The sequence below is a fragment of the Mesocricetus auratus genome, unplaced genomic scaffold, assembly GCF_017639785.1.
Source record: "Mesocricetus auratus isolate SY011 unplaced genomic scaffold, BCM_Maur_2.0 Super-Scaffold_15014, whole genome shotgun sequence".
Classification (NCBI taxonomy): Eukaryota; Metazoa; Chordata; class Mammalia; order Rodentia; family Cricetidae; genus Mesocricetus; species Mesocricetus auratus.
This window is the reverse complement of record NW_024429186.1, coordinates 63,287,622-63,357,455: the sequence shown is the minus strand read 5'-3', so window position 1 is coordinate 63,357,455 and position 69,834 is coordinate 63,287,622. Positions and strand designations below refer to the sequence as shown.

Genomic DNA, 69,834 nt, shown 5'->3' with positions numbered 1-69,834 from the left:
GCGTGTATAGTTTGCAAAAATCCATTCCCAGCCATACCAGTGGGTATATGGGCTCTCAGCCTTATAGGCCGTTGAGGATGCTGGGGGGATTGTAAGAGCCAGAGGCAGTGGATAATTTCAAGAAAACCATGTTTTCTAGTGGAACAGGCCAGTAACACACATGAACTCAGTGATTGTGACAACAAGCACAAACCCTGAACAAGCTCAAGCCAGAAGAATGCTTGAGTTGGGCATGGAATCCCACTACTTGCTGAAGGAGGAGTCCGTTTTTCTTTAATGATGTGTTCCCTGGTAGGTTGTCCACACTCCAAGGTAGACTTCCTCCTAAGCAATAAAAACTGGACTTCATGGGGGTTGGGAAAGAAGAAGAAAACTCAAAGTTGGGTGTGGAAAAGGTGAGTTTGGGAGGGGAGGTACATGATAAAACTATATTGTATGAAGTTCTTAATAACTAATTAAAAACTTTTTAAATGATAAGGGAGAGTGGTCCCAAGAGAGCTCTTGATTAACTGTGTGGAGATGGAGGTGACTTCCACATACTTAGGTGCAGTAGTAAATAGCCTGGCTAGCCAGTCAGGGACCTCAAGAGAATAGACTAGAAAATCAGGAGGTCTAGTTGGAAGCATGGAGATGAACATATGGGAATGAGTATGAAGTATCATTTTTTATTATTGGTTAGTGATGTCCATAGAAAGCATCAACACGAGGCAAATAGATATGGTGCATCGTTTAGTTGTCATTGTGCAGCCTATCAATCATCCAAGTGGCATGATGGATCTGTGAGCAGAGTGGTTTACTGACCCAGAAATGGAAGCTATATACGGTTTGGTAATGTGATGTTCACTTAAAAAAGCTAATCTATGGAATCAGGCTTATGCGCATACTCTGAATTTCCAGTTTTCTATTAAGACCAGATTTTGTATATCTGTGCCTGAAGGTTTTTTTTTTCAGGAAATAGACTTCCTATACACATATTAATATTATCTATTACTTCTTACATCTGCATGAGGCACAAGAAAAGGTTCTGGAATGATAGTACAAATTCATATAGAAACTTAGAAGGAAACAGATTTTCTTGATTTGTTCAAGGCTTTTGAATTTAGCATTGAAAGTTTTGCAACCCAAGAAGCCCCTGAGTCTGTGGAAAATCATGGCATTGGGGTATTATCGTGGGCGGATGTTTAACCTTGAGCAGAGAAGGCTAGGCCTCGGGTGTGGAACTTGACCCAAGTTGGGCAAGAACTTACTAATGGCCACATTAAACATAGGAAAACCCCTGGTTGTGATACATACTTGGAAAGTGTTGTGGATTGTGTGCTGGCCCAGCAGAGTATAAACCTCAACAAAGGACACAGCCATGGGGCCTGGGATTCATGAGGACGGTTCAGGCACCCCATAGTGTTGCTGAGGCTAGGGTAGGACCCAAGAATGAATAATAAGGACAAGAAATGAATGCAATGAAACCCCACAGTTGTTGAGATTCTCAAACTAATCACAATAGCTATACATGCATCTTTCAGAAACTAGAACATTTGAGTCAGAACGAACTTTAAAACTGGCCTAATTCAAACAGCTGCATATTTGTTATGTGATTCTTTAATTCACCCATCCCTCAGCTGCAGGCAACACTGCACCTGCTGGCAAAGCTGAGTGGCCTGGGTTAGGTTTAGATAACATTAGCAACTGCTAGCGTGGTTCCTTCTCATTACGCCCAGTGTACCCATTCTATGAGTGGAAGCCGAGACCCTATCTTAACTAATAAATTCTGGATTCTAAGATTTCTCAAATTCATAAGTAAAGCAGTTCAAAAAGCCCATTCTATCAATCATGCGGAGGCTGTTCCAAATCAGAAAGAATTCTCCATCTTGTAAGAAACCATAAGGCATGCTATCTCTTTAAACCATATGCTTTCTAGCAACCCTAAGCCAGGTTGAAGGCTTGGCAGATATTCATCTTTGTGTTTTATCACTTTTAACCTTCATATTTCCTTGCAAAAAAGACACTTCAAATCTTTATACCTGACGCTTTTATTTTCATTCTGTCAGTCTAGAATATTTCTAGTTAAACAAGTATACTTAGAAGTATCCTGCAATGGTATTTTATGCTATTATGTATAAATTGATAATCTATATTAGGCAGTAGTCTTTTGCCTCAGACATTTTATCCTTGTTGAAAGAAAACTATGGATTTCTCCAGAATAGCAAGCAGTGATGAGAACTAATGATAGTAGATTTGGGAAATGGTTCGTAATTAATGCAATACCTGTGCTCTTCCCCTCACTCAACCCCATTGTTCCACTCTGAGGAGGAAGACTTCACAGAACAGAGATGTGGGGTTCATATTATAGAGAGAGAAGAACCCTTATAAATCCTCTTCAGTTCACCAATGAGGCATTTAGTTCCAGAGGTTTGGCCACTTCAACCAAAGACATCACCAGATCAGCTAGTCTCTCAACTCATAAGTTGAAAATGATTGCACTGCCCCTACGGAGCATTGTTACACATGGTTCATAGAGTGTTATAAAGCACATCGGAGGACAAGGAGGCCTCCATGGGTTGATTTGGTAAGTAGCTTTTTTACGTAGCATGGACTGAGCCCCTCAAAATAAATTACAAACTCAAATGCCAGGAATTTACTTTATGGGGCAGTGTATATGGGGAATGTGTGTAGTACAGGCATCCAAGTTGTAGAACAAACTAAAAAGGACTCTCCCACATGTCAAATGAAGCAGCAACTTTCATTCTTCTATGATCAAGACCCAGATCTAGAAATACTCTAGCATTACAACCCAGTCTTTGCATACATGCACACAGTAACATAGGTAGTTGCTTAAACTAAAGCTACATTTACCACTCAGTGGGCATAAAGCCAGTCACTCATAAAAGTATCTGTCCATGTATGTGTATACATGAATAGAACACTGCCAGTAGGTTAGCAACTTGGGAGTCATTCCTTCTGCTGATGCCCACGATGTCTTCTGTAATCATCTTCTGTAGCTAGTTAGACAGCAGGAAATTCTTTTATACCAACAGTAACTTCAGGATTACCAAGTCTCCTCAGACAAGCTAGCCACCACCAAATGTCTTAAACAATTTTGGTTTTAAAAATAAGATTATTAAGCACACGATGCTTTGGGTTTCCTAAATCAGATCCTAGGAGAATCAATTTCATCATGTATGAGTTGGATTCATTTGACCACATGTCTCCACTAACAGGGAAAAGGAGCAGAGGCGGACGTTAGTATCGTTATATAGAACGCCACTGTCTGAACACAGATTATATAGAACAGCCACTCTCTGAACACAGATTATATAGAACAGCCACTGTCTGAACACAGATTATATAGAACAGCCACTGTCTGAACACAGATTATATAGAACAGCCACTGTCTGAACACAGATTATATAGAACAGCCACTCTCTGAACACAGATTATATAGAACAGCCACTCTCCGAACACAGATTATATAGAACAGCCAGTCTCTGAACACAGATTAGTACGTCCGTGAATCATCGCATCTTCCACAGATGCATGACACAGTCCCTGTGTCTCTGACTCCAAGTCCCACACTCTTGCACAATCTCTTCCTCCTCTGTTATCTGACTTGTTGATTGTGGAGAGGTGGCAGGAACTGAATTATGTGAAATGTCTGTAATGTGACGAATTCCCACCCCAGCAGGCAAGTGGCAGGTAACCCCGGAAGCTGGTGTCCTTCTGGTGTTCAAGCTGGGGCATGTTCAATCCAGAGTCAAGACTGGAATTCTGAGTTTCTGGAGTTACACAGGTGGAGGTGCTCCAATATCCTTCCACGACGTGTACAGCCTTCCACGACAAACAGGGTGTCAACAGTCCTTTTCCTCACTCCTACCCTCAGCTGGTGTTTTTATGTGCCTCCCTTAACCCTTATAGACTCAGTGTGAAACCTGAGATTGATCAAGAACTAATTCACACAACTTTCTGAGACAAAGAAGGAAGGAGATACCATCTTTGGTGTGGGCTGAAAATTCTTAATAAATTTCTAGTTTACCCCGTACTAGTGACCCATTTACCTACCGCACTTGCTAATATTTTCCTATAAAGTTGTTTCTTCCATAGAAGTTCTTATGGTTATTGACAAAGTTGTTCAATGCTTTTATTAACCCTCTGTGCCCCCCCTCTGTGATATCGTGATACCCTCCTTTATCTTCTAAATAGCATTTCCCTTTTGTCTTGATTTGCATTTTGCTGGATTTTGACCAATTTTATGGATATTGTTCCCTATCCCACTTTGAGACAAAGTTTTCCTATGTAACCAAACCCCGAACCCCTTTCTCTGTATCAGCATCCAGAGCGTTGCCCTTATAGACCGTTGTCACCATGCCCACCTGTCGCTCATTTCTCTAAAACGCATTCAAGTGGTGGATTTCCTGTGGGAAAAGGAGGCAGATTTAGTTCCAGCTTCTCTGAAGACTGAGACAGGAGCATTGTTTCTGAGCCCCATTCAAGACTAACCTGGGCAAATGTGAGAAACTGTCTAAAACAAAAACAAAAAGCAAAGAAAAAACAGTCTCCGCGTGTGAAACATTAACTTTGTTCCATAGAATTTGACAGTATTTTAAATCATTTTTCTTTAAATCATGTTTCGTAGTTCTAATGTCTTGTAAGAAATGTTTAGTATATTCTTTTGGTACAGAAAGTAGTTGTGTTTGTATGGTTACTAATTTAGTTAAATTTTTAGAGATCACATTCCTTCTGACATCACTCCTTTAAAATCAGTTGTCTATAGTTCATGGAGAGTTTGTGACCAGCTGTATTGCCAAGGAAATTTGGAAGCAATGTCACATCTGTGGTTCCTGGATGCAATGTTCTGTGATGTTCATTACACTAAGGTTACTATATCATGATGCTTCAGTCTTTAATGCTTTTATTGATCTAAGATTTAAATCAATTTAAGATTTCATCCCATTGTCTTTGACTCCAGTGTGAGAAGTTGGCTATGAATGTAATAGTGATTCTTTTGTAGATAATTTGTCCCTTTATCTGACCTTAATCTCATTTTTGTCTTTGATAGATTATTTCAGTGCCATGATTCTCTTCATTATATAAATGAAGAGAATTGGATTTTAAAGTTAAGTAGAAATCTGTTTTTAAGTTCTCTGTTACCATGTTTAAATATTCTCTCTCTTATTCTATTAGTCTTGCTTATTATCATGGACAGAATTGTGTCCTGCCAAAATTCACACGCTGAAGCTCTCACCCCAGTGTACCTGTATGTGAGGACTTTAGGTAGTTACGGTCAAGTGAAGACTCTTGGCATCATTCAACACAACTGGTGTCCTCAGTGAGAGACCTGCGTTCTGTCTCTCCCACCCTCTACACACACAGAGCAAAGGTTGTGCCCACACAGGAGAAGCCTCACCTGAAACCAGTCTTAGGCAGAACCTCAAGCTTGGCCTTCTAATTTGCAGAAAAAAAGAGAAAAATGTCTGCCAGGAAGAAACAAAGCCTTTGATGTAACAGAAAGGTACATTATGGGTCCCTTCCCTTGTTTCCAACTACCTTAACCTCTCCATGTAGGGTTTAAAATCTTCGTCCTACATTACATGTGTTTTCCATTTAGCAATTCTTTTTTATGACTAATCTGATACTTAGTTTGATCTTTGAATTTTTAATCTTAGTTACACTTTTCATTTCTATGTTAGCTTTGATTCTGTTTTTCTTATCATTGTCTATCTTATTGTCTCCTTTATTCCTTGATAGCTTCTTGTTTTTTTCAAACAGTCATGTTGAGTTCTTACTCGACTCCAGGGACTGGACCTGACTGGAGAAAAGACAGAAGACTTGAGGGCAAGGCATACTGGGCTCTCTGATGGAGAGACTGCAGTGCCCTGGAAGCTCAATGTGTTTATTATATACAGTTGAACAGAAAGTTGGGGTTATTGCATACAGCTGAAAATACAGTTTATGGCATATGACTGGGACAAGGAGGCAGGCTTAGCCAATCTTCATAGATGCAGTCTCTTCTGAAGTCCTCAGACTGTTAATATCCAGGGGAGAACGCTATGGTGACCATTTTCTGCACACACTATCTTGTGAGAAGAATTTCCTAACTCTGTTCTAAATAAGACTGAGATGGGCATGGCACTCTGTGTGGTAGGGATTTCTCCAAAGTTCATACTCCCGTTAGAACCTTTCAGAATCCCAGTTTATGCCAACATATTATATTACTTGGATTTCTCGTCTTATTCCTCCCAGGTTTTCTCTCTTAACTCAAATATTGTCAGTTAAAAAGCAATGAGTCTGTATTTCCAAAGATTCTCTCTCATCCCCAATTCTCATTATCTCTGTGGGGGTAATTGTCTTGGTATCTTCCAGCTGTGTATTTACAAAGATTTTTTTACATTTTTTAATCTATTTTCCCTCTTCTTCCCTCCCCTCTCCCTTTCTCCCTCCCTGCCTCCCTCCCTTTCTCCCCTTTCTCCCTCCCTTCCTTCCTATTTACTTCCTTCTTTCCTTCTTGAACTCCTTCCCTCTCTCCCTCCCTCCCTCCCTCCCTTTTTTCTTCCCTTCTCAAACTTTCTCCCTCCCTCCCTTCCTCCCTCTCTCCCCTCTTATTACTTTGACCTGATGGAACTCCTTGGGGCATCTAATTCTCATATTCCCAGCAAAAGAATTGAGTTTTGTGAGTGCTTTCCTGTTGTACTTCTGAGATGCCCAATTGAATTATGCTGTTAGACTTTAACCACTAATTCAGATTTGTGTATTCATAGTTCATATGTAGGCACAACGCCTTGTTTAATTAGTAATATGAGGGACTGAGTCTATAATTAATTCCTGTATTTAAGCACATAATCTTATGTCTGTATTAACTTTATTCTAGGTAATATGCTATAAAATGGATTTTTTTTAAATGAAGAGGTCCTCAGAATTTAAGAGGCAGTACCATGAAGTACATGGAATTATGAAAGGGTTTTCCTGGGGTCATGAAAGCTCAGAGAAGTGCCTCTAGCCTCCATTCCTGTAGAGGAGGAGTACTCTGAAGCTGGTGTCCACAAAAAAGCTGGCATCATTAAGTAAAATGCTTATCAAAACCTGTAGTAAGTTGGCTTGTGTGGCTAAGTGTTAAGAGCCAGCTCATGTGTTCCTTTCTGCAGAAGCTTATCTTATCCATGGCATGTGGTCACAAAAGCTATTCCTCTTCCTGAGCCGACTCCCATGAATCCAAGTTAGCAGATGCTAGCCACAGGTCTCTGCAAGGGCGACATGGGCCGATGGAATCCACTCCTGCCATTACTGAACGAAGTAGCCGAGAACAGATGCTGCCATGAGTTGTGTGGACAGAAACGCGGACTTGACTGAAAGAGAGGGTTATTTACTCCAGGGAGCAGATGTCCTCGGTATGGCAGCTGGCTGCGAGTTTCATATGTTGACTATTAAAATATTGGCTAGCTGCTGCTTTTATCATCTTTACACAGATGAATTGTACCCATAAACTGTCCAGAGATCAGGAGGGATCTAGAAACAACTTGTAAAATCCAGAGAAACTCGTTTTAAAATAGTTGTTTTCTAGAGCGACAGTGGTGGTGGACTCCTCACAGTTTTCAAATAGTTATCTCATGAATATAAGATAAATATATGGCCGGTGGTGGTGGCACACACCTTTAATTCCAGCACACGGGAGGCAGAGGCAGGCGGATCTCTGTGCGTTCGAGGCCAGGCTGGACCGACAGTCTCCAAAACAATACAGAGAAACCCTGTTTCGTAAAAACCAAAAAAAAAAAAAAAAAAAGATAAATATATGATGAAGAGAATATTGTTGGTAGGAAAAGGTGAGTCAGAAGTAATTGTTTAATAATTTAATACCTTTGCTTAAATTTTCTCATAAAGCTTTTTAATATGCTATATTTTTCATTTCAATGCAGTATTTACTAATTGTCTACTGTATGCGAACATCTTCAGGAAATCAAAGGATAAATAGCACTCAGCTTCTAACCTCAGGCTTCCAACCAGGAAAAGTATGGGGAAGTGTCTGGAAATGGGAATGAAGTAAACTGAAAAGCAGAAATGCTTGTGTGCATGAGAAGGGCTTCCAGATGAGAGGCTGTTCATTACAAAGCAGATAGAGTTACTTTTTTACAATGAATACTCTACTAAAGTACAAGACATAAGAAAGTACACAAGTGAGAAGTATGTAGTATCCTTATTGAAAAGTGAATATTCCAGTGTATACAGCACCCAGGCATAGAGTTGAATAGTTCCATAGTCTCTGTGTCTTGTCATTTTCCCCCATTCTTCTTCAATGACAATGGCCATCCTAAGTTTAAAAAATTCCCTTTTTTGAGAATTCACAAAAGCAGAACAGACTATTTAACAAAATAAATATATTTCTGTTTGGTCCATTTTAATTAGTGCTCTGTTTTCAAGACTCTGACATATTACAGTATTTGGTTGTGAAGATGCAGGTGTGGTGTTGCTAGAGCAGACAGTGTGTGTTTGTTCCATTCTAATAGATTCTGACGGTTTTTTAGCGGTTGTACAAACCTGCATACTTGACCAGAATCAATGAAAGGCAGAACTATATGCACTGTTGTAACAAAACAGGGAATTCTTTTTGTTTGAGAAATACGGTTGTGACTTTGTATTGTGTACTTATGTAGTGCTTATATAAACCTGGATGGTGTAGACTACTACATACACATCTAGGCTATGCTGTATAGTCTACTGCATCTATGCTACAAATTTATACCGCACACTCTTTTTCAGAATGCCATAGGTAAGAAGGTAAGTGAACCATGATGGCTAGTGTGTGTGTGTGTGTGTGTGTGTGTGCACCTACACATGCAAAAGGTACATAGTGTAAAATATACAGCATGCCTTGCTTGTGCAGGGTGCTTTCAGAATTTCTCCAGCTGAGTCATCGAGTACATGAATGGATGTGAAGGCTGAAGTCATTCCTGTACACGGTGTGGACTTTCTCACTTAAGTGACACTATGTTTATTTATGTTTTTCTTTAATAGCAAAGTAACTTTTGCTCCTTTATCAAAAAAGGTAAAAATTTTTTAAATTTATTTGTGTGTGGGGGGGTGATGTGTGTGTGTGTGTGTGTGTGTGTGTGTGTGTGTGTGTGTATGGTGAGTGCACGTGCCTGAGGAAGCCAGAAGAGGGCGCTGGATCCTCTGGAGCTGAAGTTACAGGTGATTATGGGCTTGTCTGATGTGGGTGCTGAGAACCCATCTCAGGTCCTCTGCAACAGTAGTACTCTCTTAACTGCTCTGGCCTACTTTTATACTTTTTATTTTTACTTTATAAACTTAAGCATTTTGAGAAATACTTAGCTCAGAATATATGCATTTTGGGGGCTGGCCTCCATGGGTACCAGTGCACACATGGATGTACAGAAATACATAGAGCTACATATAGATACACAAAAATAAATAATAAATGTTAAAACATATATATATAGTATAAAATGTTTTTCTTTCGATATATCATGACTCTTTAGAATTTTTCTATTATAAATAAAAAATGACTTTATTTATGCATTCATAGCTGCTGCTGAGTCTGGCCTGCGGTCCTACTGCAGCTGGGGTCTGTGTTGAAGTATGAGGCCTATACTGCTACCAAAGGTCACACAGAAAATGGGGTTAGGGCAGCAATCTGTGGCCTTGTTGGTGTCCAGGGGCCATGCCACCAATAGAGCTATCCTGATCTGAGTGGCCAGTGCCTCCCCCTGGAGCTGGTATGTTGTCAGGGTCCAAGCTGCCGAGGGCCATGTCTAGGTCCATGGTTCTGCTGCAGCTGGGGTCTGTGTTGATGTCCAGTGGCCTGTATCACCATATGTGATGAACTCAGAGGTCCACCCTGAGCCAGGCCCACCCTTCAGTGGCTCTGAGAAAGCTGGGGTTGCCTCTTGCTGTACATTGCAGCAAGAGAGACGGCCCCAACCCTCACTGAAGAGCTGACCCCTGCACTCAGAGACATGGCTCCACCTCTCTCACTACAGGTGAGGGAGAGCTGACCTGGAAGGCATGGCATAGGGGAGGTGTCTCGTCCCTTTGCCTGACTCGGACAGCTCCAGTCACCTGGACTGACCAGCTCAGCTACCACTCAGGCCCACAGCCGGACCTTGGGTTGGCCCACTCTAACATCTACCCCATCTAGGACCTGCTGGAGCTCATAAAGGGACTCGTCCTGTGGAACGATACCAGAAAGATCTCCATGACTCAGGGCCGCTGCTATCTAGATATGCCAGAGTAGTAGTTCTGGTGAGGACTCAGTGATTAAGGTGAACTGGAGACTAGAGGCCTTGAACTAGACCAGTGACTCATCGCAATGAACATTTGCTAGTAAAGCTGATCGGACAAGAGGATACACTGTGTGACATGCCACAGCTCCCAAAGCCTCCAGGACAAAGGAAGAGGTGTTGAAGAAATGGGAAAGATGGAGACGTTTATTTGGTTTTTGTTTTGTTCTTCTTTTTGTTTGCTTACCTTGTTTTTTTTTTATTTTCTTTTGGGGGAACGCTGCAAGGATGAGGGGAGGATATGGGGAGACTGGGAGGTGAGTGGAACTAGGGTGTGTGGTATGAAATTCCCAAAGAATTAATAAAGAATTAAAAAACACTTCTTTAAAGAAACAAACACACAAATTTGTCTAGGCTTATTTAAAGTTGGGTAATCTAAATCACTGACTTCCACCTCCCCCACATCTGGTCCTACTTCAGTCAGTAACACAAATGGAGCTTTCATTTCCTGGATGACAAGATCTTCCATAACATTCCCCAAAGAAGTGCCTAAGGCTTTTTGTGAGTAGGTGCCCTTTCAGAAATGTGTCTTTGGTGGTGCTCTTGGGACCATATTTCTTTTCATTCTAGGTTTGCTTCTAAGTAGATAGTGCAGTGTTGAGTGTTCTATTGATAAAAATGTTTCATGGTTGGTTCCATATTTCCTCCATTTTTCCAAAATTATATTTTCATTTATGTGTGTGTGTGTGTGTGTGTGTGTGTGTGTGTGTGTGTGTGTGTGTGGTGTTCAAGTGAATACATGTGGAGGTCAGAAGACAACTTGTGGGAGTTTGTCCTTTCCTTCCCCTTGTGGGAATAATAACCTATTTAGCCATCTTGTGGGCCCCGTTTTCACTTTTTAAAAGGGTCATTGAGGTCTGCAAAGCTTCTTCTAACCCTACCAACTGTGAGTTTTCTTGGGGTTACTTTCGTTTTCCTGCTAACTCCCTTTTCTCTTTGCTTCTCCAGTTATATGTTCCTGATCCAGGTACATTATAATCTTATGAGACTCCTGCTGTGTGTGGGTTCCATCTCGGAAATTAGCCTCAGCTGAATCATGCAAACAGCCCAATAGATCCTCAGAAGATTGCCCATCTGAAGTATAAAGGCTACTGATTAAATGACATCTTAGAAAAATAAAAATAAAAGCTAGTGGGGCAAAAAAGCACTTGGGAGGCAGAGGCAGATGCATGTCTGTGAGTCTGAGGCCAGTCTGGTCTACAGAGTGGATTCCAGGATAGCCAAGGCTACACAGAGAAACCCTGTCTTGAAAATCCTAAATAATAAATAAATAAATAAAATAAAAGCTTCCACCTAATTAAGAGGGAGATTACTATTTCTTTAAAATGCTGAGTGCTTGCTGGGTTACGAAAAGTAACAGTCAATGTAGCTTTTCCAGAGCCTTCTCCGGGTAAGAACAATGTTCAGGGGAACAGAAATGAGTAAGCAGCTCTCTCCATCATTACAGAGGTTAAAGTCTAGTGAGGAGAAAAGATAAGACACACCCAGGTACCTGGTTACACAAAGCACGGCTTGATAAGAACTGTATAGGAAGAGAGGAGAAGAGAAACAAGAGCTATTTGAGTCTCTTTTGTGAGCCAGGCACACTGCGTGCCCATCTTACTTTATTTAATCTTAACAGCAACTGCATGAAGTCGCTTTACTCTCAAGGAACTCTGAACCAGTACAAAGAATGCTACATACTACTGACTCATGGCAGAGCCAAGACTCCAGTTCTGATACGTCTAGCCTCAAAGCCTGTGCTTCTAACAACCCTCCAGATTAAGAGACCTGCAACCTACAGAAAAGATCCTTTGCCTTTGTAGTGCTGAGGATTGAATACAGGCCTCCCACATGCTAGGCAGGCACTCTGTCAAGGAGCTGCAGCCCAGGAGATACTTATTAATCTTGGTATCTTAGAGTATGGAGGAAAATGAGAGTCCTTTTCCTCCTCCTCCTCCTCTTCTGTCTGTATAACCTACCCCTGTCTGCTTTTCTCTTGGCTATTAATATTTATGTGAATAATCTTTTGTCCCCTGTTTCTGTTCTGTTCAAGTGTCAAGAATGTAGCTGTAAGCCTCATGTTAATTCCGTGCCTTCATTTCCATCCCTGCTTCACAGTTTCTCAAGCGTTACCATCACCACTGTCACTATTTCCTAAGGCAAATGAACACTAATGTAGTCTTTCGTCTAGGACGAAACTGCTGACAATGCGTGTTTCTCTCCCATGTGAATTGTTTGGTACAGAGAAAATGTTAGAAGATGAGCCCAGAAAGGACAAGTCAGGGTTCCCGCTTTATTTCCATTCTTATAATGAGTAAGACAGCAGATCACGTATGTCCCCGGCAGGCCTCTGCTTCCCAGCAGACAATGACTAATGATGCCTGTTGTTCTTCCTGAACTGCCCAAGAATTTATAAGGAAAAGCAGAGCTGTGTTCCAGGGTGGTACTGAGTGCACTGTAGAAGCTACAAGTCCAGGAGATGATTGCACCTGTCATAGTTTGTATCCTGATTGGCTTTGAATGAAAACAAAACTGGGTTTGTACAAGATTTGCCGTCTTACCTGAGATAGATTACCACAATTTTTAGCTTTTCACTGGTGTCAAACATAGCTAAAACTCTAAGGTGCCAAATCCTTCAGTCCTTTATTTAAAATAAATAAAGAGATAAAAAGCAACAATGCTGTTGTGGCAGTCTATAATAGGTGATTAAAACTGGTATCTGTGGGTCAAGTGAAGACTGAAACCACTCCAGTGTCGTGAGTGCTAACCAGAGTTTTCCAGCACTCATGTTTACTCCCTGGCCTACGCCCATAAGGATGCACATGTTGGTATGTAGTCTCATTGTCGCCGATACTTCGAGCTTATGTTTTAGATTAGGTAACTCCTTAGATATTTACACCCTGGGGAGAATTGGGAGTTTCAGTAAAATGGAAATGGTGGATCTGCATGTCCTATGCTTTTTCTTTAAATATAAATCCTGTGCTTTTAATTTCTGTATAATGATCTGATGAACTGTCAATTTGTCCTTTTTAAAAGACTGTGTGAGAATATAAATGTGCGCAAGTGAAACATGGCTCCATGTTTTCATGTTTTGAAACAACAGCAGTTTGCATTTGTTTTTGTTTTTCAAGACAGGGTTTCTCTGTGTAGCCCTGGTTGTCTTAGAACTCCCTCTGTAGACCAGGCTGGCCTGGAACTCATAGAGATCCACCTGCCTCTGCCTTTAAGTGCTGGGATTAAAGGTGTGTGTCACCACCACTTGGCTTGAAACAGAATTTTCTCTGTACAATGAGAATAAAAGGGCGTTGGTGGCACACGCCTTTAATCCCAGCACTCGGGAGGCAGAGGCAGGTGGATCTCTGTGAGTTCGAGGCCAGGCTGGACTGACAGCCTCCAAAACAGAGAAACCCTGTCTCGTAAAACCAAAAAAAACAAAACAAAAACAAAAACAAAGAGAATAAAAGGGGTAAGAGTTGATCTTTTGTGATCATGAGGAAGCTAACCATAGGATAATTTGAAATGCAAACAAATGTGGCTCACATTTCCTGTCTCAGCAATGAGTAAAATATAGTTATATATTTCATCCTATAAATATTTTATCTTCACTGTATTCATGGACAACTCGAGCTATCTGCCCACTCTTTCATTTGCGTATCTTTTCACTGTGTGTTTCTACAAACTCTGTGAGGCAAGAGGCATAGGGACTTGATCATTGCTGTACCCTGGTGCCAAGAACATTGTCCATACAGAAGGACTTTTCAATAAAATAATTAATATCAATCAAAAAGTATTCAATTAACAACATCACGGAGTTACAGCGATATTTTTTAACTCAACTTGACTGAAACTTCTACAGTCTACCAGCTGTTTAGAATTGGTATGTACGTATCAAGAGCAGACAGACAAAGTTCCAGAAACCATGGTTTTACTCCTCAGAACAGTGAACCCCTGGGTTATAGATGTCAGCAACAGTTTTGAGTTTGAATCTTTTTCTTTATCTAAGCATAGTGTTTTGGCAGCATAAGTGAGTGGCATGGTGATACTCAGATTTCAAGTGTACAGTTGAAATGCTCTGACAAAACACAGGCTGATTGAGATGGATAACTTTAAATCATTCTAGAAAGTTCCCCTCCCTATAAATAACACTTTGTAGTCCAGACACTACTCCTCCCTCTAACCATCGGTATTTCAATTTCTATTACTATTAGATTATCTTTGCTTATTTATGGATTTTCAGCATGATTAGCTCAAACATTTCTTAATTGCATTTATTTATGTATGTAGGTGGGAAGAGGGGAACGCATGTCATGGGCTTGTTTTTTCCTTCTATCTAGTAGATCCCGGAGACAGAGTTCAGGCCATCAGGTTCAGTGGCAAGTAAGTGCTGTTGTTTGCTGAGCCATCTCACTGGCCTTGTCCCTAGATTTATGTGAATGGATTTATGAGACACAACCTCTTTCAATTGCTTTCTTTGTGCACCAAGCCTGTGAAGTCCATCCATTCTGTGCATATCAGCACTGTCTCTTCTTATTGCTGAATTGCATTCCATTGTGTTAACACATCACAATCTTTCCCTGTGTTATACAATCTTTGCGGACTTAAATCTTAATTTTTCCCATATAAATATTTAGAAGTGGCTGGGTCACAGTATGTTTTCCTTTGTAAGCGATCTCAGTTTCTTATTGCTGTGATAAAACACTCTGGTGATCGTAATTGAAGGAGAAAGGCTGTATCTTTGCTCCCAGTTCAAGGTGTAGTTCATCATGGAAGGTCAGTGCAGACAAAAGGAGCCTGGAGTAGTTGCTTACGTCACATCCACAATGAGGAACAGGAGTGAACGGCTCGGTTCACTGTCTCTCCATTTTACATAGTTCTAATCTCCTGCCTAGGGAATGGTTGCACCCACAATTAAAATGGATCTCACATCAACTAATATCATCAAGATAATCCCCCATAGGCATCCACCAGAGGCCCCATGATTCTACATTCTACCAAGTTGACAGTTAGCATGAATCATTACACAGGAAAAGCTAAACAGTTCTTCAAAAATGTACCACTTACCCCTGGCCCGGACAATGTCACCTAGGAGCTCCACTTACTCGGCATGGTTGCCAGAGTTTGGTGTTGCTTATTCTTAGTTTTTGCCATTTTCCTACTGTGAAATGGTATTCAGTAGACATTAGCATTTTTCTGTTGATTAATGCTGCTGAATTTGTTTTCATTTGCTTGTTAGACATTTATATCCTTTTTTTGTTTTTCTCTTATTTTGATTTTCATTTGTGCATATTTTTGTGAAGTGTTTGTTGGACATTTTTAATGTTGGAATGTAGAAACACATCTTGATTTATTACTTAACATATTTAAGATTTGTTTTATGTGTATGAGTGTTTTGTCTGCTTGTCTGTCTGTCTGTGCACCACATGCCTGGTGCCTTCAGAACGCAGAAAAGGAGGCAGGTCCCCTGGAACCGGAGTTACAGATGGTTGTGAGCCATTACGTGGATGCTGGGAACAAACCTGGGTCCTCTGGAAGTGCTCTCAACCGCTGAGTCTTCTTTCCTGCCCATCTTGACTTCTTCTCGATACATCTCTGATAATGGACTCATTATTTTCTTTAGTTTTTGTCTTGTATTACAGTTTGACTCTGTGTCGAACAGGGCTTTAAATTATGATAGAGACCAGTTTAACATGTATTTCAGAGTTTCTGCTTTCTGTATTCCATCTCAGAACCTTTTGTTCACCCCAAGGTTGCAAAAATTCTTTCCTATGTTTTCTTCCATAATCTCTATTTCAAGTTAATTTTTCACTTGACAGAAAAGATAACTTTTACCCACATACTTTGGAGTTCCCAGAAGCACTGAGACCCGGGACCAATGAGATGACTTAGTGGGTAAAGGTGTTGCCGTGAAGCCTAATGATCTGAGCTTGATCCCTAGAACCTGTCTGGTGGAAGAAAAGAGGAAACTCCTGCAAGGTGTCCTCTGACCACCACACGTGTTCCATAACACACCCAACCACACACATGCACACCAAAAGAATAAATAAGGCAAGAAAACTATGAAAGAAGAAGTACCCAAACTCCATGTAATCTCATGGGGAAAGTTGCAGTGAAAAACATTAGGTTAAAACAAGTTTATGGACCAAAGCATAAAGTTGGCTTGATTAAGCATTCATTCAAATAACTGAAATGTTACTTAATTTGGGGCTAGAGAGACTGATTAGCAGTTAAGTGCACTGACTATTCTTCCAGAGGTCCTGAGTTCAATTCCCAGCAACCACAAAGTGACTCAGAACCATTGCTCATGGGGTCTGTTGCCCTCTTCTGGCATAAAGGCATACATGCAGATGGAGCACTCATACACAAATAAATAGATCCTTAAAAAAAAAGGAATGTTACTTAATTTCTGCAAAATCTGAACATCAAGGCAGTTCTTAATCACTTGTATTAGTGCAGCATAACATGGAAATAAATTACCTCATTTTGGTCATTTTATTATTTTTATAGCTTTGAATTTCCCCTGTGTTTTTTCATAATAGTCATAATAATATCATTATGATCATATTACATTTTGTGTTTTTCATAAAAATAAGCAGTCTAAATAAGGTAGCCCCAAAACAATTTGAAAAACTAAAATAATCTAATGTGTGATGGGACATTTTTTTCCTTCATGAGCTACAAATTAAATAAGTAATCTTGACTGGAGTTTTTATTGCTACAAAGTTCCATATACTGATGATCCAAGAACTTCAAAATAGTGCATAATGATTTTCATTTCAATATTAACTTGATAAACTACATTTCAAGGGGAAGTGTTTTTAACTGGCTGCAGTTAAGCTAGCATGTTCTACTATCTAGACAAAGCTGTAGCCAGTGTCTGCTGCTATACTTACACTGAATTATTTGTCTATGGAGGCAAAATTTCTTTTTCCTGTGGTATACATATGAGTAAGCTATTCAATGACCAACACTTTTATTTTCTTATGATTTTAATAAACCACAACATGAGAAAAACATGTCTCTGAGTAGTGTGCTGCTCCTCAGGGGTTCGTGAGAAATGAACACAGGCAGATAAAATAATGCAAATAATGCATTTGCATCAAGCAAAAACCAGATGCTTTCAGGAAGGGCTGCACACATAAAGGTTTAACATTTATTTGAATAACCCAATTGAAACAGAACAGAAGCAACAATCATAAGATTTAGTCTATTTTGAAATGTTGTAAAAGGGTAACTCTGTCTCTACTAACAGCCTTCGTGAGGTCCTACATTCTCAAGCTTCATGTATAGCAGACATGATGCTGAATTTGAAAACAAAACAACCCCCTCAAACAAAACCCCAAATAACAAAACCCAAAACCACCCGAGGGTTACCTGCTCACCTTGTTTTGTGTAGAAAGAGGGAATTTCTGAAGACACTGGCCAGTAATCTGTTTCTCTCTTCAAACAGTTGTTGCAATAATGGACAAGCTGAGAAATGTGGCTCCTTCCTTATTTTCAGCAGCCAACTAGGGCTAAAACTAGAAAGAGTTTAATAGATATTCCTAAGAACTTGAAACTAACTTGAGGCAAACATTCCTTTTCAAATATCAGCACTGTTTGATTGAATTATCTATTTATACATTGACTCCAATACACACACACACACACACACACACACACACATTTTGGCTTTTCTGAGATATTCTGAGACAGGATCTTACTATACAGCACTGGCTGGCTTGGACTTCATTATGTAGACCCAAGCTGGCCTCTGCCTCCCAGTGCTGGGACTAGTGGCATGAGTCACTATGCCTGTTTTACTTCAACTGTATTGTTATGTTAACTCCATGTTGAATTAAGCGGTATAGCTTTGAAGATTTATCAAGCAGCATGTTGGTATTACTGTCAGGATTCTTCACTGACCGTTTTAAAAGTTAGAAGCATGATTTTCTTAAATTATTTCATACATTATTGTATGTTACATCCTCAGGTTTAAAGTCTTTTCACTATGAAACGTGGCCCAAAACATCATCTACTGCAATAAATTAATGTTGGCACTCCTCTGAGCCTCACTGAAGGGAATTTTGCCACTCCCATGGGTCTGAATTAGTGGGGTCTTGACATGGCTGTGCCCATGTTAAAACTACAAAGTTCACCATGGCTTCTGCCCACCATACTGAACATATCTGAAAAGATTTTCTACTCAGTAGACTTGATGTTAGCCTAAATCTTTTCCTTCCTGTATACAGTCAACATTTCCTGTCTTTTCAGAATGTGAAGTGTTTATAAGTGATCTTCGGGGAATGTAGCTTGACTCTGAAGGAGTGAACAACTTGGAGGGACACCAAGGCCATAACCTTGTAACTGACCATCCTTCTCACTGTCCTTTAATTCTTAGGAGAGACCGTTTAGTTGTAACATTTTTTAGGAGTGTGAGAACATGAAAGGGTTTTGATACACTTATCAAATCATAAAACTGAGCATCAATTTACTACTTCTTAACAGCCTATTGTAAAGACAAGCTAGTAGAATTACATCAAAGCCTTAAAAACACAAAAACAAAAGCAAAAACACCTTCTAGTGGATGGTTTAATTCAACAAACATCATTTTTCACCCTTTGAGGGCTTTCTTGTGTGTGAAAGAACAGCGTTTTACTTTTCAAAAGTTGTGCAAGAAAGTGGCCTCATCTCTAAACAGAGAAAGCAAGCTGTGCTAACCAGTAGTGCACGAGGGCTTTCTGCTCTCTGCTTTTGTCTCAGCAGTGCGGAATGTCTATGAGACTTCACACTATTTCCTTTTGTGCATCAGAAAAGCGGGCGCCAATTAAACAATTCTCAAAATTACTTCATGTGTCAAGTCAGAGGAAAGGTGGGATGATGGGGGCGGGGAGCAAAACTCTAGTTACATGCCTTGTTCCTCATTAATAGTTCATTGATCTTATCTATGTATCTATCTATGTATCTATCTATGTATCTATCTATGTATCTATGTATCTATCTATGTATCTATCTATGTATCTATCTATGTATCTATCTATGTATCTATCTATGTATCTATCTATCTATCTTTTTGAGACAGAGCTTGTATAGGTGTTGTACAGGACTGCCGCCTGGGCCAAACAAAACCTATCTTGCTACACCCAGTTGTGCCTACTTGAGCAAAAGATCATCTCAGCTGCACCATAAAGATCCTTCCTTCCTGTTGTTAGCAGCTCTCTCTGTCCAAAACTACTTGGGCCTCGCGGAGGGGCGGGGCTAGAGTCTGCAAACTGGGAAGACCCAGGGGGTGCGGTTCCATCTGTCTGGCTGTGGGGAAGGAAGTCTTTCTCCCTGCTGAGTGAAGGTTTTCCAGGTGCAGCCTGCTGGGAGATGAACACCTATGACCCTGTGAGCAACAACTCCTCGGCTATGTCCTAGAAGGAAACTCAACTCCCGGGTTCCCCAGAGTGAACTTTGGAGGAATCGTTCTTCCTGAGGATTTTAGCTGTACTGGCCCAGGCTGGGCTTGTATTCGCTATGTGTGGGAGTCTGGCCTTAAACTTGTGACTCTTCTGTGTTTACCTCCCAAGGACTGGGATTACAGGTATGCGCCACGCCACGGGCCACCAGTGGTGCTAATTAGAAGCCCGCAGGAGAACCTTTGCCCCGACTTCATTCTGAGAAACACTGAAACCACACCAACTATCAGAGGCTCTGACCTTCGTCCCTCGTTTTACAGCCCACGGAGTTACGACTTGAACAGCACGGGCTCTGCTGTTGTTTAACGTTACAATAACGATTTCCTGCGAGCAGGTGTGTCTTTCACATCCGCGTCATTGACAGGGCTACCCTGTCGGGCACAGATGTTATTTAATATGCAGGAAGAGGGAGGGGAGTACAAGAGTGATTGGACTGTCCTACTGCAACGCGAACAGTGTGCATCCTCCAACTTCCCCTTGAGGACCATGTAGGTGGGCTCCCGCCCTTCCGTCCGCGTCCCGGATGTTTGGTTACCAGGCAACAAGCTAGCGCCTGCCAAGACACCTGCGAAGGGGCGCGGCCCTGGATCCCAGAGCCTCGGTCCTGGACCCAACCAGCGCCTGCGCAAAGTGTGCACAGGGGGTGTCACCTGCGACCTGCGGCCCGGAGAGCGTGGAAGGGCGTGGTCGTCCAGCCCAGCGGCTGGGTCCCAGACAGCCCCAGCATAGACTGCACCCCTCTCCCGCGGTGCGCCGAGAGCGCCGCGCCCGGCGTTCCGGGACCCAGTGGGCCTGAGCTGGGCGGCATCACCGGGCGGGCCGGGCGTGCTGCAAGGCTTTCCGGCCCGGAGCCCTGACGGCATCACAGGGCGATGTCGGTAACCAGTCCCGCGTTTTCATGGGGGTGCGGCGGGGGCTCGGGAGACCGAGCAGCCACACATTTCCCAAGCTCCCCCACAGATGTCAGGGAAAGACGGGCCGGGCGCGGAGAGAAGGCCCCGCCCCGTCCCGCCCGCTCTACCCCCGCCCCGCCCCGCCCAGGGTTGCAGAGGACGCCTCTTACCCGACGTGCACCAGGTCCTCATTTGCATGTCTCCAGAGGTAAACCACGCGGGTTGCACGCTGCCAGAGCGACTTACGTTCAGCAGGCGAGGTCACGAGCCTCGGTAAGGGATCCCAGTGAGGAAATTACCTTTGTGTTCTCAAGGAGCGCAGGAACTCGCGGGAAGAAAATCACCCTAATATTAAAGTTTCTACCATTTTAGCCCTTATATACTCCGTGGACAGAACCAGGATGCGTGCTCGCTTCGGCAGCACATATACTAAAATTGGAACGATACAGAGAAGATTAGCATGGCCCCTGCGCAAGGATGACACGCAAATTCGTGAAGCGTTCCATATTTTGCACCAGAGCTACTTGGCAAAAAACCAAAGCAACCGAACTGAAACTCTTCCTGACTTATTCGTTTTGCAGTGACACCTCCCTCCCAGCCTCCTGCGTCTCCACGGCAACGCAACTGCGCCACTACTAAATGCCCGTATGTATCCGTGTCTTTGGAACTGAGTGCTTGCAGTCATCAATTAAAACCTGCTGTTGTCAAAATGTGAAAAGCAGCGTTTGCTAGTATTCTTTGGAGGCTGCGCTCAGGGAGGAGCCTGTGAGAACAGATCCCAGCGGCGAGCTGCGTTTCAGCGGTTGCACACCCAGGGCTACAAAGCCAGGTCAGCGTCAGGACGCAGCGAAGAAACCAGCAAGGCTGTGGCTGCTTCCCTGTGGGGCCTCAACAATCATCAGTGCAAATGCAGAAACGATTCTTTGCGCAGTTCACAAGCCAGGACGTCTTCTAAGTGGAAATGCTCAGCTTCCCGCTGCCCGGGCTTCGGGATAAGGAAGAAAAGCTCTCAAGTTAATGTCCTAATAAAACAAAGGCACATGGCTACATTATCTGCAAGTAGCACCATTCATTCCTGTTTGATGATGTCGTCCACAATTTCAACAAAACACCGCACTTTGAAACTACAGCTTTAAAAACTGCAAAATATGGAACGCTTCACGAATTTGCGTGTCATCCTTGCGCAGGGGCCATGCTAATCTTCTCTGTATCGTTCCAATTTTAGTATATGTGCTGCCGAAGCGAGCACGAACGTCTTTACTGGTCATGGGCTATATAAGGTCTATGAGTTGCTATCTTTCTATGTTAGGGTGACTTTCATCCTCGCATTTCGCAGGGCGCACGGGAACCCAAAAGAGGGTTCTGATGGGACTCGTGTATCTAAGCTTGTAAACTCGGCTGCCGGGTGGAGGTTGTCCTGTTTGCGTGGACCCGCATGGTTTACCTGTGGCGGCGTATGCAAATGAGAGCCCGATGCATGTCGGGTAAGAGGCCTGCCCAGGTAGAGCCGGGAGTGCGCGGCTCTCTGGCCGCAGGGCATGCCGGGATCGCGCGCAGTGGCGCCTCCCGGGCCGGGAGCGGCGGAGGCGGGGAGAGGCCGGCCTCAGACTGCGCGGCTCTCCTGACACCGCAGGGTTTCGGCACTTAAAGTTCCCGGGGAAAGTCAAGCCCGTCGGAGACAGACACTAGGGGACCAGCCGCAGCCCCTAATGCCACGACCATCAGCAGACACGTCGCCCGATCCCCAGCTCGCGCTCAGATTCGCTGCTTTCAAAGATGCCATCTCAGACATCGTCGTAACTTTCTGAAGGGCTGAACTCGTCTCGCCATGTGTTTGATGACGATGCCTTTGGTTTCTGGCCCCCGCCAGCGATCGTGCTTGGTTTCCCTTCAGGCCGATGGCTTACTGAGGAAATGGGATGCTTACCTTGTCACGGGAGCGCCTTAGATTCGGCCCGCTGTGCTGCTATGGACCTGGTCCTCTATCCTGCTTTAATTGGTTTATTCGCCCTGTTTCGTGAAAGTGTATGGTTATGCCTAGAGGCTGAGTTCTGATGACTTTTTGTTTTTGTTTTTGTTTTTATTTAGTGATGGGGAGTATGCGATGTGCACATGTGACTAATGAAGTGTGTCGGAGTCAGCATCCCGACACCTCCATTTTAAAGCTTTTGCAAACCTTCCACCTAATGGTTATAGACGCTGTAGGCAATAAGGGACCAGCCAAAGAAATACACCCTGAGCAGGGCCCAAGAAACACACTCTGGCCCTGTAACCTGAGTCAAACAAATGCCCCCTGATCCTGAAACGTGCCAAAGAAACACACTTTGGCCCTAAAAATCAGACTCAGTGAAAGAAATACACCCTGGCCCAAAATTAGAGCCAAAAGACCTAAAAGGTCCAGAGAAAGAAATACACTTTGACCCTAAAATCAGAGCCAAATCTGACCTGGAATCTGAGCAGAAAACCAACCAATCCCTGACTATGAAATCTAACCAGTCTAAACTCAGAGATTGAAATCTGACCAATCCCCATCCTGGAAATCTTCTCCCTGGAAAAACTTCGCCCCTAAGAAGTCCTATAGAAACTGCTGTGCCTGTTCAACTTGTGGCTTCCGGCTGTCCTGTCCTGGATTCTTCCCTCCCAAATGAGGTTTGTGTGAGACCTTCCTTGACTGGAATGGAGTGGAGGAGAGAAGAGCAGAGAAGTAACTACTTTTCACCTGAGCCAGAGCAGAAAGGAGCATAGCAGGGCTGTAACACTTTCGCCAGGGAAACCTTCCCCTAGCAAAGCGGAGATAGCTGAAGTGTAACAACTTCACTGGGGAAGCCCTCACCTGCTGGAGCAGAGCTGTTACACACTGGGGGAAGCCTTTCGCTGGAGCAGGGCTGTAAAGCTGCTAAACTTACTGTGACCTGTGGTATTCTTTGACTCCCAAGTGGCCCTGAATCCCTGTCCACCTGAGCTGCGGCAATGCTTACAGACACCAATGAACATTTGTCAGGTAGAAAGCCTAGTGGTGTGCTTGCATTTAACTCTTGGTTCATGAGTTAGTAGGGATGGTGTCTGGGAGCCAACTTCTGTGCTTCCTGCTAGAGGATTAAGAGAAAGACAAGGCAAAGAAATGGAAACTAGGAGCATTGATTCTGAGTTTCTGGGTCATCGGATTCCTTATCCAGGTGTTTTGCAAGGTGCAGTTCCTTGAGCTAACAGATTACCTTCCTCAGGCGAGATTGGAGTTGTGTCTCCTCACCAACTCCATTCTGTAGGCTCGCAATGCTAGTTCTGAGTCTTGGTCTCTAGGGCTGCTGCTCCACAGCACTTAGAAATTGGTAGGATTCAGCAGAGAAGCAGAAGCGGCCTTTCATTCTCTCCCTACTCCATTGGAATGAATCTTGCCTGAATGCCTTCTACACATTGTTTTCAGTCAGTCTATACATTTATTGAAAGACTCGCCCATTAAGCGAATCTGCCAGGGTTATTCAAACTTAACATCTCAGATTTCCATTGCGCAACTGCCCTTGTTTTGTGTTTTCGCGGGTTCTTGACTGGGTAATGTAGTCTTTTTCTACTCCTCTTTCCCCACCCTGCCCTCCTTCCATCTACACTGCACACATTACTAACAGCAGGTTTACTCGATTCACCTCATGCTTTTGTTATTCTATATTATGCTCGTGTCTTACTCTACCCGTTTGCAACATTCAGACACTTTTGGCTCCTGTTAAACTCAAAATATATTTAAGACCCCACAGTAACATTTTAATTTTAAAAACCCTGTTCTTTCACCCCTGATTACTTAAGTATATGTGAACCGCCAATCTTTTTTGGGGGAGATACTGTTTTGTTTTGTTTTTTTATCACATCTTTTAAGAGGCATTTAGGAAAGTGATGCAGTAGGCATTTTTTAAAGTAATTGTATCTTAAGATTTGCTTTTGTGAGACTAGTAAGTGTAATAGGCATGATTAACAACTTAGCTTTAGCAGACATTTATTTGAAGGATTGTCTCAGATTAGATTTTTTAAATAAGGAAAAATTATATTTGCATTCTGGAACATTTGAACTCTATTGTTAGTAAGTATTATTGTTATAATAATCCTAATTGTTAACATTAACAGTAATCCTGTTTTATTTAAAAAAACAGCTACTTAAAACTACTTAGCTTAGTGGGTAATTTAATCAAACTGTGGTACATCTTATAATCAATGACATTTTAGATCTAATGAGATGTGTTTTTTCAGTGAGGGAAAACAGACTGTAAGTTCACTGAACAATATTGGCACTGATCCTATCGGTGTTTAAGGCCAAGTCATTTCTTTTTCCTTTATACCTCTGAGTATCACTAAGTCAATACATTCTTCAGTCGGTTACGAAGAGGGAAAAGACTTTGAGCCTATCATTTTATAACCATACTTCTGAGTTGTCATTCAACCATGACAGGATAGTACACACTGATCAGTACAAATTCAACTTGGCTGTTTTTCTTTTTATTCACAGAAAAGGGACATTTTGAGATTTGACACTCTTTAAAAACAATAACAGCAAAAAATCTAACATCCACCACAAATTATTTCCTGTTCAGGAATTTTGCTTTCATTTAAAAGAGAAGGAATTCAACCCAAATCCTCACATCCTCTTTAGCAGGAAGAGTTGAGTCACTTGAAACCACCACACCTATGACATGCTTCATCTCCTATGAAATTGATGAGCTCAAGCTGGAAGACTGAGGTGCTCAGCCTGGTTTCCAGGTTGCAACCATAAGAACTTTCAAAACACCAGTGCGGGAGCCAGCCTGTGGGAGTTCTGACTTAGTTGTCCCCGTGGGGCTTGAGTTTCTGAGGTCTTTTTGTGTGGTTGGAGTTTCCTCCTTCTTTCTCAGCTTTGCATTTGTTATCTTCCTTTTCCTCGCTTCTTTCTTTCCATCAATTGTACTGTGTAGCAGGTGGAACTTGTCTTGAATTCTCCACCAAGCCCATTACTCTGCCTTTCTGCATCCCCCCTACCCCTGCCATATTTATGGCCATATTTGGGAAGAATGCAGTGGTCCTGCAGGATTCCTGGAAACAACTATAGCCTTTTTAAACGTGTGCCAGATTACTTAATTTCTGGTATCGAAGTCCATAAACTGAAACATACTGGAGAACCACTTCCCAAACTTTGCTAGTAATAGACTCCTTGATTTAATTTCTGACAGCTTCCAGAGGTTTGATCTATTCTTGCCATTCAAAGAATGACCCAGAACATCTCCCAGGTATTTAAAAAGCTCCCTGTACCCATATAGTGGCTGTACATATTGTGAACATATACAAGAATAAAAAAGAGGTGGGGGTGGGGGGTTAAATGCCCTGACTTATGGCGTCCTTTTTTTCTGTTATCGTAAAAACTTGATAAAACTATGGAACATGGTAATTGGGGTAACGTCAATCTGTACTCCTGGGCTATGGCCACTCATATTTGGCTCTTGATTCTCTCTTAAATTTCCTGAGTGAGCTGGGTGGTGGTGGTGCACACCTTTAATCCCAGCACTTGGGAGGCAGAGGCAGGTGAATCACTGTGAGTTCGAGACCACCCTGCTCTACAAGAGCTAGTTCCAGGACAGCCTCCAAAACCACAGAGAAAGCCTGTCTCAAAAATCCAAGAAAAAAAAATCCCTTGAGCTGAGAGCTGTGTTTTTGCTTTGACACAGGTGTGAAATATTTTTTGTGCATAGAGTTTTCTTGCAGTCAGCAGTTCCCTTAATTTGTAGCAAATGTTTCAGTGAAGGTGCATGAGGACGGGAAAGTGGTCAGAGATTAACATCTTTAATTTCTTGGAGTTCCTGTAAATTAACTTGTGCATAACCTCATATTCCCCCCTTCTTGTTTCAAAGGAGCAGTGACCCTCGTATATGGAAAATGGGTGGGCAGAAAGTTTCATTGTCTGGAATCTAATGTCTAATTCCAAGTCTATGGGAGTCATTTTACAACTATGTAAGTTGTAGGTAAATTATAGCAATGCAAAGTAATTTTTGTTTATGGACCTCTAGATGCTGGCCTGGCCTTCAGTTGATCTCTCTGTAAGAAGATGTTTTTGCTTCTGCTTGCACCTTCATCTCAACATTCCTTTATTCTACATCATTTAAAAATTTCTACTTTGAATTGGCTGTAACACCCATCATGCATCTTTTTTGACTAATAAATTACATAAAACCTCTGGTACATTTTTTAATCCACACAAGTGGCATGTTTTTAATTAAGAAATAGTTTCATATAAATTTGGAGTTCTTCCACTGAGTTTCCCAGTGGATTCACCTAACAAAACAGAGTATATTTTTAATCAGAGAAAGCACAGTTTGTGTTCTAATTAAAGCTCAGACATATTTTCTTTCTTTCTAAATGATAATAGAAATTTGATGACTTTTTTCTCTTTTAAATATTCTCTGTTGATTTTATACTTTTTGTTTTTGTGGCTGATGAGTCAGTGCTCACCGTTGATAGCAATGACTGGGAATTTGGTGTTACAATTTATTGAGTAAACTCTATGACTTTAGAGATATAGTCTCTGTGTATGAAAACGTTGAGGAAAAACTTACCTTTCTATGACTTACATGTGCTTCAGACTCACTCAGGTAGGAGTGTTGTGCTCATCTTAGAGGCAAGGGCCTTTAAGGTACCAAAACCGGTAAGTTCGGGAGCTTATTTGCTTATTCTTCACCTTTTTTTTTTTTTTTTTTGGTTTTTCCAGACAGGGTTTCTCTGTGGCTTTGGAGGCTGTCCTGGAACTAGCTCTTGTAGACCAGGCTGGCCTCGAACTCACCTCTGCCTCCCAAGTGCTGGGATTAAAGGCGTGTGCCACCAACGCCTGGCTTGCTTATTCTTCACCTTTGACTATACAGTTTGTACTTTGTTTCTGTATTTTTATCATTCAAAAAGGTGTTTGCCTCTTAGTGAATGTGTAGTACTTTTCTAAAAGCAGATAATGCTACTAATTTATACTGTGAAATCTCCTAAATTAAAGAAAGGAACCCGATTCTCATTGATTTAAGATGGTCCTAATGTCAGGGCTTAGCAGTCCCCCGTTGCAGGCAATAATCCTTGAGATCATTTGTACCTCCCCCTCCCCTCAGCTCAGGGCTGCCCTGTCAGGCCTGGAGAGGAGGGCTTCTGTGTGATCTTCTCATGTAAATAAACCAACTGGAGGATGGGTGGTGGCCTCTTGTCTACTGGGAAATCATTTTTCAATCTTGGGCACAAGAAACCTTATACAGTTTGCATAAACAGTTAAGAGTAAATGAGAGTATTTGGAATACATGCAAGTAACATATTTTGACAGTGGCAGATTCAATCGCTACTGAAGTCGATATTTCGGGGGTACAAAGACAAGTCAGGGTTTGCTGTACAATATGCTGGAAGGCACAGAACGACCCCCAAGTTCAGTCTCTGCATTTTCATTTTCTTGTGATTCCCTTGTTCAACCAAGCACCAGAGGGGATTTTAAGCACTGGACCACTTAGGGTTTGAACTGCTCTAGAGATGGGTAAAAACCTCAGTTAACCGGGGAGTGAAAAGGGAAGGGAGGGTTTTTGACAAAGTGTAGTTCTAAATACATGTTTAAACGAGCCACCACCACCAAAAGAAAACACAGGAAAAAGAAAGAAAAAGTGATATAATGCTGTTTTTGTTACAATGCTGCAGCCTCAGCCCCTGGATGAGAGAGGGGACGTCTATAGCATTGAAAAGGGGCTTCTGTGGTCAAGCAGTGTGTGTGTGTGTGTGTGTGTGTGTGTGTGTGTGTGTGTGTGTGTGTGTACGCACGCGTGTGTGGGGAACAACACTGGACATGGCCACTGCTAACACAGGTCAGCCCTAAGGTGTAGGTGGGCAGGGGCATCCAGGGGCCTGAACAGACTGTGGCTCTGGTGCCTGCAGGGCAGGGTTAGTAGTGACGTCGGTGGGCGGGGCAGAGGCAGTAAGGTGGGCAGTGTTGGGGCTCATCTCCCACGCAGCACTCTCCCTGCTCTTCCGGGATTATTTTTTCTTTTGTGTTTTCTTAGGTGTCATTAATCTCTGTAGGTCAGAGTTTTCCTTCTAGTGCCTTCTTTAGGGCTGGCTTAGTTGATAGATTTTATTTAAATTTGCTTTTTTTAATGGAACGTCTTATTTTCTTCATCTGCTGTGATTGAAAGTGTTGCTCTGTATCATAGTCTGGGCTGGTATCTGTGGTCTCTTAGAGTTTGTAGAACTTGAGTCCATTTAGAAGGCAGGCATTATTCTATTTTTTCCCTTGTAGCTTCTAACGTTCTTTCTTTGTTCTGTATGTTTAGTGTTTTGATTACTATGTGCTGATGGGAATTTCTCTTCTGGTTTAGTCTATTTGGTGTTCTATTATGCTTCTTGTACCTTGATAGACATCTTCTTTAGATTAGTGGAATTTCTTTTATGATTTTGTTGAAAATATTTTCTGGGCCTTTGAGCTGGGTTTCTTACCTTTCCTCTATTTGTGGATGTTTTATGCCAGGTTTTTTTGTTTTATTTTTAATATTTTTTTGACCAAAGTATTGCTTTCTTCTAATGTGTCTCCATTGCCTGAGATTCTTCTATCTTTCATATCTTGTATCCTGTTGTTGATGGTTGCCTCTGAGCTCCCTTTCCAAGTTCCTAAAATTTTCATTTTCAGATTTGACTCATTATGGGTTTTCTTTATTGATTCTGTTTCCACTTTCAGGTCTTATACAGTTTTATTCATTCCTCCCACTGTGTTTCCATAGATTTCTTTATGGGATTTATTAATTTCCTCTTTAAGGACCTCTGCCAGATTCATAAATGCCATTTAAGTCCTTGTCTTGTACTTCAGTTATGTTGCAATACACAGGGCCTGCTGTGGTAGTATTGCTGTGCTCTAGTGTAGGCATATTGCTCTAGCTGCTGTTGATTGTGTTTTTATGCTGACATCAAGGCATCTGGGTTTGTCATTTTAGGTAATAATGTCTAGTCTTGTCTTTGTTCTGTGTGTGTCTTTTCCTTGTTTTCTGTTGCCATCTCTGGTTCTTAGGAGGGTGTGGTGCTGTGTGTTGTCTGGTAGGTAATTCTTCTGGAATCCTGCTAGGTGTGGCCACCAGGGAAGGGTCTGGGTAAAATGAGTGTCTAGGTATTGGAGTTCACACGTAGGAATGGGCTGTGTTGGAGGGGGGGCTGAAGGCGTCCACCAGACAGGGGCGATAAGATCTGCTTAGTCCCATGGGAATGGGGATGGGAATGGGACAGAGTGAGGGAAGGCCACCAAACAGTCTGCTATAGAGCTGGGGATAGGGATAGGGAATTGGATTTGGAGGAGAGGAGAGAGAGGGACCATCTGAAGCCCATCTACCTGCTCTGTTGGCCTGCTTGCTTCTCTGGCAGGTTTCTAGGATCTTTTAAGTTCTGTGTCCTGGGGTTCATGGTAATTTTCATTAGAGAACATTTCCATAGGACTAATGGGTTGGGCATGGGTAATGTCCTAGCCTTTCGTGTTGTTTGTATTTTTGCAATGTGACATGGACATGTGGACTTCTTTCATTGCTTGTGTGCCAGATATGAGGTGCTCAACTAGCCAGGACTTAATCCAGATGTGGTAGCACAGACTCATCTTACGAGTCTGGATTCTCTCTTTCCCCAGCAGACCCAATTGGCCTTTGTAGAAGATCCCCTCTGTGCTCTGTAAGGTTATTTGGACGCCTCACTGCTTCTATGAGTGGCTCTAGACATTCCTGGGTGCACCACATGTAGGAGTAGCTTTCTAATAAAACATTGCCCTCCCATCCCCCCCATTTTGTAACTTCACTTTTCCTGTCATCTCAGTTCATTCACAGGCTGAAGTTATTTTGTTTCTTAGCAAACAGGAAGTTTAAGTTTAAATTTAAGTTTCAGCTCTACCAGAGAAACTTTGGTTGGACCCACTATTAAAGTATTGTCATTTTCCGTATGTGCATGCTCAACTCCTTAGCTGTTTTTCCTTAGGAGCCATCAACTTTTTCTTCTTTTATTCTCATTTTATATGTTATGGGTGTTTTGCCTGTATGTGTGTCTCTGTGCCACACGAGTGCCTGGTGCCTGAGAAGGTAAGAATAGAATAGTGGGTCTCCTGGAATTGGAATTACAGATGGTTGTGAGCCATCGTGTGTGTGTGTGTGTGTGTGTGTGTGTGTGTGTGTGTGTGTGTGTGCGTGCGTGCGTGCGTGCGTGCGTGCGTGCGTGCTGAGAATCAAATCTGGGTCCTCTGCAAGAGCAGCCACTTTTCTTACTCCACCAGGCATCTCTCCAGCCTTCACCTTATCTTTTACCAGAACCTGGGGCTCCATGCTGCCCTAGAGATCCCTCTGTCTCCCCAGCATGGGGCTTTTTGCATGGGTGTCAGGGATCCAACTTAGGTCCTCGACTTGCATGACAGACATTTTATCAGTGAGCCAACTACCCAACTTCCATTAGCATCATCACAGACTATAGTGTTTGATAACGTGTTGTTTTGTTTTCGAGACAGGGTTTCTCTGTGTAACGTTGGAGCCTGTTGAAATTCACGCTGTAGACCATACTGGTCTCAAAAGATCTGCCTGCCTCTGCCTTCTGAGTGCTGGCAGTAAAAGCAGGTGCCAACATCACCTGGCTAGTATTTGATAATACTTTGATAACTGCAAATAAATTATTTGTCAGTCAAGTTTTCCTCTCTGACTAATTATATTTTTATTTAAAAATAATATTTAGTTAGTTATATTATTTTCTTTTCCAGACAGGGTCTCATTATGTAGCCCTTGCTTGCATGGAACTTGCTTTATATACTAGGCTGGCCTTGAACTCACAAGAGATCTGCTTGCCTCTGCAGCCCAGATGCGAGGATTAATGAAGTGCACCAGTAAGCCCTGTAAGGATTCAGGCATTATGCTGGCCTGTCCCCGTCACCTGGCAGAATGCACTCAGGCAGTACCCTGGTCAGCCCAGGGTTCCATGACTACTAGTCTGCATGCAGGTGCAAAGGATTCCTTTAAAAGACAGACATCCACCCCTCTTATGCTGTCTGTCCCTTTCTCTTTCCTGCTGTTCCTCTGGGCAGACAGGACGTTTCCTGTCTTCCTCTTCTCTTCTGTCCTCTCTCTGTGTCTTTTTACCTCTTTTCTTCCTCCCTTTCACTTTCTAGTAAAATGTCTTACTTAAGCTCTGTCTGCCTAGCATGTTTGTCCTCTGCCTCAGTTACCCTCCTCTGCCCTAGAGTCCTCCAATGTTCACCACGCACTTTATCTTAACCAAGCCCAGTGCTGGCTTCATTTTTAAAGATGAAAAATGATCTGTTTTCAGACAACTGTATTTTGTGTGTCTTAGAAAGATATTAGGGGCTGATGACCAGAGTTCAAATCCTAGCTGCAGGCCTTGGGTAACAAATATGACAAAAATGGGAGCACATGTGTTACTGCAAAGCACCATGAGCACGTGTGTCACTCCCCATGGCAAAGCACGTGAGCACGTGTGTCACTGACTGCTGTTGCATGAGAAGGCTTACATTTTGAAAGCTTGTAGCAGTCGCATTTCTTTTCATTCAGTTTAAGAACTTTTAGGTGTTTCCATCAGGAGCACTGACTATGGAGCCTGTGGAGAATTTCCCACAGGTCCCTAATAGGAGGGCCACAACTGAGCAACCCTTAACTGCTACGTTGTAAAAACTTTGACCATTTGAAAATTATCCCCGGAAAAGTATTGTAACTTTTAGGAGAAGGACTCTCATCATCCTAAATCTTACAACAACAACAAAACCCTAGGCACCAGCTTAGTTTCTTAATCATTTTTCAAAATGTATATTGGTCATATGACTTGATACACAGTTTTTGGAAAAATAGAAGAAAACTGAATTACAAAAAAATAAAAATAACCAAGTAGCCCTCTAACCTCTAAAGAAATAGAACCACAATTAGCTATGTCCCCAAACACTGCAAGACTGGGAGAAGCAAGTTCTGTGAAACACTCTAAATGAACTAACTTCTGTAGTGGGTGTTCGCCCCACCCACGACGTTGGGCTCTCTGGCCCCATAGAAGTGGGGCTTCTCGTTTGTTGAGTAATTCCTTTAAAAGTAAGAGCTCTCTTGTGTAGTGGTAGGAAATCTGATCACAGCTTCCAGCGCCCCCAGGGCAGAAGACCAGAGGTGGCTTTCTACCTTATTGTCATTCATGAGTGTTCCCCAACAAATATTTGATATCCTTTGATTCTGGCTCTTGTGGACTCCCTTAACACTGCCTACAAACTTCAGGCTTAAACCTCTCCCACCACTGCAGATGGTATGAAAGTTCCAAAGAAGAAAACAAAACAAAACAAAGCAAAAAACGGTTAACACAATTCTTTCAAGGGACAGAAAGTTGAAGACTACTCCTCAGGATAGTTACTGATATGTGTATAACCCTGATAACAAAACTAAGTAAGCATTAATTACCCACAAATTGCATCCTTTAATGTCAAAATTATGATAAAAACTTCAGAAGCTTGGTGCAACAGTGTGTTGGAAATAAGTAACACATTTCTTCTGTAGCACAGGAAACCTAGTGAGAGCACAGAAAGGCTTTCAAACGTGACTGGTTAGCATGGAGAGGATGGGGAAGCAACAGAGGGGACCCAGGAACCCCAAAGTCACTTCTAGGTGTTTTGCCTCAAACCACCCTTTGCAGGTTTGCTCCCTTTTCTTCTTGAGTAATGAGGAAACTGAGAATCTGCAATGGGGAAAGTTCTTTCCACATTAGAAAATCAGTAAGCAGTTCAAATGACAATGCCACGACTCTAGATTTCTTTCCCTTCCCCCACCCCTTTATATTGTCCTGTCTTGGTAAAGATCCCATAACCAGCTCTCTAGCAAAACAAATCTCTCATTTGTATGCTTTGTTGGTTGCTGTGGTGTGCGTGTTCCAGGGACGATTTTGAACTGTCACGTGATGTCCTTGAACACCAGGTATGGAAGAGACAGATGGCACCAGTGGTGGCCTCTGTGGGCTGCTGCAGCTGTACCCCTTATACCATTGCCTTAGGTGGCTGATGCCCAGGATCTTTTGTTCTGTTTTTTTTGAGATAGAGTTTCACTATGTAGCTCTGGCTTCCTGGACTTCACTATGTAGAACAGGCTAACGTGAAACTCACAAAGGTCCACCTGCCTCTGCCTAGCAAGTGCTGGGATTAAAAGGTGTGGAATAACATGCCTGTCCCAGCAGTATCTTTTCTTATGCAAGTATGCTGTTTGATTTTCCCTGTGGCAATTACTGCCTTCTGATACAAAATTTAAAATTTGTTTTTTAAGACAGAGACTTCTCTATGGCCTACATTAGCCTTAAACCCACAGTAATCCTATTGCCTCACTTTTCTGAGTGCTGAGATTAAAGGTGTGTGCCACCACTCCTGACATAATTGTAATTCGGTTTTGTTTGTTTGCTTTAAAGACCAGGTCTTACACTGTAACTGTGGGTGACCTGGAACTTGCAAAGTAGGCCAGGCTAGCCTAGGACTAGAAAAAAATAATCTGCTTCTGCCTCATTAGTGCTAGGATTAAAGCAATGGGTTACTGTGCCTTCATAATTTGATTTTTATCTGTTTCTATTTTCCCCTACTATATCTGTATTCTGAAAGAGGCATTTTATATTTATTATTCATTTATTATTTCTATTGTTCTTATTTTTAAAAAAGAATGACTGATGTACTTAGCTGTGTATAAATGAATGATGTTTGTACATTATTATACAGGAAAGAAGTTAAAAAAGCCTTTCTTTTGCAATTAGGAGTAATGGTTAAATGAAGGCATTAGAGGTAAATGAATGAATGAATGAATGAAGCCATCATGTGGGTGCTGGGAACTTAACCTAGGTCCTCTACAAGAGCAACAAATGTTCCTAACCACTAAAGAGCCATCTCTCCAATGGTGGAAACATTTTTTTTATTTGTTTTGTTTTAAGATGTCAGGGCCCATAAAAAGCGGCTTCACCTCATCTTGGCTTAAGGTCAGAAAGTTCAAAACTATCCTTACTCTTCCAAGGTTAAAATCATAAGACCTAAAGGTCTAAGGCATGGCTACCGTAGGATGTTTGGTCTAAGGCGTGGATGTCTTATCTAAATAACAAGACTTGGTCTAAGGTGTGGTTACTCTTAACTCTCAAGGTCAGATAATGAGAGATTTAGTCTACTGAATGTTTGGAAAATTAAGGAAGTAAGTCTGTTTGTTCCTTGTATTGTGGTAAAGAAGTCTCTTGCCTTTCCCCCTTTTGGTTTGGGTATATTAGAATGTTGTATAACTTGTTACATTCAGTATTCATTGGAAAACCCTCCCGACTCTATTCTGTGTCTCCATCTTTTCCTTAGTATATTTACCTGCCATTTTCTTAGTGCACACACCCCCTCTCAGGTACAGACCAGGAAAAGGAGACATAGCTAATCCTTATAAAAATAAATTTTTCATTCTTGTCTTAGTGTTTTGTGTCCTTGGTAGACATGAAGATGCTTGTCTTGGGAATGATCACGCACAGAGGAATGGTCTCCTCACTTACTCAGGAATCCAGACTGTTTCCATCGAGAGGCTCTGCTACTCCAGGTCTGAGTTCCAAGGCCAGCATTGAAAGGGAGAGTAGAGAAGGCACACCTGCTTCTTAATACATCTGACAATAAGTAATTAGAAGATTTGCTCACCTTTCATTGATGAGACCTAGTTACACTGTCCTGCCTGGATGCAGGGTCAGCTTGGGAAATGGCGCTGCAGCCACGTCCTAACAGCAAGCCTTTAGAAGACTTGTGGCTACCTGCGCCACAGCCTTCCCGCTGCCTTGTTCCTGCTCTCTCTCCCTCCTTTCTCCCTCTTGCTCTGTCTTTTCCTTTCCACCACTCCTGATTTCCACAGGCTTGATCCTCTCTCGTTACTTTGTATTCTCTCTGTTGGCTTGGAACACACACACACACACACACACACACACACACACACACACACACACATGTTCTCATTTTAGCTGCTGTTCTTACAGTTCTAACATATTTACTTACGGTTTGAGATTTCTATAAAGCCCATGTTTATTTGGCACATCTCTTCTCTACAGATACGAAAAGACTCCCTTAATTCCTCTCACTTCACAACTAATACGCCATATTCCTTCTTATGGCAGTGCATGACTTTATTTTAACTTTAAAGAAATTCATAAAAATCATTGTGAATATGAAACAAATACATATTATGTATTCTTAAATCTCTGTGATCATTTTTCCTGAAATCTTTGTTGATGAAGTCTGGACTTTGGCCACAGAAACACCCATGTGACATATGCTCTCCATGTTTTTCTTCAAATAACAATGTGGCAGATACATCCCATAGCTGTGATATCCAAATAGGTATGTGGGTAAGAAATTCTCGTGTCTAAAATTTTCCTCTTGGTGTGAGGATGATATCGTTCCACTTTCTCCTGATATTGATTGTTACTAATGCTGAATCTATTGTCAGTCTAAGTGTCTTTTCCTTGGATGAATCTGTCTTTTCTCTCTAGTAGCCTTTTACAAAGCTCTGTAGTTCAACCACAATGTGATTTTTTTTATTGATTCTTCATTTTGCTTCTCAGAATGTGTCTTCAAACTTTGAACTTATGCTTCTCCAGTCCATAAAATCATTATTCATACCCTGTCCAAATATTGCTTATCTTCCATTAACTCTATTTTTAATGGGATTAATTAGATGTATTTTAAAACTTCTCAATATGCTTTTCATGTCTCTGTACTGCCTTTTATATTTGTTTGTTCTTTCCAGAATATGTTCTTAGCACAGTTTTTTCAATTTTTTTTTAGTGTCTGTAGACTGGAGATAAACTCTTTAAAGAAATCAATTCTTTGAGAGTTTTGATTACCCTTCCCCCAGTTCTTCGCCAACTTATCCCTACTTCTATACCCACTCAACTTTGTATCATTAAGAATAAAATCCTGAAAGACAAATTTGTGCTGGTCAAATACTCTTGGATGTGTGGCCTTCCTTTGTAAAGTGTTTAATTTGCTATAAAGAAAGAAATTAAAGAAGATACCAGAAATTGGAACGATCTCCCATGCTCTTGGACAGGCAGGATCAACATAGTAAAAAATGGCATTTTTGCCAAAAGCAATCTACAGATTCAATGCAATTCCATCAAAATACCACACAATTCTTCACAGACCTTGAAAGAATAATACTCAATTTTGTATGGAAAAACAAAAGACCCAGGATAGCCAAAACAATCCTGTTCAACAAGGCAACGCCCGGAGTCATCACCATCCCTGACTTCAAGCTCTATTATAGAGCTATAGCCCTGAAAACAGCTTGGTATTGGCACAAAAGTAGACAAGTAGACTAATGGAATCAAATTGAAGATTCGTATATTAACCCACACACCTATGAACACCTGATTTTTGACAAAGAAACTAAAACTATACAATGGAAAAAAAAGTATCTTCAACAAATGGTGCTGGCATAACTGGAGGCTGGCATGTAGAAGACTGCAGATAGATCCATGTCTATCACCATGCACAAAACTTAAGTCCAAATGGATCAAAGACCTCAACATAAATCTAGCCATACTGAATCTCTTAGAAGAGGTACCCTTGAACAAATTGTTACAGGAGACCACTTTCTGAACATAACACCAGTAGCACAGACACCAAGATAGACAATTAATAAATGGGACCTCCTGAAACTGAAAAACTTCTGTAAGGCAAAGGACACAGTCAACAAGACAAAAAGGCAGCCCACAGAATGGGAAAAGATCTTCACCAACCCCACATCTGACAGAGGGCTGATTTCCAAAATATACAAGTAACTCAAGAAGCTAGTCACCAAAACACCAAATAATCCAATTAAAAATTGGGGTGCAGAACTAAATAGAGAATTCTCAATAGAGGAATCTAAAATGGCTGAGAGACACTTAAGAAAGTGCTCAACGTCCTTAGCCATGAGGGAAATGTAAACCAAAACAATTCTGAGATACCATCTTGCTCCTGTCAGAATGACTAAAATCAAAACCACCAACGACAATTTATGCTGGAGAGGTTGTGGAGAGAGGGGAACACTCCTCCACTGCTGGTGGACCTTTTGGGTACATGCCCAAGTGTGGAATTGCTGGATCTTGTGGTAGACTGATTCCCATTTTTCTGAGGAATTACCATACTGATTTCCTAAGTGGCTGTACGAGTTTGCAATCCCACCAGCAGTGGAGGATGTAAAATGAAGGCAAACGCAGCGGCTCATTCTTACAAGGAGAATGGCGTTTATTCTTACAAAGGCAGGCATGGTGGAAAATCCCCAAGGTAGAAGTCTATTTTCCCAGGGCCCTCCGGTAAAGGGTGGGACAAAACCAGGAATTAGCATTTAGACAAAGGATGGATGGAAAACTGGAACTTGCTGCAGGCCTTACTGGGAGGAGGGGATGAGAAGTGTTTAGCTAAAAGCTCCTAGTACAAGCAGTCAGCAGAACCCCCATGGGGGAAGGGTGCAACACTGCCTCCCTTTAACAATGGTCCTTGAGCATTAGGTTGAGGTATATACATTCCCTTTAGGACTGAGAATTCCTAAGTTTCTTATTCTCTGCACCCTGGCCAATGGGGGTCTTTGTGTTACTTATTATCTGCTTCAATTAGAAGCTTCTGAGATGAGAGATGAATTGGCCTCTATCAATATTCTTATGTATTCCAGTTTCTTATGCATTTTCTTCTTTTTTTAACACATTTTTTAAATTGATTCTTTGGGAATTTCACATCATGCACCCAATTCCGCTCATTTCCCAGTCCCTCCATACCTGCCCTTTACCCTTGCAGCATCTTCCCCAAAATAAAAAACAAAAACAAAAAAACATTAAAAGCAAATCAAACCAACTAAACAGAAACCAAAACCTCTGTGTTCCTCCATCCTTCCTGCCTCTCCAACATTTCCTCATTCATTTTAGTAACATTGGGCCTGGATAGTAGCTGAACTGGTCTGTCCAGGTTGCTGGGACTGTCCCCTCAGGTGAGAGGTGAGCTGTCTTCCATCCATGCCATCAGGGTCAGCTCTCCCAAGCCAATGGTGGGGTAGGGCCATATGTGTTTTCTTGTAGTCACACACCCAGGTGCAGGGTTGGCTCTCCCCTGAGGTCAGGGCTAGCTCTCCTGCTGCAGTGTCCTGTGATGGGCAGGACCAGTTATCCTAGAGCCAGTGAAGGGTGGGGCCGGCTCAGCATGGCCCTGATTTTATCACACGTGGTTCCTATGGCCCCCTGAGGCGATGTGGGCCACACCCAGGCTGCATCAGGAACACAGACCCAGCCTTGACAGCAGCTCAGGGCCAGATGACACTGTGGCTTCATGTGGCAGTACAGGCCACTCAGATCTGTATAGCCCTGATTGCAGCGTGGCCCTTATGCTCTGATGCAGCCACAGGTCATGGCCCAGACCCTGGGCCTCTGTGTGACCTTTGGTGACAACATGGGCCACAGACCTCAACGCAGACCCTGGCTGTCACAGAACCATGGACTCTGGCCAGACTCAGATTAGAGTGGCCCAGCAGCAGTGTGGCCCTCGGGCATTGTCTCAGGTGGCTGACCAGACCCTGGGCAATCACATAACCTCTGCTGAAACAGGAGCCACAGACATCAACTCAGGCCCCGACTGCTGCAGAGCCAGGCTGCTGTAGGGCCTGGACATCACCACGGCCCCAAGTGGCAAACGGGCCTCCCACACCCATCCGCCCCTCCCACCCTCACATCTGTTCCACCTCTCTCCACAGCACGAGAACCATTCTGATTCTCTTTCTTTCCCATTTCTCCACCACACATTTGATCGATATAATGACACACCCACCCGGTACCAAGCAGACCCAGGCTGGCCTGTGGGTGACCAGCACCTGCCTGAGCTCAATGGCATCAGGTGGGCCATGGATGTCTTCTCCCTTAAGCATTTTTTAAAACTCCACTTGTATCTATTTTTGTTTTATTTTCAAAGAATATAACCCTCCATTTATCCATGTAAGAATCCTGTAAGCACACATTGCTTTTGGAATATTCTGCTAGTTTTGACATTTTTTGAGATTTTATTTCTTCTTATTGTAAGTGTATGAATGCTCTGCCTGTGCTTATGTCTGCTGTTCAATGCCTGCAGAGGCCAGAAGAGGGTGTTGGAGCCAGCGTTACAGATGGTTGTGAGCCACCATTTGAATGCTGGGAACTGAACTTGGGCCCTTTGGAATGGATCCCCCTCTCCAGGTCTTTTCTTTCTTCTCTGAGAGATAGTCTCCCTCCCTCTCTCTTCACTTATCCCTCTTGGAAAGGTTGTCTGTGTCCTAGTTCCCAGAAACCCCAGCACTCTCATTGCCTGATACAGAGGTGGTAGGACTCCCACCCTTTGTGATGGGTTGCACATTTACTTTCTGAATTTGTGAATAGCTTGCGTGGGTGGGGTCTGTCAGTAGTGACCTTGATGTCAGGGCTGTGGAATTTCCTCTGGTCTCTCCGGTTTACAGGACAGCCCTATTCCTCTTCTTTCAGGGACCATCTCTCTTGATTTGAGAGCTTTTCCCTATTCATTGTGGTATCTTCATTGATGACTACATTGTTCTGCCCATTTCTGATTGTCCATGTCTTTGTTGGATTTCAGAATGTTTGGTTATCCTTGTCTTTCTTGGATTTCAAAATGCAACCAGGGCAAGCAAGTCCGAATTGTCCTTGATTGTCATCAGAGATAGGTGGCAATGATTAAAACTGATGACAGGAATGCATCGGTTCTCAGGATCTGTCTTGGTGTAGTTAGGGTAGCAAATGTGAATTGTGACAGGGACACTGGGCTTTCTTCATCCTTTTCTCCCTAACGTCCTGTCTTCACATCTTGCCCAGCATTGATTGGTACCCAACGCAGAGGGTTTTGAGAGAACTGCTTTGGGATCACGCTGACCTGCTGTCTTTTCTAGCACTTTGCTGAAAACTAGCTTATTTATAGCCTCTGACATAAGGGATGGGACAGTCTGTGTGGCTGTGTGTTGTGTATGGAGGCTGAAATCCAGCCTGTACCGAAACTGGGGTAGTCCTACTAGAGCACATCTAGTTTGCCCATAGCATGGATAAAACAGTCAGATTGTCAATGTTCTCCCTGTCATCTTTACTGACAGGCTGCAGATGAATCTCCTACTGGGGGGGGGTCTCAGTAAGTTGTGCCAACAGGGTGAGGGCCTAGCACCAAGTTGTCTTCATACTGTTGGTTGCCAGGAGAAACATCAGAGGCTGGGATTCTTTCCTTATTGCATTGTGGAGCCGACAGGTAAAGTGTAAGCCTCCTTTTTTTTTTTTTTTAGCCGAGTTATAACAGTCATTTTCTCTAGTCCTCAAAGTACCTTTGACTAGATCATCTCTCAGCCTTTTTTTTTTTTTTTTCTGCAGAGGTTCCCTTTGGGTAACACCATCTCCAAATTGATCTTGTAGTGACCAGGCAGTAAAATTCAGCTTGTCTTACACCTGAGGGGTGAGGGTGATGGCTCACCTAGCAAGACTTTAGGTTTAGAAGTAGGGAGGGTTTGATGAGCTTCTCTGCTCCACAGCATTGTGTTAGTCTGGAGAGAGTTGGTGGGGGAGGGGGATGTATCAGCATTGATGTTTTCAACCAGTCCCTGAGAACATCTGGAAGTATATGTATTCCTTCCATGACTACTATAAAGAAAGTAGTCACTGAGTACACAGAGCAGTGAGAAATAAAATCTCCAGAGAGCTAGGGACCCTGACATCATGGACTTTACCAAACGGCCTGTAAAACAGAGTCTGAGGCACCTGTTTCTGAGTAGGTCACAGACATTACCATAGGGAACACAGGGGAGATGCAGGAGTTACACAGAAGTACCAGGGAGCAGAGAATGTGCTCTGATGTCTGCTGCATTTAGAGAGTAGCACGGGAAGTTTGTAAATGGACTATAGACAATGGGGCTATAGGTAGAGTAGAACTTGAGATCCACCAGAAAATAAGAATTTCGTGATGGTAGCCATTTGGAGTGTTGAAAATCCAGAGCCTCGACAGCTATGCTGCCTTGAGTTCATATCACACACATGTTTTTACTTCTCTCTCTTTAATCACTTCTTTTTTAGTCAACTGTTCACAACCATCCTTCTCTATCATTAAAAAAGCTTCTGCAGTTGGCTTTGCATAAGGCATGTTTCCTCCCCTCTGAGGGGAATAGTGTTCTCATAATGTGCTGTGTGTTCTGAAATTGTGCTGCATTGTATGGTTTTCACATGTAGCTCCTTATTTCATGGTGCCAGCGATCCCACGAGTTGGTCAATAAGGATGTGATTATTATGAGATCTTTCAAAAAACCTCGAGGTGGTCTTTAGTGTTCCTGGAACTGACCATGTAAGGAGATTTCCATCTCACAAGAACAGAGTACTAGCAAATTGTGACCACCATTTTTTAGAACAAGTTTAAGGGTCCCTAAAGAAGATCTTCTAGAGAAGAAGGAACATATGATTTTTCTTAAGTCTCTTTAAATGAACAAATATGTCTTGCAGTCAGATTTGAATCAATGAATGTTGGTTACAAGTCAGGGAATATTGGTATCTTCCTAGGCAAGTTTAATGATATTCCTTGCCAAGGAGGAACAGGGATTGGAATTTTTGGGTCCATTGAGGCTGAAAGTGTATGCTGAATCCATATGCTGCCTCAGGAGAATCATGAAGTGTGAATAATTAATTTCTCAGTGGTATTTTCTCACTCACCCAAAGAGGCCCATTATAGTAAGTTTTGTATTCAACTCTGTTTTATAGATCAGATGGATTCTTTGATCTGAGGTATTGGTGCTGAGCAAAAAGAGTTTTCAAGGGATATCTGTGCACCATAAACAAACAGAGTTTTCACTTCCCAGAAGTCAGCATCAAGGAGGTTTCAGGCAGCGTATCAGATTCAAGGGAAGATGGAAGCAAGGAGAGTGTGTCAAGATCACCCATGCTTTTCCTAGAGCACTAGTTAGCCTGGATGCGGCGGGGACAAATACCTGACAAAGGTGACTTGAGGCAGGAAGGGTTCATTTTGGCTGACAGTTTGAGGGTTCAGTCTATGGCAGAGGAAGCATGGCAGCAGAACCAAAAAAAAAAAAAAAAAAAATCCAGTCTCCACAGGCAAGAAACTGAGACTCCAAGAGGTTTGTCTAAGGCCTCAGAGGAACAGCCAGAGGATGGTTTCTCAGAGCCATACTCTATGTAGTTGGATCACCTTTTGAAGATTCCTAATTTAGTTCTGCATCTGATGTGGCCAGTGTCCCTTCCTTTTCTTAAGGGAGAGATCATGAATCTGCTGTTAATTTCCTTATTATCAATGATGCCAGAAAGTCATGCTAAGTTTACAAACCAGACAAATTTCTACTCCTGTTCTGGGACATGAGTTAAAAAATATTTTATATAAAAAATAAAATGCAGAAAAAATCCTGCTTAGTAATGGATTTTGTTCTTACTAATGTTCATTTCTTTCTCCCTGTGTCTTTTTATTCTGGTGATGTCTTTGGGCTTCCTGGAGTGAATGATGATTTGTTGTGAGCAAGATAGAATTTGTTCTTGAGTCCTGCTGGTGTAAACTCTGAGATAAATAAATGGAAACAGATAAAAGTCTCAGGAATAAACCAGACCACTTACATAAGCATATGAGCTAGCCTTTTCTTTCCAGTAGGAAAAATTCATAGAGCTAGTAATTATCTCCTTGACTACATGTAGGACTTTCACTCAAGATACCTTTTATTTATTCATATGTGGCAAGATAGAGGATTTCTTCATTCTCTTTGTTACCATTTTTAGGAGGGGCCTCTGTCAGTTTAATAGGTGCCTTAAACATAGTAATGCTCTGTTAAACAAGGGCCTTGGATAAGGAGTATCTAGAAACTTCACTTGGCTCCCTTACTAGCTCCCTGAGGCTAGTCTGTGTCCTATCTTGACCTGAGCTTGAATGAATCATGCTTGAAACAATCCAAAGGGAAGAGGGCCACTGACTCTCTATGTCCTATTCCTGATAAGGTAGCATTCAACGCTGCTGTAGCATGCTGTCTATCTCTTTGACATTTTCGCGTTGCTTCTTTCTATTAAAAGTCACTAGGTTAGCCAGGGATTCTTAGGCTTCGTTACAATTTCTGGACAAACTCTGCTTGCTGGTATTTCTGTTGCTATTGAGAATAATAAAAACTTCTGTTTCGCTGTTGCGGAGGGTGTTTGTAGGTGATGGACAAATTTGGCATTATGAAAAGACAAAGAATAATGAAAAAGATGTATTACATCCATTTTCTATTTCCTGAAAGTAGACTTCCTTTTATTTAGAACTGGGTAGTGAGAAATTTGACACAGTGCCTGCGTTTATGTGGTGAAAATCATGATTTTGGTAAGACAGAGAAGTATCACATAGGACCATCTGTGCATGAGTATGTAATCTACAAAGAACCTGCCTCCAGTGAATAAGCATATACCCCTGCCCTTAGTCAGAAGGAAGGGGAGACTTGGTCATTTGCCTCCATGAGCATGTCATTTTGCAATTCCAGTAACACTACGAGTCTAGTTATCTACTTACCAATGAGAAGGGAAACACCGGCCAAGACCAACATTGAGGGCTGGAGATGCAACTCAGTGCTAAAGTGCTCAGTGGTTTGCACAGAGAGCCCTGGCCAGGGTCAGTTCCCAGCCCTGAAATAACTCCATGTCTCCATTAATTAAGCCATATTTCTGGAATAGTGTAGATGTACGATACGGTCTTTGGATCCCAGATTAATGATCTTGCCTGTCATCTTTATTTTGCTCTGTTGGTGACCAGGAACAATATAGAAACGCTATAAAAAATTTCTGGATAGCTCTTCTGTGTTCCCCCTTTACTGGACTTCATGATTTTAAAGTCAAAAATCATAGATGGCTCAGTTCCTAGGGTCCACATGATGTAAGAAGAGAACTGATTCCTGCAAATTGTCCTATGGCCTCTACGTGTATGCCATGACATGTGCGTGGTTCCCCTCAACAAAAAATAAATAAATGCAATACAAATAAATTTTAAATCTGTTTGTTAGAAAAACATCTTATCTAGCCCTGATCGATACAATGCTACACAGAGCTATTAAATGCAAGGTTTCTGGTTTCTGGTTTTTAGCTCTGTGCTTTAGTAAACTGTCGAGAAAGCCAACAGAAAATAACAAGCTTTCTAAACTGGGCATAAGCAGCCATGTGGGCTTTGACAGAAAGTTACAAAGTACAGAGATTGGGAGGAGACACTTAGGATCTGGTTAGCATAGAAAGAGAAAATATCCTGGTAAACCTATGTAGAAGCACAAGCCAACTGTGTCAGGGACAGTTTCTTAGTGTGTTGTGAACTCTTCTAGGAACTTGAACATTTTCCCCCCTCAGAAAGGGTCTCACATAATAGACTAGGCTGGCCTTAAACTTGCAATTTCCTTGTCTCAAGTCTCTCAAGGGCTGAGATCCGTGTGTACTACCACACACAGCTCAGGACTTAAATGACTAAACTCAAAGATAAGGACAACATTGAGACATGGTGGGCATGAGTTAAGTGTCTTTGTAGCTACTAAAGTAGTGTTTTGCCCCCAGTGAACACTCACTAATAAATTACATAGAATTTTCTGATGATACGAATGATATTAGTAGAAAACCCTGATTTTGTTGTTCCATCCCTTCTGTACAATTTTGTGATTCTGGGAGGGTCAAGAGGCAGACTTAGGATTCTGGAAGAGATTTGGTGTTGCCATGACGTGCAGTGTGAAGGAATTCTCCTGACAGATGAGTTTGGAGAGAGGTGAAGGGCAGGTACCCTTCAGCCAAGGCCTTTGGGATTCCTCCTGAGGTGGAGCCATAGACGGGATTTTAGTGAGCAGTGCAACACGCTTAAATAAGCCGTAGAAATGTCACCAGATAAGATGTAAGCCTTGGCTTAGAAGAGTGTAAGCAGGGACTGAGAAACCAGCTGGAAGGATGTTGGGGAAAGTCTGGGAAGTTGTAACTTCTGTTTGAACTAGGCTAGTGGCAAAGATTGGAGACATACAGCTCTATCTAAGAGGGAACTGACGGTCCTTGATACTGGTTGGATGGAGGGACCCTGAGTGACGAGGAGTGACATGTGACTTGCAGGGTCACCTGAACAGAGATAGTAAGTAGTGCTGTAAAGAAAGAGACGTGGAAAGTGACAGAGGGAGGTGATCAGTTCTATTTTCTACATACCGACTTCGCTGTGATGCTTGTGAGGCATTCATAGGTGGGGAGGGGGAGCGGGAGCATGCCAACAGAAACACAGGCACAATTATAGATGTAAAGAACCCTAACCACGCGTGGTCAGACAGGTAACAATACACACAGGGAGCGAGCTTGGGAAGAAAGAATTTGAAGAAAAGGGGAATGGTATAGCTACTTTGCCTTTAAGTCATCTTGTTGCTGCATTCCCAAATATTGTAGGTTACTCATGATGGAAATGTTCCATATTGGGGGAGTGGGTAAGAAAACCTGTCCAGCCAGTACTGTGTGAATGACATTACCTAAAGGTCTTATTTACAGTTGCCGGGGTTCTGATCTCTGATGATTTTTACCTAATGCTAAAGGAGATGAGAAGATATCATCTTTATTTATTGTTCAAGTTCACAAATACTAGCTAGTGAAGAGAGTGACCTAAAAATACTCTGAGTGCATTAAGGTAAGTACACTTATTTTTCAAAGGCCATGTCTTTTGGCTACTGTCTAATGTGATGATTGGTGGGAATGGAACCTAAGAGTGGCAGGAAATATTAAGAGAAGGTGGCCTTAAAAGAGCAATGGACTGAATCTGTTCCCAGAGGGAGGTTTGAAGAACGATGACCTTGGGCGCTTCTTTTCCTGTCTGATTAGCAGGTTCTCGTTTGAGCGATTGGGTCCATTATTTCAAATCTACTCAGAGGTCTACCTAGGGGCTCAGTGGCAGAAGCATCATAGCCGCTATATTTGTCTCCGTTACAGGCAGTGGGTGCTGTAGAAGGCAAGCTATAAGGGGTTGCAAGTGGGCGCTGTAGCATCAGGGCCTTCTTTCTCTGTAGTGGGAAGAGAGCCAGCAGGGTCTCAAAAAAGTACGCTTTCCCCAAACAGCCCACTCCCTAGGTGCTGGTGAAGAGATGATGATTCACGCTTAGATGCTCTTCCACGCCTACCCCCTTTCCTAACGACACAAAACCTGAGTCAGCTAAGAAACAGATTTGCTCTTTTTTAGTCTTAGCAGCATTTGGGTCTAAAGACAGACTGTGGGAAGGCAGATCCCTAGTTACCTCCTCCCCAAGCTGGTGCAGGAATTTCAGAACTGGTGCATGGAACCCAGAGCTGGTGCTGAATGTACAGCTTTGACTACCTCACATTCAACACTGGGCTTTTCTCTCTCTAACAAAGGATGATGCATTAGGGGGTCTTCTAGGGTCCCCTGCCTGTGTCCTCTCAACCTGGTTCCAACCGAGTCTGTCCTTCCATGGCGAGCTTGGCTGGCTCATGGGTGCTGTGCTGTGCTGTACTTGGGCAAGAGAAGCGATTATATGCTAGTATGTAGAGAAGAATCTCGTTTCCTGTAGAAACCCAAGAAGGAAGAGTCTTCCAGGGTGAAAGTGTACTTATCCCTCTGGGAGATGGAGGACAAAGAATGCTGTGGGTTTCTAAGGAGCCGAGAAATGAGAATGATTAAATTCTGCCTGGCTCTTTCCATGCTTGCCCAGTACCCTGGCCTGTTTAGTTTGTGTTTGCTCCTGAGAAAGCTTCCAGGTCTAAGGAAAGGGTATCAGGAGGAGGCAGATGTAACAAACCTCGTTCTGACACTAGGTTGTTGTGTGACCTTGGATCGGTTGTTGAACTTTACATACCACATTGTCTTTACCTGTTAATAGATGATGCCCCATAGGAAGACTAAACGAGCTAACATATATACAGCAGGCGTGTGGTGTGGGGAGGTCACTGTCTGCATCTCCAGTCCCTTTACCCCCCTCCCTTTTATCCCCTATCTGTTCTCACCTTTGGTGCTAAGGGAAGTCTTCCATTGTTTCCTAGTGCTTTGGTCCTAGTATTCCATATGCATCACTTGGCCTTTTATTTTGGAGATGAATTTCTTATATTGTTCTGGTATTACTGATTTCCAAGGGAATTCTACTTATCTTTCTGCAATGGCTGGCAAAGTCTTAGTTACATGGTAGAAACCTAAGCAATATTTGAATGAATGACTGTAGAGCACACTAAATTGTAGAGAGAAGGGAGCTATATGTGCAGTGTTAAAGCCTCAATGGATGCTTAAACCAGCTTGCTTAGGTTTGGATCTTAGTGCTGCCAGTGCAGAGCTTTGCAAGTCTAGGGGATTGCTTGGCCTCTCTGTTCCTTGATTTGTCCATCTGTAAAATGGTTGTGATAAAAATAAAACCTTTATGCCCAGGGCTTTTGTGACGACCCAACAAGTTACTGTTTGAAGAATGTTTCGACTGCTGCTGGAGAGAATTCATGATCACTATTTTAAAGGGCACGGCACAGGCTTGTGATCAGACAAAACTGTTTAGAGCCTGTTATGTGGCTTTGTCTCACGTGCCCCGGGACAGAAATTACTCAGCTCGTCTACACCACACTTCTCATTCCAATAGGAGCAAAACACTCTCATCAGTTGTAAGGGTGAGATTGACATGAGGACCCAAAAGCCCTGCACGTGTTTGGTGACTGTTGCCTTTTAAAGCCCAGAAAGAGTTTTTGTCAGTTGCCTCATGGGGAATTCTTGCAATAGCCCAGGCCCTGTTAACCAACCAAAGACCTGGGAGTGAGAGAAGATGGAGTCAGGTTGACTGTGGGTAAACTGCAGGGAGAGATGCTGAAGCTACTTTGTGTTGGTTTTAGTTGTAGCATCAATTCTTGACCAAATTAGGTATTAACAAATTTGCGTTTGGAAGGAGCTAGAGATTTTGCCCATGTGAAATTCCAATACAGGTCTATACCCGTCATGTTTCAGCGTATCTGTCACTAGGTAAGGCATTTCTCGTGTTTGTCCTTCTGTGGCCAGCTGAGCTATTGTCATGGTGATGGATCAGCTGCCCCCTGCAGCCAAGTGACTCTGTGGCTCTCATTCTCAGAGAAGGTGAAGTTGCCCAAGGCAGACTTCATGTATTCAAGGGGGACACTTGGCCTATTCTCTTAAACTGGAGGAATTTAAAAACACACTGATGTTCACAGGGACCTAGTTTCTGTGGTTCAGATGGTTGATGCTTACTCTGAAATCTGATTTGGCCCCGAGTGATGTTTTCGGTCTATGGAGTGACCTCTCTCTTCCCTCTCAGCTGTGAGGGGACTGTCCTGAAGGAAGAGATATTTGAGGCGGTAGACTCAGTCAGAAGCTCCACTAACTCTGTCAGTCCTACAGGGAGGGTACAAAGGGGAAGAGAAAGCAAAGAGAGCCAGGCAGGCCTTGACACCAATGGAGTCGTCCAAGGTGACTTTGCTGTCTTACCATAATAAAATTGGAGGCCTGACCCTGTCTCTCACTGTCCTCTGGATCTTCATTTAGACATTGTGGTTCAAGCATCTTATACTCATTTTCTCTTTGTATCTTAATTACTTTTTTTTGTTTGTTTGTCTGAAGGAAGTTGGGCTATGGGAGTTTAATCTTTCCAGATGAGGTTGAGGACAAACACCAGGCACTACTGAGTTTACTGAAGAAACAAGCCCTTTTATTTTTTTTTCCTGTTTTTTGTTTGTTTGTTTGTTTGTTTGTTTGTTTTTGTTTTTTGAGACAGGGTTTCTCTGTATTGTTTTGGAAGCTGTCCTGGAACTCGCTCTGTAGACCAGGCTGGCCTTGAACTCACAGAAATCCGTCTGCCTCTGCCTCCCAAGTGCTGGGATTAAAGGTGTGTGCTACCAACGCCTGGCTCCTGTTTTGATTAGAAAACTACATGAATTAGTAGAAGAGGATTTTCAAACTATAGCTATAATATTAAATTGAAATTTGCTTTCTGCCGTTACTTTTTGGTCAGCATTTGCATATGCAAATATCTGGGTGTGATAACTATAACAAGGGTTTGTCTTTGGATTTTTATTTAAAGGGTAGGGCTTTAGGTTCTAGGGCAGGAAATGTTCATTGACTGATTAGGACCATAGGGCATGAATACATTGCTATTGCCACTTGAGTCTTCTCTTTGGTGTGTGATTGTGCTAGCTAGAGTGAACAGAATACTCCCAGAGGGCTAGTCAGAGATGGTTTTTTTTTTTTTCTGAGTATAGGTATCTTAGTTACTAGGGTTACTATTGCTATGATAGTAACATAACCAAATAACCAAAGAACACTACAGCCAAAGAAACTTGGAGAAGAAAGGGCTTATTCAGTTTAAACTTCCACATCACAGTTCACCATCAAAGGAAGTCAGGACAGGAACTCAAGCAGGCCAAGAACCTGGAGGCAGGAGCTGATATAGAGGCCATGGAGGGGTGCTGCTTACTGGCTTGCTCCTGATGGCTTGCTCAACCTGTTTTCTTATAGCACCCAGGACCACCAACCAGGGATGGTACCATCCACCATGGGCTGGGCCTATCCCCATCAATCACTCATTAAGGAAATGCCCTCAGGTTTGACTGATACTGAGGGGGCGTTTTCTCAGCTGAGGCTTGCTCCTGTCTAGTGACTCTAGCTTGTGTTTTGTTGACATAAACAGAAGCCGGTGCGACAACAGCTTTCTCAATATACGCGCTCCAGCACAGCTCCACCTTCTTCTGTGCTGGGCCTATTACGTAACTTCGGCTTTGGTAACTGACGAAGTACGTCTCTGGAATATGTGAATGCAGAAATTCTACTGAAAGCCACTTGCTTCACGTTCTCTGCATGCTTTATTAAGTGTGGCATACTCATCCTTGTCTTTAGTAAAGCTCTTGTGGGCATGCCAACCCAGTACTTGCCAAAGTCCTTGTATTTTATCTACAAGTAGCCATAGCTAGAATTCCCTTCTTGGAGTGGAGAACAGGGCAAAAAAGGAACCAATTCTGTGGAAGCCTGGCCCTAGAATGGTGTCTGCATCAGAGTTCTTCTTGAGTCGCTTTGAGATTCTTCAAGTCTGGGACTTGGCCAGAGAGTTGTCATTAGTATTGTGAGGAGCAACTGGACCACACCAACAAAAGGTGAGAAACGCAGGACTGTGGAGGGGCAGAGGTCACGGGGGTATAGAGTTTCTTCTCAGATCAATACCAGAGTTATTTGTCCTGGTAGAGATCCATTCTCTAGGTGGGGATGTTTGCTGTTCATCCTAGTAGGAAAGTTTGTCATTAATTTCTTTCATTAATGAATTTTTAAAATTTGTGTACTAAAAAAATAAAACAAATGAACAAACACAAAACAAATTACCTTGAGCTTACAAGGTGGCTCAGTTGGTTAAGGAGCTTCCTGTCAAATCTGCCACCTGAGCTTTGATAGCTGAAACCCACAGGGTGGAAGGAACTAGTTCCTGAAAATTGTCTTCAGACTTCCCCCTAACACACACACACACACACACACACACACACACACACACACACACACACACACACACACAATCATTTCTTAACCTTAAAAACATTCACAAGTTGAACAAAATGCTTCCTTTGTCATAATAACTTGCTTAGAGATCTGAAAAGGCCTCTGATATAGGATGGTACTTTCCCTGTTGTATTTGCCCACCACGGAAGCCAGGGACTGGCAGTCTATAAACATTTTGCTGTAGCTTAAACTGGGGGTTGACAGAGGTTGGTGATAGTCATTTGTATATAAAGAATCCATTCCCAAAGCCTTGGATACCACATACCAAGAAGGATGAATGTGAAATGCAGGGACAAAGTCAAGTGTTTCCCAGCTGTTGTGGGTACATTTGGTATGTGTAATTCGGCCTGACACTGTTTACCACTTGGTTGTCTAAACAGAGCTTTGTGGTGGCAAGAATGGATTAATGATCACATCCAGCAGTTATCAAGATGATGAGTGGTTATGCCAATTAGCATTACACTGAAACCCTCAGCTTGAAGCTCTTAGGCTCTCCTCTGAAGTAGCACTGTTGGAGAGCTCAGATCTTGTGAAGAGAGAGAGAGGCCTAACTAGAATGTTTGCCAGAACTCTGAAGGCTCTGTTGCTTCTCTTCTATGTTTCCAAGCTCCTTGGGCCTGGATATTGCAACAGCAACCCCTAGTGTGTTATGGGGTGAAAACAGAATTCTAGCTAATAAGGTGAGATGAGTCAGGTTGTGGGAATCAGGCATCTTGGTGTTTATAAAGCAATACAGCTAGGTCTAAATCTGTAATATCACCATGTTCTCTAGGTTTTGACAGCTGGGAAAGAGAAAAGACAGCAGGAAGGTAGGTTTTAAATGACTTCAGAAAAATGTAGAGGCGAAGAAGATCACAGAGTGGGAGGGAACTAGGAGGTAATTGGAGAAGGGAGCTGTTCTTGGGAACAATTTTCCATTCTTTCCAAGACTGCAAAACTTGACTGTGTACAGAAAGAGTGGTTAGGGTTCAGTCACAAAGGTCGCTCAGATTGGAGGCCTGTGATGGGGATCAAAAACTGAAATTCTGGTGATGGCAAGCAGTAACCGAAAGACTACAAAACTGTGCATGGCTGATAGAATTTACTAACAACAGAGTTTTGATTAAAAGGACTAAGTAAGACGGGGAACTAAAAAGGAGGGGGTGGTGAAGATGGACACACAGAGAAGAGACAGGGATATATATGGGTGTGAGTAAACTAGACCCCGCTTTCATGAATGCTACATTTTGTTCAGTTGCCAAGGATCAGCTCACACAGCTCAGACCTTGGTGTCTGAGTGTTTCAAGCATGAGTCATACACAAGCAGAATGTGATTTGAGAGTATGGAAAGCATAGCTTAAGACTTTGTCTTCTGCTTGCCCTGTATGTCTCTTCTGAAAAATTTAACCCCAATGCCTTGTCCAGTAAATGGCTGTTTTCTAAAGAAGTAACAATGGAGTCAGTTACTTTGCCTGGTGAAAGTGAAAAACTTGCCATGACAGGATGGCAACAGTTAGGTGTATGTGTGTGTGTGTCTGTGTGTGTCCTGAACCTAGGAGTGTTGAACTGTGGCTTTGAGGAGTTTGTTTCTTAGGGGCAAGTTTTATTCACGTGTAGAAGTAGCTGTATTGATCCCGCCAGACCCTTTCTAGCTCTAAGAAGCATCCTGTCGTATGAGGTGGGTACCATTGGAGAAGGCACAGAGCACAGGACACTCTGGGGACCGTACTGTTTGGGGACAAGTGTAAGACCAATCTGAAACTGAGAAGCATAGAGGGTTTATGAAGAGGGAGTATGTATCTGATAATCAAATTCAGGATTCTTAAACATGTTTCAAGTACATTTATTCCCAGATTCAATTTATGCTAGAAAGTGTTTTGGTGTGAAGGTGGCAATGAGGATGTGACTGTTGTGGGTTTGGCAAAACACAATACGTTTTACTTCTGTAGTTCAAACTATTTTTCAAAATTACTCACAAAGTTCCCAGTGGTAGTCCTAATTCCCAAGTTGCAATGAAATAATTGCTTCTTGCTTTCTTGCTGAGGGCACGGTACTGCAGACTTAGACTCTGACTCCGAGAGAGCAAGCCACCCCACTTTGTGTTGTACCTGAAATATCCAGGTAGAATATATTTTAGGAAGTGGCTTTTCAGCCTGACATGTGAGTGCCAGTACAGAGACACTTGCTGCATCGTGGTGGTTCTCTTGCTATGTGTGTAATCATTAACTTTCTCCTTAAAAAGAGGCAGTGCCAAACCCTTGGACTGCTTTTGTTAGAAAAGACTATAACTGTGACTTTACAGACACAGGCGATGAAGGACTAGGCAAGGTTTTCATTGGGGCTAATGCTGTTTGTAAATGCAGAAGCTACCTGCTGGGTTCCCTAACAGCCTTGAGTCTGGTCTTTGCAGTTTATTGGCAGGGTTTCCTTATGTTGGGGTTCTTCTTTCTGCAGTGTTTGCTTCTCTGTGAAAACAAAAGAATCGTGTAAATAGGACTGGAGGAATGTGAGTGAGGTTTTTAAAATTTGCAGAATCCCTTCCAACACATGGATCATTAGAAAAAAATGTTTTCAATGTTGGGGATTAAATTAAAGGTCTTGTGCTTACTAAGCACATACTTATTCCTGCTGACTTTTCAATAGCTAACACCACGGACCATCTGAGAGACAATAAGTAAATAAATAGAAAATGCTGGGTGGCTTTGGGTGTTCTATGTGTGTGTTCTGCCACCTGCTGGAAAGGGATCTGTCTGGAAAGCTGAGCAGCAGAGTAGAGTTGGTGTGCAGCTGAAGTCCCTCTGTCCATCTCCCAAGGCTGGGCAGAGGAAAGCAAAGTCCTAAGGTCTTATGTGTTTGGTTTTCTACTGAATCTCACAGGCTGGAAGCTGGTTATCACATAAGGATTTCTCCTCTGACCTGTTGAACTCTCTCCCAGCTCAGGCCCAGGCTGCACTGGGAACTTGCCTCATAGCATCTTCAAGCCTCCTAACTCTGGGGATCCAGTATGTTGACTGGTATTGTCCTAAACTACTTTCCATTGGCTTAAAATGAAAACACAACAAAATATTCAGTCCAGGTTAGATGCCTTCATCAGCATGTGAGGGCCAAGAAATAACCCCCTTTCTTTCTATTAAGATTATAGTATCCCTACTCCTTAGTGTCGAAATGGCTTCTTATTAAATAATGCAGATAAGAGGTGAAATCTACTAGCCTCTGAGACAAACTCCCGCCAGCTTCAGAACTTGAGGTAAGTTCTATGTACTTGCTAGAGTGCATCATGAGGGAGCCGATAGGCTGTTGACATCGCCTCCTAGAAGGAGGGTGTGGGAGAGTCATTGAACCCACACTTCTGTATTTGGCCACTTTGCACAGCCTTGTGTACATGGTTCTGCCCTAATTGCACGTAGCCTCAGAGTCTTTGGGAAAGGCTGGATTATAAATGCTGGGGAGATTAGGGAAGGGAGTATCTATCTGCGTAGAAAGCCATTGTCCATGTCGATGACAACTTTGCATTGTGTCTGCTTTGGGGTCCTGTTAGTGTCTCTTCACACATGTTGTTAACATAAGTCCAATACACTTTTGGCTCCCCGGGGTAAAATTTCATGGAATCAAAACTTTGTGTTTTTGTCGCTGAGACTTGGGGTATGTATAGGGGTAGACATTTACGTTTCCCTCAGGGAAGGAATTTTGGTGACAAGTTAAAAATGTTCATTTTCTTGGCAAAAGAAAATGTTAACAACCACAAACCAATCTCTGAACTTTTTATGAATGTTTTCCCATCTATGAAATCCCCAAATTTGGGCAATCACAGGTTTTTAAACCCTATGGTCTCACCTTTTCTTTCATGTGACAACTTGTACAAAAAAGTAGGGTCAACAATTCTCAGTTGTAACTTCCATATTTTCTCTGGCAAGTTCTCGGTGGAATTTTCTGTGCTGTGACCCACATAGAAACACAAAAATAATAGCGAGGTGGACCGAGGGTAATGTTTCTTCACTAACTGGGTCGCTGCGTTAAAGATGAATTTTGGTTTGTAGTAAATGCTTGGCCTGATTTCAGAGCCCTTTAGATCACTCTCTTTCCCTGGAGTTCTGGCTGGGTTGTGACCTTCCTGGCTGGATATGTATATGGGACTCCCATGGGGGAAATCTTAGATTTTTGGCAGCCAGGCCCTCAAGGCAACTGGGACAGGATGTGGAGGCCCAGTTTCCCTGCCTATTGAAACTTCTCAAGCACTTAATACTTCTGAAATATTTTCACACAGGAACACAGCATTTTAGTATCTATGGTTAGCTGAAAAAATACTAACAACTAAATTAACAAAACTAACTTCATTACTAAGGGATATCGTTATGAATTTCCCCCCAGAAGTTTTGAAGCCTTAATTCAAGCAAGCTTGTGACACTTTAAAGGGGGAAGAGTAGAGCTGCCCTGGTTGAGGCAGGTTTGCAAGCTGGCTTCATGTAGCCAGAATCGAACATTGGTAGGAGAGAAAAACTTAAAATTAAAACTTACTTTGAGAAGAATTTTCGTTAAAAAGGGTGGATGGTGTGATCTGAGTAGGTGGAGGCTGGGAAATAGATGTGTTCTGAAGCCAGAACACATGGTGACTTCATTGTAAATAGATGTTCCCAAGGAATAAAGATTTTTTTTGTGTGTTTATTTGTTGATAACAACGGCTTCTGGATGGTTGAGAGTCGCCATGACCTCATGCTATGGCTTTCTTATGAACACATACAGAAGTTGTGTCCTCAAGGCCACATGAAGAAGGCAGAAAAAAAATGCCCTGCCTTATTTCAGATCTATATCATCTGGTAAATATCTTGGACTTTTTGATGTTTTCAAAGAAAGGCATTAAACTATAGGAAAAAATTTCAACAAAACTAAAACTTTTTTAGCCAGAACTTTGATAAAGAGTGGGGTATTTTCCTGCCCATCCCACCCCAGTCAGATAGTTGATAGAATTGATTCAATTTAAATTCTCTTTTATTAAAGGTGACCAGGTAGCAGCCAGGAAGATGGCTCATCAGGTAAAGGCACTTGCTTCTAAGCCTGGCTACCTGAACCCCATCTTTGAGATCAAATGGTAGAAACTGGGAGTCAAATTCAACAAGTAGTCCTCTGTCCTCCACAGAAGAGCTGTGGCATGACTCCCCCACAGGAAATAGAAACAAAACAAAACAAAACCAGAAAGAGCTTTTAAAGAGGTGACCAGATAGAACTTGTCCTGTTAACAATGTCTTTCCAGGTAGCAATCCCTGGAACTCTTTCCTTTTCTTCAGTCTTCCTTGCTCTAAAGAGCTTATGGAATCTCAACACCACTCACAGCTTAAAATCCCAGCGTGTTTGAGCAACAACCCGGGGATGCGAGTTTTCTAGGAAAAATCAAGAAGAAGGCAAATATCAAGGTTGTGCCTTTGTGTCCTCAGGTCACAGCCTTCTGTCAATGACACCATCTGTGTTTCTTTCCCTGTGGGTTTGTCTCCCAAAATAGCCGCTAGCGTGAGTGGGTAGAGCCATCCTGACTCCCGGTAACACTTGAAGCAGTGTCAGCGGTGAGGAGTCAGTTTTCTTGTCTCGCTTTCCCCAGCCATTGTTCTTCAGGTCCGAGGGGGTAAAGTGAGTATCAGCAACTTTCTGTGTGTGAAATGCATTGCACGTGTAATTAATGTATCACGTGCGCGACTTATTCTTCAGGTCAGTTTGTTCGTTTATTTCCAGGTAAGGAGAGAACAGCTTATAGAGTGCTGTTGCAGTTTGGATCTGCAATGTGGCCCACAGGCTCACATTGGGAGCACTTGGCCCCAGCTTGTGGTGGTGTTTTGAAGGCCGTGGAGCTGTTTAGGAGTTGGTGCCTGGCTCGAGCCAATAGTTCCCTAGTGGTGGGCCTCTGAAGGTCATAAATGCATACCTGTCTGCCGGGTTACAAGTAAGCCACAGCCCCGTGGCAGTACATGGTTTAATAGTTATAGATTAATAACGGAGAAAGCTGCCAGGGAGTCGCCATGCAGCTGCTGAGGGAGCAAGATTCTCTGGTAAGATAAGACCACGTGGAAATGCTTAGATTAATAGAACTGGGTTAATAATTAAGAGAGAGCTAGCCAATAGAAGTCTAACCCATTGGCCAAACAGTTTACAATTACTAAAAGCCTCTGTGTGTTTATTTTGGGCTGAAGGGGCAGCAGGACCTGGCGGGACAGAAACTATGTCTATTTTCTTTTTTATGTATTTTTAAAATTATTGAAAATAGATTCTTTTCTCATGCTATGCATCCTGATTACAGTCTCTCCTCCCTCTACTCCCCCTAGTTTCTCCCTGTCTACCTTCCCCTCCAGAGCCGCTCCCTTTCTGTCTCTCATTAGAAAAGAACAGGTTTCTAAGAGCTTTCAACCAAACATGACAAAATAAAATATTATAAGATAAAACAAAACCCATCACATCAAAGTTGAATAAGGCAAACCAACAAGAGGGAAAGAGCCCCAAGAGAACAAAGAATCAGAGACCCACTTGTTCACACATTCAGGAGTCCCATAAAAACACAAAACCAAAAGCTGTAATATTCATGGTCCTGACGCAGACCAGTGTGGTCCTGTGCCTGATGCTTCAGTCTCTGAGAGTTCATATGAGCTCTGCTCAGTTGATCTAGAGGACTTTATTCTGGTGTCCTCCATCCCCACTGGCTCTTACATGCTTCCCACTTCTCCCTGAGCTCTGCAGGGACAGATTTGATGGAGACATCCCATTTAGAGCTATGTGTTCAACGGTTGCTCTCTCTCTCTCTCTCTCTCTCTCTCTCTCTCTCTCTCTCTCTCTCTCTCTGTCTCTCCTTTCCCCTCCTCTCTCTCCTTTCTCTCTCTCTCCTCTCTGCCCCATCTCTCTCCATAATGTCTGGCTGTGGGTCTCTGTATTGCATCACCCCTCAGCTCCCCTAGCAACAAAGACAGCACAATTTAGGGTGCACCAACCACATGGGGCTCATTCTTAGTGTCGTCATCAGAGAAACTTCCTCCTGCACCAGACGAGAAAGCGTCGATTATTTTAAACATCTGGCCTCAGATGTTCATTGGAATGCTGTTTCCCCTCTTTCCTAAGAGCAGGTAGCATCACTTACAGCTGACAAGCAGAAGAATTACGTAGATAAGCTGTGACTCATCACCAGCTCAACCCAGGCCTCCGGCAACAGGTGGTTCTTTTGAGCTCTCACTAAACTGGGTGTTTTTATAGACACAGTCGTGGAGGAAGAATTTAAGTATGCTGACAGTTTTATAGGCAACCTATATGTAGACCAGAGGATAATCTTCTCATGTATCAAACCCTCTAAAATAGTGGTGGGGCCAGATACACAAGGGAGCCTAAACCTGAGAGTTGGAGAAGGGGAATAAGGGTATCTACATTCAACATGTACGTGTGATACTAAAAGAAGCTGTGAGTATTGGGTCACAGGATGACTAGAGCAGAGCTGGGGAAACAGCTTAAAGCATGACATATGACCAGCAGCCACTTTCACAGCAACAACAGAAGCACGCAGAAAAGGAGCTGACAAACCTGGCTGAAATGGAGCAGGATCAAGATGGACGCTATCTGCTGGGGACTATATATATATATATATATATATATGTATATATATATATATATGTAACTATATATATATAACTGTGGGACTGGGTCGATGGTTGACACTGGAGGCTGTACTGTAGTCATAGGTTTATGTTAAGAGTTATGACTTCTTCTTATTACCTTTGCTATCTCTTGAAGGGGGAAGCGTTATGATTTCAATTACTCCACAGACCATGCAGACAGCATACTGTTGCTGGTGAACTGTACAACAGTGATAAATACTAGTTCCTCTTGTAGCTGGGCATTGATACACACACACACACACACACACACACACACACACACACACCCCTACTTTTAGAACTTCTTATGGCTATATATCAACAATTGCCACACGAACTTGATGCTCCTAGAGAACTTCACAATGCAAGTGAGGGCAGGGAAAGAGGGCCTCATGAACTATAGTAATTGGGTACCAGCCTTGATTGCCTTCTAGGGAGCTTTTCTCCAGCAGCAGTGAGACTGCCTAGGTCAAATTGTTTCTAGACTCATGGGATCTCACATGAACAATCTCTACTGAATATTCATATAAAATAGGAAATTCCTCCTATGCAAGACGGCTGAAGGAGACACAGAAGAAGCTATGTGCTATTCATCTATTTCTGAACAAGCGACCACTCACATTTGCTTTTCAAATGGCCTATTCTCTCCCCCCACTTTTTTTTTTGAGACAGGTTTTCTCTGTGTGGCTTTGGAACCTGTCCTGGCACTTGCTCTGTAGACCAGGCTGGTCTCAAGCTCACAGAGATCTGCCTGTGTCAACCTCCTGAGTGCTGGGATTAAAGACGTAGGCCACCACCGCCCAGCCTCCTTCTTGTTCTTAATATCATGACACAGTCGTATTGTACCAAGACCCCTGAAGCATTCAGTAAAGGTGACATGCTCCACAGTGACGGTAAGTCCAGGATGAGGTACAGTTGCTGGGCAGGGTGTATAATGTGCAGCAGTTGTAGCTAGCCACCTGGAGCTCAGCGGTGGTGCCAAGATGCCCAACCTGGGCCTGGGCAGCCGGAAGTCCCCTCCTGGCCAGGTGTCCAAGGCTGTGAAGGTTGATATTGACGTTGGCTACCGCTACACTGACTGTGGCCAGGTGTACCAGAAAGAGAAGGAGGCGGGAGTGGCCTTCCAGGAGAAGCTCAAAGAGCAGGTGGTGAAGTACCAGGGGCTCCTTGTTGCCAGCACGCTGTGGTGCAGGTTCGACCACAAGAGCACGGGGAAGGAGCTTGCCGGAAGACGCTCAGCATCCTGCGGTGGGACTGCCTGGACCTCCACCTGATTCACCGGCCAACAGGCTTCAAGCCTGGGCCTGATGATTTCCCACTGGACGCATCAGGAAATGTGGTTCCCAGGGACACCAATTTTGTGGACACTTGGATGTCCGTGGAGCAGCTGGTGGACAAAGGTTTGGTGTGTCCAACTTCAACCCTCCTCAGACTGAGAGGGTCTTAAACAAGCCTGCCTTAAAATGTAAGCCTGCGGTTAATCAGAGTGCCACCAGTCCCTAACCCAGGGGAAGCAGATTCAGTACTGCCACGCCAAAGGCATCATGGTGACTGCGTACAGTCCCCCTGGCTCTCCTGATAGGCCCTGGGCCTGGAGGATCCTGGGATTGAGGCCATTGCATCCAAGTACAATAAAATCACAGGCTGATCTGGTTCCCCACACAAAGGAACTTGGTGGCAATTCTCCGGCCTGTGACACCAGCATGCATTGCTGAGAACTTGAAGGTCTTTGACTTCGAGCAGAGCAACAGGATGTGATTGATCACTCAGCTACAAGAACTGGAAGGGTGTGCCTTGATGAGCCGTGTTAATACAAGGATTGCCCCTTCCACACAGAAGTCTGAAGCTGTGGATGCCTGCTCTTCCCCAGGCAGCTTGAACCTGTTCTTCCCGCCTTGAGGGTGTCGTGTGGCCTGTGTCCCTCTGTAGTGGTGGAACCTTGCAGATCAGACAATGAGGGTTTGTGAGTTTGACGGAGGCCCTGGAAAGTCGTAGCTGAGCAGTTTCTTCCAGCCTTTCTTGGTCTTCTGTCTTATCCATCAGGAGGATGTTTAATACAAGTGCCCTTTCCAACCAAAGAGAAGCCGCTAATTGTTGCTGGTTTTTCTTTCCTACCAGGCTGATCCCACAGCCGCCATCAACTAATAGTTAAATTTTGAGTGCTCAGAGCTATAATCCTTTGGGTTTGGCTTCTCTTTGCCTCAAATAAAAACTGGTTTTGTGAAAAAAAAAGTCAAGGATGAGAAATTTTTAAGCAGGAGGATAAAACAGTTATGGAATTGGTAAATAAGAGTCTTTTATGGTTGGCCCTAGGTTATTCTCAGGTGATTAATGACAGAGACCAATTTATGTCTACTGGCCATAACATTTTGCCTATTTGATTGTACAATACCTATTGGATGATGAATACATGAATGGAACATGGAAAAACATTTGCCTTAATGTTCTCAACTATCTATCTATTTACCTGGGTCTTTTTATCTTTTGTCTTATGATAGATTTTCTTTAGGTCTTTCACTAGATAATTATATGTTTAACCTTGACAATCATTGAAATCATTTTGGCCACTTGGCTTTTGTACTGCCACCAGGCTTCATGGCTGCCTCACCTACTACAGGTTCCGAAGGCCTGAAGTTTTAGGCAATTCACCTTTACCAGAAAATTCCTTGTGGTCTCAGAGGATTAAGCATCCTCTTGGCACTTCTATGAATTGCAACCCTCTACCGAGCGTTCAGTATCACATAACGTGTCTATTCCAGCATGCCCACCTCTTCCAGCCTCTTCGTCTCTTCCTCCTTTACGAGTCAGTGTTTAGTCATGTCTACTTTTCTAAGCATCAGTTGTGGATATTTCAGGCATCCACAAGTCAGAAGGCTGGCAGAAACTTAGCAAGATTACTGGTTCCTTGAGGTCCTTGCTTGGATGTTAAATTCTGCATCCCCAAGTCACTTTCCTCTTCGTATGAGTCTTGTGTTCCATCCTCCTTGTTCAGGTACCCTCAAAATCCAGCTACAGAGCTCCTCCCATGGGTCTTGTTGGGGCATGTATGTGGGTTTTCACAGCTCCTTGGGGGTGTAACTTCATCCTTCTCTCATCAGTGCTAACATGTTACCACAGATTGTGCTGGAATTTATCCCTAGTTACCAGCTTGGCATGTTTGCCTTGTAGCATAGAAGATTCTGACTAATCTTCCTGTGCGGGAGATATCCTAGTTCCTAGTAAACAGTGGTGGGATATTTCTGTTTGCTCTGAGTGCTCGAGTGAGTCTGCACATATCACAGTGATTAGGGATATTAATCCAGATGCCTCACCTGGGCTCCAAGGTTTGCTAGAATAGGCCTTTTATAAAATATACCTGTCTTGACTAAGCGTTTAAATACTTACTGGAGATCCTGGGATAACTTAGTTAACAAAGTTCTTGCCATGTAAATAGGGGTCTGAACTCAGACCCCTAGCACCCATGTAAAAGAGACAAGTGTGGATAGTGCACACCTCGAACCCCAGCACAGGAAAGCAGAGACAGGGGGACCTAGGGGCTTTCTGACCAGCCAGCCGAAACAGTCAGTGAGATCCAGAATCAGTGAGAATCTCTGTGTCAAAAAGTAAAGGTTGGTAGTAATAAAGACTAATAAAGGAAGACAAATGCTGTGACCTGTGGCTTGCACACACACACACACACACACACACACACACATGTATAGTGCATACACTACACTTACACAAAAGTAATAAATATAGGGCAAGTCCAGTGTATCCATTTCTACTATGGGCAATAAAAGGCTCTTTGCAAATTATGAAAAGGTCATTAGATTGTGGTGCTTAACTGTTAGCTCGTATTTTCAGGCGCTTTGTTATTCTTGCATAGGACAGTATAACAGTGATGACCAGACAAGCCTGCTGTCCTTGATGCTTGGTATCCCTTTTAAATGCTTGAGTCTAAACAGTGAAATAATGTTGCCTAATAGGACATGTTCCTACCAGAAAAAACTCAGTCAGGGACTACCTTGTGCCAGGGACTATTTGTGACCTAAAACCACTTGGAACAAAATCTTCTTTTGCTAGGTGATTAGTGGATGATCCAGCCCCCAAACTCCTTCTTAGCACCTGCCTTCTCAGACTACTCCTACTTCAAGTGTGTCTGTTTAGATTCCACAGATGTAGGTAGGAGAAAAGGGAGAAAGGGAAGGCACAGAGCGCATCACCTATCTGCTGATACCTGTGAAAAGAAAGATGTGGAAAGGGTGTAGAGAAACTGACTGACTGCAGTTGTGAGGAAATCTTAACCGGCAAATGAGGAGACAGAGAGGAGAGAATCTTTGGAAGCAGCCTTGAACTCCTGCAGGAGTCAGGCATTGGTTGAGAGCAGCTCAGGGGGACTACTGTATTGTTCTGAATGCTGCTTTAGAGCCCGAGCATTGCAATCCATTGGATACCACCAGGTAACGGCACGCCCCAAAGCAGGAGGACAGACCCCACAACGGACTGTCCCTCATTAGTGGTTACATGTCTTACTGCATGGGACAAGAACCATAGGATCCCATTTCACTTTTAAAGATCCCTCACTTTTAAATGGTTCAAGGCACTTTCTGGCCACACTTTGAAGTCCCATCTAGCATTGACTCTCACTACTTTCACTGTCAGAGATACAGGGAGAAGATGGACATCTACAAGCCAGGGGATGCTTGAAAATACCAGAAGCAAGTAGACAGAACTGAAACAGAAGAGAGGGAGCAGGGCCCTGCCAATACCTTGGTTTTTTAACTTCTAACTTCCAGAACTATATTACAAACGTCTGTTGCTTAAATCCCCAGGCTGTGGCGCTCTGCTACAGTTGCTCTGAGACCTAGTTACAGAGTTCATCTCTCGCTGATATTATCATGAGATCTTCCCTACTAATCCCTGATTCAGTTTTTTTCCAATAGAGCAGTAAAAGTGACTTTTCTTAACCTAAGTCAGACTGCATGCCTTTCCACCATAAATCAGACTATTTCTGTTTTAAAAAGCGCCCTTCATCAAGGCTTCAAGCCATCTCTGCCCTTTTCAGAAGCCATCAGCCTCACTGCCCTTCCCCCAGTGCCCACCTGGCTCATTCCCTCACAGTTTCCTGGTCTCTGTTTAGTTCTTACCCTTGTAAGGAAGTCTACCGTGACTTCTCTCTTTCAAATTAAAGCCACCACCCTACTGAACAATTGACTGCCCCCTACCCCATGGTAGATAATGGGTTCCCATTAGCAGTTGTATTACATTTTTTCCCCATAGCACTTAACACTTAATTAACACTGGCTGTGAACTGTTATACTTATTTCTGATCACTTGTCTCCCTTTACTAGAATGAAAATGATAGGGGGAGGGTTTTTTTTCATCTCTTTCCAAGGAGTCAAGCAGTGCCCAAACTGACTCCAAGGATTCCATCAGTGTTCTAGAAGGTGATTAAAGTTTGTCGGGTAAAGAAATGGACTTTCTTCTAGTGCCATCAATTTGCCAGTGAATTTCAAGATTCCATTGTTTTTTTTTTTCCGCTGAGTAGTACTCTGCTGTGTCAATATACCTCATTTTCTCTATCCACTCTTCAGTTGTGGGACGTCTAGGTTGCTTCCAAGTTCTAGCTATTACAAATAATGCTGCTGTGAACATAGCTGAACAGATGCCCTTACTGTATGAATGTGCATCTTTTGGGTATATACTTAAGAGTGGAATTGCTGGATCTTGTGATAGACTGATTCCCGTTTTCCTGAGGAATCTCCATACTGATTTCCAAAGTGACTGTACAAGTTGGCACTCCCATCAACAGTAGAGGAGTGTTCCCCTTTCTCCACCTCCTCTCCAGCATAAACTGTCATTGGTGTTTTTGATTTTAGCCATTCTGACAGGAGTGAGATGGTTTCTCAGGGTTGTTTTGATTTGCATTTCCTTGATGGGTAAGGATGTTGAGCACTTTCTTATGTGTCTTTCAGCCATTTTAGACTCTTCTATTGAGAATGTTCTATTTAGTTCTGTAACCTCACTTTTTAATTGGATTATTTGGTATCTTGGGGACTAGCTTCTTGAGTTCTTTGCAAATTTTGGAGATCAGCCCTCTTTCAGATGTGGGGTTGGTGAATATCTTTTCCCATTCTGTGAAGCGGTCTCCTGTACCAATTTATTCAAGGACACCTCCCACTTTCTCTTCTAAGAGGTTTAGTGTGGCTGGATTTATGTTGAGGTCTTTGATCCATTTGGACCTAAGTTTTGTGCATGGTGATAGATATGGATCTATCTGCAGTCTTCTACATGCCTGCATCCAGTTATGCCAGCACCATTTGTTGAAGATGCTCTCGTTTTTTCCATTGTATAGTTTTAGTTTCTTTGTCAAAAATCAGGTGTTCATAGGTGTGTGAGTTAATATCAGGGACTTCAATTCGATTCCATAGGTCTACTTGTCTGTTTTTGTGCCAATACAAAGCTGTTTTAATTACTATAGCTCCATAGCTTGAAGTGAGGGATGGCGATGCCTCCTGAAGTGCCTTTATTGTACAGGGTTGTTTCGGCTATCCTGGGTCTTTTGTTTTTCCATATAAAGTTGAGAATTGTGCTTTCAAGGTCTGTGAAGAATTGTGCTGGGATTTTGATGGGGATTGCATTGAATCTGTAGATTGCTTTTGGTAAGATTGCCATTTTTACTAGGTTGATCCTGACTATCCAAGAGCATGGCACTAGAAGAATCCATCCTGAGTGAGGTAACCCAGTCACAAAAAGACAAACATGGTATGTACCCACTCATATATGGATTTTAGACATGGAGCAAGGGATTGCCAGTGAGAGAGTCTGGGAAACAGGGAGGACCCTAAGGGAGATATGCATGGTACCCTGGAGAAGGGGAATGGGATGGGATCTTCTGAAGGGATTGGGAACATCCAGGGAGGGGAGGGGAGAGGAAGCTGGGAGAAAGAGGGAGGAGAAGAGGATGGGAGAGGAGGACATGGGGGAGCAGGAAGGTTGAGTCAGGGGAAGTATAGAAGAGCACATGATGAGAGATACCATAATAGAGGGAGCCACAGGTTCGAGAAGAGATCTGGCACTAGGGAGATTTTTCAGAGATCTACAAGGATGACACCAACTGACAATCTAAGCAATAGTGGAGAGACTACCTTAAATGCCCTCCCCGGATAATGAGATTGATGACCACCTTGTATGCCATCCTAGAGTCTTCATCCAGTGGCTGATGGAAGCAGAAGCAAACACCCACAGCTAAACATTGAACTGAACTCCTGGAACCCAGTTGCAGAGAGGGAGGAGGGATGAACAAAGAGGAGTCAAGACCTGGCTGGTGAAACCCACAGAGACAACTGACCTGAACAAGGAAGAGCTCATGGACCACAGACTGGTGACTGAGAGGACAGCATGGGACTTAACCAGATGCCCTGAATGTGGGTGTCAGTGAGGAGCCTCAGCAATCTATGAGGCCTTGGATAGTAGATCAGTATTTAGCCCTGGCATACAAATAGAGTTTAGGAGCCCATTCCACATGGAGGGATACTCTTTCATCGTGGGCACATCGAGGAGGGCCTAGGCCCTACCAAGGATGATATGACAGACTTTGAAGATTCTCCATGGAGGGCTTCACCCTCCTGGGGAGTGAAGGGGGGATTAGGTGGGGGGGCAAGGAGTTGGGGGGCAGGGGAGGATGGGAAGGTGAAGGACCTGGGATTGACATGTGAAGCAAGCTTGTTTCTAATTTAAATAAAAAAATAATTAAAAAAAGAAATGGGCTTTCCAAGCTAGAAATCTGTATAGAATATTAATGTCATAGCCTGGTAGTATATAGCAATCCCCTTACAATTTAATATCTTTTTAAAAAGGATGTTTTTTATAGCATAATTCTTTATTGATTCTTTGGGAATTTCATATCATGTACCTCAATCCTGCTCACCACCCAGTCCCTCCATATGCTCCCCTTCACCTGCAGCATCTCTCCCCAAATCAGTTCAAAACAAACAAACAAACAAACAAACAAACAAAAAAGACAGCCTCACTCCTCCATCTTTCCAACACCTCTTCATTCATCCTACTGGCACCAGAAGCTACAGTATGTCAGGCAGTGCACACTTTTGTCCAATCAGTCCCACCCACAAAATGTTCATTGCATTGGGTCATTGGGCTCATTCAAGGCCTCTGGCACACCATCATCACTGGACCCTCTGGGATACCCTGTTATTGTCCTGAGTCATGGGGATCCTTTGGTCATTCTTCTGAAGGACCAGTTTCTTCACAAACTCCAGCAGGTCATAGATGGGGTAGATGTTAGGGTGGGCTGACATAAGACCCAGTATGTGAGTCTGGATGGTGGCTGAGCTGTTCAGTCCAGGCCACTGGGACTGCCCTCCTTCAGGTAAGGTACAAAGTCAGTTTCCTAGGCCCATGCCATCAGGGCCAGCTCTGCCATGCCTATGGTAAGGGGTGGGGTCAACTCTCCCAAGTGTGGATGGCAGCTCTCCCATGGGGGTAGGGCCAGTTTTCCTGCTGCAGTGTCCAGTGAGGGGTGGGGCCAGCTCAGTACAGCAACTTGCATGCTTCTAATGACCCCCAGTAGCAACATGGGCCATGGACATCATCACAGACTCTAACTGCAAGAGGAACATGGACCTAGACATGGCCCTTGGCAGCAACTTCAGATCGGATATCACCATGGCCCCTGGTGGCAACACAGGCCACCTAGATCAATATGGACCTAGTGACAGCAAGGCCCTCAGACACCTCAGACAGTCTCAAGTAACTGTCCAGACTCTGGGCCAATTTACTATCTTGTTTGAATCTTATACCTAGAAGAGATAATTTTTTGTTTGTTTTGTTTTTTTGAGACAGAGTTTCTCTTTGGAGGCTGTCCTGGAATTAGCTATTGTAGACCAGGCTGGTCTTAAACTCACAGAGATCCACCTGCCTCTGCCTCCTGAGTGCTGGGATTAAAGGCGTGTGCCACCACTACCGGATTCAGAAGACATACATTTTTATTTCTGCAAGGTAAATAAGAAAACACCTTATGTCAGGTACAAGATCAAAAGGGAATCACTTTTACTCTGCGTCTTCAAGGGCTCAAGGTCTTTGGGATGGAGGTAAGCAAATACATGCCACTAATCCTCATGTTTATGTCCCCCACCCAATTAGGTTCAGGTAGGGAAGGGATGCAGGTGAGTAATGACAGGCATCTGCACCTGATTTAGTTTTCAATTATTTAGGGCTGGGATTAGAAGGAGGTGTATAGACTTGGGCATCTCTTTCAGATAAGTTTAAGGTTTCGATGGGATCGATATGTTTAGGATAGGATATAGGTAGATTATAATTTGTTTATCACCTTCTATGTATATAGGCTTTATAGACATTTTGTATATCAACATAATTCAGTTTTGCTTTAAGTCTAAATCTTTTCTTTAGATTAAAAGGGGGATTGTAGGGAGAGATCTTAGGCTCGCCCATGTGCAATTATCTTCTGTCATTTGGGGCAAACAGGCTTTCTTTGATACGAAGCTGAAGTGTATTTTATTTAGAACTGAAGTCGTACCTTTCCTACCTTGTCTCTGACCAAAGAGTGTAGATTTGGGATGAGAAGAGTCATCATCTGGAAAATGATGATTAACTTCCTCAAATGCCGACATTTCTATTAATGAAAAAGTGCAATCATGCAAGCTTCTAATTCTAATTATCTCCAGGCAAATTTCATGAAAACTTGTAAATAAATAAATAAATAAATAAGCTCCTATTCAGGCTACAGTCAAGATTAGTGAACACGGTGAAAAATAAAAACAAACGAGACGGTAACCTGATTGCTCTTAGGTAAGAAATGGGTATTTGTTCTGTTATATATTAGCTATGGTTTTAATTCTAAAATTTCTATTATAATCTATCAAAACAGAACATTTTAAAACGTGGACCAGGGCATAGAGGGATGGTTCAGTGGTTAAGAGTATGCACTGTTCTTCCAGAGGTCCTGACTTTGGTTCTCAGTGCCTCGATTGGGCAGTTCACAGCTTCCTGCAACCCAGCTTCAGGGGACCTGATGTCTTATTCTGACTTCCCTAGGCACTACACACACATGCACAAATGCACACTTAGTCACACAATTAAAAATAAAAATAAATCTTTAGAGCAGATCCACATTGTACTTTGTATTGAATTAGTTTTCTTTGCTTGAATTAAAGAACCCTTCCCAGCATTCTTTAATGTGAGTTAGAAATGTTGAGTGGTGTCTCGGGGAAGGTGTAGTGTTTCAGGTGCACATCTGTTTTTCTCACTCATTCCCTCACCTGCTCACCATTGAATGTGGCTTATATACCAGTGTGGATAAGCATGAGTATTCTCTAAGTGTCATGCTTTATTTACAACTTTCCTGAAATTAGCCTAGAGGTAAAATGGAGTCAGAAACTGGTGCAGTGACTATCATTTTTCATTAATAAAAATCGCTCTGCATTTTCTATTCTTTAACTTTTATTGACTCTTTGTGGATTTCACATCATGCATTCTTATCCTGCTTATCTCCCTGTCTCCTCTCATCTGCCATCTGCCCTTGCAACCCTTCCCCAAGGCAAAACTAAATTTAAGAGAAGAACCCAAAACAAACAAACAAAAGAAGGAGGAGAAGAGGAAGAGGAAGAAGAAGAAGGAGAAGAAGAAGGAGAAGGAGGAGGAGGAGAAGAAGAAGAAGGAGGAGGAGGAGGAGGAGGAGGAGAGAAAGAAGAAGGAGGAGGAGAAGAAGAAGAAGAAGGAGGAGGAGGAGGAGGAGAGAAAGAAGAAGGAGGAGGAGAAGAAGAAGAAAAAAGAAGAAGAAGAAGGAGAAGGAGAAGGAGGAGGAGGAGGAGAAGAAGAAGAAGGAGAAGGAGGAGGAGGAGGAGGAGGAGGAGGAGGAAGAAGAAGAAGAAGAAGAAGAAGAAGAAGAAGAAGAAGAAGAAGAAGAAGAAGAAGAAGAAGAAGAAGAAGAAGAAGAAGAAATCATGGTTGTGGAAGCTGTAGTGTGGCCCATTGAGTCACAGTTTACCCTTTAGTTCATTCATCTTTACTTGTAGCAAGTGTTCATTGACTCCAATCATTTGTTTGGCTCAAGGCCTCTGGTTTCTGTTAAACCATTTATAATGGGCTCTCACTGGGTCTCATCTTGGATATCCTACTGTTGTCCTGTGTCACGGGGATCCT

The 69,834-nt window shown here is 42.9% G+C and overlaps 1 protein-coding gene, 2 long non-coding RNA genes, 2 other non-coding genes and 1 pseudogene across 7 annotated transcripts; 4 read left to right on the top strand and 2 right to left on the bottom strand.

Moving 5' to 3' along the window:
* Nucleotides 1–14,516: 14,516 nt before the first annotated feature.
* Nucleotides 14,517–20,029, bottom strand: LOC121139384. The gene is made up of 3 exons (XR_005876343.1): nucleotides 19,943–20,029; nucleotides 17,645–17,782; nucleotides 14,517–15,150 (listed from the first exon to the last, which is right to left on the bottom strand). It is a non-coding gene; the product is annotated as an uncharacterized LOC121139384 (long non-coding RNA).
* Nucleotides 20,030–20,493: 464 nt separating this feature from the next.
* LOC121139383 (serine/threonine-protein kinase BRSK1-like) lies at nucleotides 20,494–21,647 on the top strand. Of its 2 annotated transcripts, none has more exons than XR_005876342.1 (2): nucleotides 20,494–20,580; nucleotides 21,177–21,647. XR_005876342.1 is itself a non-coding variant. In XM_040743101.1 (2 exons), the coding sequence occupies exons 1-2, from the start codon at nucleotides 20,575–20,577 to the stop codon at nucleotides 21,177–21,179; spliced, it is 297 nt and encodes a 98-aa protein (XP_040599035.1). In that variant the 5' UTR covers nucleotides 20,537–20,574; the 3' UTR covers nucleotides 21,180–21,647. The 2 variants fall into 2 exon arrangements, 1 of the variants encoding a protein (XP_040599035.1); XM_040743101.1 differs by having other exon boundaries at nucleotides 20,537–20,868.
* Nucleotides 21,001–21,107, top strand: LOC121139649. The gene has a single exon (XR_005876551.1). It is a non-coding gene; the product is annotated as a U6 spliceosomal RNA (small nuclear RNA).
* Nucleotides 21,648–21,737: 90 nt separating the features above from the next.
* Nucleotides 21,738–21,844, bottom strand: LOC121139648. The gene has a single exon (XR_005876550.1). It is a non-coding gene; the product is annotated as a U6 spliceosomal RNA (small nuclear RNA).
* A 297-nt stretch (nucleotides 21,845–22,141) lies between these two features.
* LOC121139382 lies at nucleotides 22,142–26,787 on the top strand. Of its 2 annotated transcripts, XR_005876340.1 has the most exons (3): nucleotides 22,142–23,244; nucleotides 25,785–25,841; nucleotides 26,616–26,787. It is a non-coding gene; the product is annotated as an uncharacterized LOC121139382 (long non-coding RNA). The 2 variants fall into 2 exon arrangements; XR_005876341.1 differs by having other exon boundaries at nucleotides 22,142–25,841.
* Nucleotides 26,788–59,500: 32,713 nt separating this feature from the next.
* Nucleotides 59,501–60,492, top strand: LOC101839935 (annotated as a pseudogene).
* Nucleotides 60,493–69,834: the final 9,342 nt, after the last annotated feature.

What these genes read in the sequence shown, in the direction of transcription:
- LOC121139383 (XM_040743101.1), top strand. Translation starts at nt 20,575, where the DNA reads ATGTCGGTAACCAGTCCCGCGTTTTCATGGGGGTGCGGCGGGGGCTCG.